This window comes from Oryctolagus cuniculus, chromosome 10 (assembly GCF_964237555.1).
Source record: "Oryctolagus cuniculus chromosome 10, mOryCun1.1, whole genome shotgun sequence".
Classification (NCBI taxonomy): Eukaryota; Metazoa; Chordata; class Mammalia; order Lagomorpha; family Leporidae; genus Oryctolagus; species Oryctolagus cuniculus.
The window spans coordinates 67,637,212-67,708,749 of record NC_091441.1 but is presented as its reverse complement, the minus strand read 5'-3'; the positions used below and the strand labels follow the sequence as shown (position 1 = coordinate 67,708,749).

Genomic DNA, 71,538 nt, shown 5'->3' with positions numbered 1-71,538 from the left:
CCTTATTGTGGTTTTGATTTGCATTTCCCTGATGGCTAGTGATCCTGAACATTTTTTCATGTGTCTGTTGGCCATTTGGATTTCCTCTTTTGAAATATGTCTGTTTAAGTCCTTGGCCCATCTCTTAAGTGGGTTCTTTGTTTTGTTGTGGAGTTTCTTGATCTCTTTATATATATTGGTTATTAATCCTTTATCAGTTTGCAAATAATTTCTCCCATCCTGTCAGTTTCCTCTTCATTTTACTGAGTGTTTCTTTTGCAGTACAGAAGCTTCTCAATTTGACGTAATCTCAATTGTTAATTTTGGCTTTGATTGCCTGTTCCTCTGGGGTTTTTTCTAAGAACTCTTTGCCTGTGCCAATGTCTTGCAGGGTTTACCCAATGTTCTCTAATAATTTGATGGTATCAGGTCATAGATTTATGTCTTTAATCCATCTTGAATGGACTTTTGTGTAAGGTAGGGATCCTGCTTCATACTTCTGCATGTAGAAATCCAGTTTTCTCAACACCATTTGTTGAAGAAACTGTCCTTGCTCTAGGGATTGGTTTTAGCTCCTTAGTCAAATATAAGTTGGTTGTAGATGCTTGGATTTATTTCTGGTGTTTCTATTGTATTCCATTGGTCTATCCATCTGTTTTTGTACCAGTACCAGGCTGTTTTGATTATAACTCCCTTGAAGTATGTCTTGAAATCTGATATTGTGATGCCTCCAGCTTTGTTTTTGTTGTATAAGATTGCTTTAGCTATTCAAGGTCTCCTGTGTTTCCCTATAAATTTCAACATCATTTTTTTCTAGATCTAAGAAGAATGTATTTTGATTGGTATTGTATTGAATCTGTAAATTGGTTTTGGAAGAATGGACATTTTGATGGTATTGATTTTTCCAATCCATGAACATAGAAGATTTTTTCCATTTTTTTTTGTATCTTCTATTTCTTTCTTTAATGTCCTCTAATTCTCAATGTATAGATCTTTGACATCTTTGGTTAAATTTAATCCAAGGTATTTGATTTTTTTTTGTAGCTATTGTGAATGGGACTGATCTTAGAAGTTCTTTCTCAGCCGTGGCATTGTCTGTGTATAGAAAGGCTGTTGATTTTTCTGTATTGATTTTATATCCTGTTACATTACCAAACTCTTCTATGAGTTCCAATAGTCTCTTGATGGAGTCATTTGGATCCCCTATATATATAATCATGTCATCTGCAAATAGGGATTTGACTTCCTCTTTTTTGACTTCCTCTTTCCCAATTTGTATCCCTTTAATTTCTTTTTCTTGCCTAATGGCTCTCGCTAAAACTTCCAGGACTATATTGAATAGCAAGGGTGAGAGTGGGCATCCTTCTGGTTCCAGATCTCAGTAGGAATGCTTCCAACTTTTTCCCATTCAATAGGATGCTGGCTGTAGATTTGTCATAAATTGCCTTGATTGTGTTGAGGAATGTTCTTTCTATTCCCAATTTGCTTAGAGTTTTCATCATGAAAGGGTGTTGTATTTTATCAAATGCTTTCTCTGCATTTATTGAGATAATCATATGGTTTTTGTTCTGTAGTTTGTTAATATGATATATCACATTGATTGATTTGTGAATGTTGAACCATCCCTGCATACCAGGGATAAATCCCACTTAGTCTGGGTGAATGATTTTTCTTTGTGTTGTTGGATTCAATTGGCTAGAATTTTGTTGATGATTTTTGCATATACATTCATGAGGGAAATTGGTCTGTAGCTCTCTTTCTCTGTTGCGTCTTTTTTGGGTTTAAGAATTAAGGTTTAGGAATTCTATGAAGCTGCTGGCTTCATAGAAAGAATTTGGGAGGATTCTCTCCCTTTTGGTTGTTTTGAATAACTTGAGAAGAATTGGGGTTAATTCCTTTTTAAATGTCTGATAGAATTCAGCAGTGAAGCCATCTGGTTCTTGGCTTTTCTTTTTTGGAAGGGCCTTTAATACTGATTCAATTTCCATCTTGGTAAAGGGTTTTTTTAGGTTTTCCATGTCTTTTTAGGTTGTCATGGCTCAATTTAAGTAGGTTGTATGTGTCCAGGAATCTATCCATTTCTTCTAGGTTTCCCAGTTTGTTGGGATATAGCTCTTTATAGTAATTTCTGATTATTCTTTTTATTTCTGTGGTGTCTGTTTATACATTTCCTTTTTCATCTCTGATTTTGTTGATTTTGGTCTTCTCTCTCCTTTTGGTTAGTTTGGCCAATGGTGTGTCAATTTTGTTTGTTTTTCCAAAAAACCAGCTCTTTGTTTTGCTGATCTTTTTTTTGTTTCAATTTTGTTGATTTCTTCAGTAATTTTAATTATTTCTCTTCTCCTACTAGTACTTGTTATATATCTCAAAGAATAGAAGTCAGGATTCAGGGGCCGGTGCTATGGTGTAGCAAGTTAAGATGCTGTCTGCAGTGCCAGTATCCCATATGGGCGCTGGTTCGAGACCTGGCTGCTCCACTTCCAATCCATCTCTCTGCTATAGCCTGGGAAAGCAGTAGAGGATGGCCTGGGTCCTTGGGCCCCTGCACCCATGTGGGAGACCCAGAGGAAGCTCCTGGTTCTGGATCAGCACAGCTCCGGCTGTTGCGGCCATCTGGGGAGTGAACCAGTGAATGGACGACTTCTCTCTCTCTCTCTGCCTCTCCTTCTCTCTCTGTGTAACTCTGACTTTCAAATAAAATATTTTTTTAAAAAATGAAGTCAGGATTCAGAGAGATGTCTGTATTCTCATGTCCACTACAGCACTATTCATAATAGCCAAGATATGGAATCAACACTATAGTCATTAGCAGATGAGTGGATAAACAAGAGGTGATATATGCACTCAGTGGAATAATATTCAGCATTTAAAAAGAAGAAAATCCTGTAATATGTGGCAACATGGATGAAACTGGAGGACAAATGAAATAAGCTAGTCACGGAAAAACATACTATATTATTCCTCTTATATGAGGTGTCTAAAATACTCAAACTCATAAAGACAGAGAGTAGATTGGTGGATTCCAGGGATTCTTTGAGTGGGTAAAGAGGAGTTTCTGCCCAACAGGATAAAGTTTCACTTGTGCAAGATGTGTAAGTTCTAGAGATCTCCTGTATAATATGCTTCTATGGTTAATAATATCACACTGCATGCTTAAATACCTACTACAAGGGTAGATCTCAAGGTAAAAATTCTTACTGCAATAAAAAGATGTTTTTAACAGGTATAAAATGATACAGTAATAAAGACATTTAATATAGATTTTAACACACTGCATGTCTGAGCTTGGAATTTTCATACTGAAAATAAGAGTACACAATACAATTGGAATTGTGGTATAGCAGGTTAAGCAGCCACTTTTGACACTAGCATCCCATATTAGAGATGGGAGACCCTGAAGGAGTTCCAGTTCCCTGGCTTCAGCCTGGCTCTGGGGATTGAACTAATGAATGGAAGACCTCTCTCTCTGACTCTTCCTCTCACTTATTGTCATTCTGCCTTACATAAATAAATAAATAAATATTTTTATTTAGAATAGTTAGATTAATTCAAAATCATAATGACTCATAGAATCATGTAGAGGAAGATTAGCCAGAAATAGAAAATAGGTTGGGGTAAAAATATTAAATCTGATCTGAACAAGTGACCAGTTATACCCCCATCAGAAGGGAGAGTGAAGTTTGTGTCCCATGGAAAGTATTCTTCATCTCCCATGTCCTCATAGGACTGAGTGAGCATTCCTGCCTCCCTCATAGTCTCGCCTCTTCTGTCTTGTCTGTCCCTCTTGTCCTGCGGCTAGCTGCCTACCTGTTAATGGAGTCCATCATGTGTGAGAGCTGACCTGGGGAGGGGCATGCAGCAGGAGATCACAACAGGTAAGGAATGATTTGGCTGCTTACATGAGAAAGGCTGGTTCCAGATTGGATGTCCTGGACACACTAAGGCATCATCTGAAAATGATTCAAGCTCATATCATCATTTTCCCTCTAATAAAACCAGATATGCTACAAAGAGTGACATTCAAACTCAAAAGCACAACATCAAAAAGAGGAATTCAAGGTTATTTACAAGAGAAGGTACCAAAAATTCTGGAAACTCAGCTAAGGCTAGGGCACTACTCCAGGGCCAGGCACAGTGCAGAGTCATATTCCCCTGGGCCTGAGGAAGTGGTTACTGTAGCCCAGACAGGGCGGCTATTTGGACAGCACTGTCTGAGACAAGCCAACCCACAGTGACCCAGCAGGTGGAGAGCCAGGGGAATAAGTCCCACACTCCGCTGCTCCTGCCTGTACCCCGGTGACCCACCTAGAACTCCAGTAGCTGTATCCATCTTGGAAGCAGTGGCAGGGAGCCCCTGGCTGCAGTTGCATGGGGGAGGGTGGAAGGTAGAGAGAGGACCTGGGGGATGGATGGAAACATTCCTTCCTGCACAGGGACTGCGGAGGGCTCCTCCTACGCTTGCCTCTGAGCCTCTCTTGCTGAGCTTGGCAGCCCTTTTGAGCACTTCCTCCGCACAGTGAGGACCAACCTCTATGTGAGATCTCCAAAAAGTTTATGGAAAATGCATGTTCTGGAAAAACTGTGTATGGATTTTCAAAAAAACTTATTCTGCACTGACATACACTTATCTTTTATTGCCATTCCTCCATGAACTTTCTGAAGTCCCACCATTCAGCTGAAATGGCCCAACCTTGGCCTGGCTGATACCACACCCTCGTGGACAGGAGCAGGTGCATACAGGGAGGGATATTGTACAGCGGCCAAGTGAGTGACTGTCTGGGCAATGGTATGAATCACAGGCAGATGCGGCTTTGCTTGCAGGGTGTGATAAGCCAGCACCAGTGTGAAAGCAATGCACTAGAACAATTCACCAAACTGTACTGGTGGCTAAGAGAAAGAGTACAAATGCCAAACTTCACACACATTCCCCTCCTCCCCCCAGAAGACCCCTCACCTTCCAACATAAGAGTTTCACTGAGTGCATCCAATATGTCCCTGGCTTGACTTGAGATGTTCAAATATTTGTCACTTGAAATGGAAATATCAAGTGTGTCCTCATGCATGGGAACCCATCCTGCAGGACTCTTGTACTCACCAGCCTGGGGACCTCAGGCCTGGAAAGATCTGGAAGCAATCATCCTCGGGCTGGCTGGGGAGCTAAGGGCCACCTGTGATCAAGGGTGTTTGGAAGTTGAAGTTAACCACATATTGCCAAGGAGGCTCCCATTTTCTGTGGATGGTTTCCGGAAGGAGGCAGGTCCGCTTCACTTGTCGGATCAGGGGAGTAAGGACTGGTGGGTCCTGCTTCAAAACTGAAAGCAGAGACTGAGCCCTACTCATCTCTTTTAAGAGCTATTTATTCACTTGAAAGGCAGAGTTACAGAGAACCCGGGTGGAGTTGGATGAGGAGAAAGAGAAAGAGATTGACCTTCTATCCACTGGTTCTTTCTGCCCAAATGGCTGCAACGGCTACAGCTAGGTCAGGCAGCAGCCAGGAGCCTGGAACGCCACCCAAGTCTCCGTAGTAGAGGGCCAAGCACTAGGACCATCCTCTGCTGCTTTTTAAGGCACATTAGCAGGGAGCTGGGTCAGCAGTGGAGCAGCTGGGACTTGAACCAGTTCCCATATGGGCTGCTAATATCGCAGGCCACACCTTAACCCACTGTGCCCTGGTGCCCTACTAATTTCTACTTTAGTTCTCCGCAAATCAGGAACAAGACCATATACTTGGCAAACTCTGCCGTGTCTCCACTTGTTCTGGAGGGGGTGAGTGACAAAGGCCTTAAAGAAAAGATGTTAGCTTATAGGGAGTTAGGGTGGGCATGTTGCAAAAACACAACCAGTGACTTGATCAGCCCTTGTCCTGACTGTTGATGAACAACTTAATACTTTATCCCTTTTAGTACTTTTTTTGTTCTACTTAATACTATTGGTTGAACTCTTTAATTAACACACAATTATTCTTAGGTGTTTAAATTTAACTGAAAAGTGATCCCTGTTAAATATAAGAGTGGGAATAAGAGAGGGAGATGTACAATTTGGGACATGCTCAATCTGACTTGCCCCAAATGGTAGAGTTAGAAACATACCAGGGGATTCCAATTCAATCCCATCAAGGTGGCATGTACCAATGCCATCTCACTAATCAAAGTGATCAGTTTCAGTTCACAATTGATCACACTGATAGGTCTAAGAATCAAAGGGATCACACAAACAAGACTAGTGTCTGCTAATACTAACTGATAGAATAAAAAAGGAGAGAACGATCCAACATGGGAAGCGGGATACACAGCAGACTCATAGAATGGCAGATGTCCTAAACAGCACTCTGACCTCAGAATCAGACCTTAAGGCATTCGGATATGGCTGAAGAGCCCATGAGAGTATTTTAGGCATGGAAAGCCAAGACACTCTGGCAAAACAAACAAACAAACAACAAACACACAGCTAAATGAAAGATCTCTGTGAGTGAGATCCCAGTGGGAAGAACGAGCCATCAAAGAAGGAGGTACCTTTCTCTGAAGGGAGGAGAGAACTTCCACTTTGACTATGACCTTGTCTAAATAAGATCAGAATTGGTGAACTCAAAATGTTTCCATAGCCTTGGCAACTCATGACAAGAGCCTAGGGAGATTACTGACGCCGTAAACAAGAGTGTCAATTGTTAAGTCAACAACAGGAGTCACTGTACACTTACTCCCCATGTAGGATCTCTGTCCTTAATGTGTTGTACAATGTGAATTAATGCTATAACTAGTACTCAAACAGTACTTTACACTTTGTGTTTCTGTGTGGGTGCAAACTGTTGAAATCTACTTAATATATACTAAGTTGATCTTCTGTATATAAAGATAATTGAAAATGAATCTTGATGTGAATGGAATGGGAGAGGGAGTGGGAGATGGGAGGGTTGCAGGTGGGAGGGAAGTTATGGGGGGGAAAAGCCACTGTAATCCAAAAGCTGTACTTTGGAAATTTATATTTATTAAATAAAAGTTAAAAAAACCACACAACCATATTTTCCCGTAAGAATGAAAACCTGTAAGGCGACATGCTAAGCTGTTGTGAAAGTTCCACAAGATCGTTTACGTTCAGAACCCAGTACTACTTGACACCACCTACTCAGTGTGCACTCAAGAAACAGCTACTGTTGTCGTAGGGAAAGCTGGACTAACCTTCTGAGCCACGGAAGAGGAAGCACTAGATAAAAGCTCCCCTGCTTCTAGGCTTTAACCCCAGGGAGCTTCATTTTTATCATCTCTAATGCGAGATTGATAACACCTTCTCGGCTGACCCTAGGGAGCTCGAAGTTGCCAAGGAATTCTGAGCTGCACTCGCGAACCTTGATTGAATAAACATTTTAGCAACAGGTCCGATTTCTTGGGCAATGTAATCTGGAACACGTGGTGGAGAAGAACGCTGTTTTGTTTGTTGGTGAGCTATCTGCTGAGAAACAGAAAGCTTCACACTGAAAACCAATAAAGGTCTAAACTGGAGGTTAAATGCTGCTTGCTCCTCTCCCTAAATAACCGGCTGAGAACTCTATACAAATAGTATTTCTTCTTAGGAGGCCCTACTACTTATATTGCTGTGCTCCTGCTTGATATTAAGAAAACAAAGCATCCCAAAAGCTGTGCAAAAGCTGCTCAAAGACATTTAAGACAAACAAGTGCTGTGTTTTCCTACAGTGTCTTTTACTTCCAGGTCTGGCAAGGCAGTAATATTTAACAACTATTTGCTTGTAGCAACTCTGTGTGAAACACACCTCACCCGATTTTATCCTAAGAACCTGCGGGCTGCTCATACAAGGAATCCTCAGAAAGTTCGTGGAAGATACATATCACGAAAAATCATGTGTGGATTTTGAAATTCTCTTGCACCAAAATAAATTTATCTTTTCATTCTATGTTTCAGTGAACTTTTGAAGTGCTCTCATACACTGCAATATATTCTTTTCTGTCCTAGAATCCACAGGAGACTGCAGGCTGTTTTCAGGAACTTTTAATTGTGCTCTACTGGTGCAGGTGTTTTGAGGCAGCAACTGGGACATTGCTTGGGATGCCCTCATCCCACATTGGAGAGCCTAGGTCCAAGTCCCCACTCTGCTTTCTGCTGGTGCACACCTTGGGAGGTGACAGTGGTGGCTCAAGTTTATGTCACCCACCTGGTGGGAGACTCAGCTGGAGTTCCAGATTCCTGGCTTCAGCTTAGCCCAGGCCCAGCTGTAGTACGCATTTGGAGAGTACACCAACAGATGGAAGATGAATTTGTCTCTTTTCACTCTGCCTTTCAAACTAAAAGCACTTAGAACCTATGAGTCAAGGTTATTATGAGACTAATTTGCTGTTTTCCTTCCTATAAATAATGCTGGAAGCTAGATATAATACTGCTTCATTTCCCAAATCAGTTGGTGGATAGAACTTCAACACACAGCACACATCAATTTTCCAGCTGTATAAATGGGTCCCAGGGCAGACACAGTGCTCTGGCCCTAGCCTGTGGGAACCTGAACTGTTGTCATCAGGAAACAGAGAAACAACTCGTATGTGAGCTCTCTTTCTAGATGGTGGCCCTCACTTGATTACTATAACCGTGATGTGCTGAAGATCACAGCCTCCCAGTTGCCTGGGCCTCAGAAGCCCAAAGTCCTATAAAATACCAATCCTAACCTTCCAGAGATTCCTCTTCGATCTTACATTTCACTTGAGAGCAAGCAACTTACCGAGAAATAAAAAGCCTGGAGCAACTCTATCACTGGCAGAAGTGCTGATGTCCCCTGCAGCTCAGGAAGACAGCAGCTGAGCAGGTGTGGCATCAGTGTGGCTTGGCAGGCCCAGAAGGCCAGGTGTGGCTCTTCACTCAAACCCTCCCCGGCCTCTGAGTTCCAGTGTAACAGAGACTGGAGATTCAACCCCGGGAGTGGTTGCTCAGGTAGGTTTCAGAGGGCGCAGGGTTGTAGAGTTGGTGGTCGTAAAATAGATGTCAGAAAGAAGAGGCCAAAGACAAATCCATGGAAACCACGGCCTTTGTCTTGGAACAGCAGACTGCTCGTCAGATGGTGGCAGCTGCTGGGGTAAAGGGGGCACTCGTGTGCCCTGGCTCACCCCTGTGGTGACAACCCTGGGTCTCGGATGGCCTTTTTGCTTGGGTGGTGCTGTATGAAGTGTGATGTGTCAGTGAGATCTCATGCAGCCAGAGAAGATGGAAGCCTTCACTCCCGAGTCTGTTGTCAAGTCGGTGTTGCTTCTGCCTGTTGAAGTACCAGGGAGAGGGGAGTGCGATCCGACAGGGGCCAGATTTCATACTCAAAGAGATTGTTTGGCAAGCCAGGCACATTCTTGCACCCTGGTAGGAATCTGCAGAATTCATTTTTTAGAACATGTGATTCTCTTATGCAGTTTCTCATAGAAATCAGTGGGTAACATTTATCCAAACTCTCTGTATTTGTTCTTGATGCCGAGTCAGACTCCAGGCGGCTGAGCAGTCTCAAGGCCAGAGAAGCCTAAGCAGGGGAGGGAGGGAAGGTCCCCACGACGAAGTGGACCCTTTCCCTCTCCACCCCTCTGCCCCTTCCCAAACTCTTCAGTAGTTTCCTTTGAGGGCAGTGTCCTGCAATGCCTACTAGCTGCCATGTTGGTCTCTGTGTCCCATTGCCATGTAGCCAGCATATCTTACAAGCAGTGGGTGGACCAGGGTGAAATAAAACATTGCAGTGAACATCATCTTTGTTTCTGGGACAGTTGGTAGAATACCAAGTGGCTCTTTGGTTATCACCAAAGCTCTCTTCCAACTAAGGACTACAAGTCTGACATTCAAGTTATTCTCCCAGGTGTATGCGAGGCCAAACCGAGAAGGCACTGGACTGCCAGCCTCTGCAGCAGGTGCTCTTCGTGTCACCCCCATTGCTGCTGCCCAGATGGTTATGACGATGTCACCTGGAAGTCACAGGCCCTGGGGCATGATGGGTCACAATCCCCTTTCCCTGGTGTTTTAATACACCCAACAGGTGAGTGGACTTGTCATGTCTGATCAAAATGGCCATGCTGGGTAGAGTTGGGACCCCAGGAAATTGCCTTGCAAAGCTCAGGCTCAATATGGATAGTATACTTTGAAGTCCAGATTACACCCAGATTTCACTGTGGCCCAAAGGACTTTCTGTTGCTGACCATTGGCAGCCCACTGTGCAGTAAGAGATGGAACCTCTGCTGGAGACTGAATTCCACAGTGGCCGCATTGGGAAGTGAGGCCTAGTGGGAAGAGTTTAGGCATGGGGTAAGTCAAGTCTTCCCCACAGGGATGACTTCTTGCTCTCCTGGCACTGTTCTACACTAGAACATGTCATAAAGAAAGGCCACCCCTCACGGTTCTCCCCTTCCTGCCCTTCCACTTCCTGCCCGAGTGGAAGGAGCACATGGCCCTCACCGGATGCAGCCGCCTGATCTTCTAGAGCCATGATCCCAAATCAATCTCTGTTCTTTATAAATGACCCAGCCCCAGATATTTGGGGAGAGGAAAAGAAAACAGACTCAGACATCCACTCAGAGCAGGCCAGGGACCTCTGGGGGAGCCCTCCTTTCTCCAAACCAGTAAGCACAAGTGGAACCACCTGCTAGTTCTCACAGGCCAGCACCACAGTGCATCCTGGGAGTATGTTAAGCTTGCTGTAGTGTCTAGGGTTACCCATATACTGTCCTAAGATGGCAGATTGGTTTTGAGTTAGTTTCTGACCCTCACCATCAAACCTGAATGAGTCTCTGGGACTGCTCAATGCTGCTTCTTTTTTTTTTTTTTTTTTTTTTTTTTTTTTTTTTTTTGACAGGCAGAGTGGACAGTGAGAGAGACAGAGAGAAAGGTTTTCCTTTTGACGTTGGTTCACCCTCCAATGGCCGCCACAGCCGGCATGCTGCGGCTGGCGCACCGCACCGATCCGATGGCAGGAGCCAGGTACTTCTCCTGGTCTCCCATGCGGGTGCAGGGCCCAAACACTTGGGCCATCCTCCACTGCACTCCCTGGCCACAGCAGAGAGCTGGCCTGGAAGAGGGGCAACTGGGACAGAATCCAGCGCCCCGACCGGGACTAGAACCCGGTGTGCCGGCGCCACAAGGCAGAGGATTAGCCTACTGAGGCACGGCGCCGGCCTGCTCAATGCTTCTTAAAGGTGACAGGAAGTCATATTACAGGAGGCTCATCCGGGGACCGGATGCAATCTACTCTCAGAAATCATTTGTGAAAACATGACATAATCAAGATCAAACATACTATATATGGGTGGTATCATGACAGACATGAATCTAAGCATATCAGCGACTTGCAAATAAACTATGTTGGTCCTTCTGCAATTATATGCCTCGTGTCAGCAAGTGGTATGATCACAGGAATTTCATGCCATCACGAAGACACATTTCCACACACACGTGTAGTATACACACTGATACCTACGTGTTTCCGGATTTTATGTGTGTAGCATACTAGTACAGGGGAAGGCATCTGAGCTAGTGGTTAAGTGTGCACCACGTCAGAGTACCTGGGTTTGATACCCAGCTCTAGTACATGACATCAGCTCTCTGTGAGTGTTCCCAGGAGGCAGCAGTCATGGCACAAGTAGCTGGGTTCCTGTCATCCATGTGGGAGACCTGGATTGAGTTCCGAGCTCCTGTCCAGTTCCAGCCACAGTGGGCGTTTGAAGAGTGCATTAGAGGGTGGGAGGGGTAGATGTGTGCGTGTGTGTGTATGCATGCGTATGTGTGTGTGTGTACCCCTCAAATATTTAAGGACTATTTCTTTGAAGTCCAAATAGCTAAATCTAGGTAAGCACAGTGAACTGAGTGGTTACAAATCTATCTGTTTTCTGGTAACTCACTGAGGAACAGAGTTTTTCATGTGATTTTGCTATGCCTCTCAAAGATACCGTCAGTGTTAATCAGATCCACAGACAAGACGTATTTTGTGGACATATTTTCAAAATCTTTGTTTATTAAACTTGGCAGACATTAAGTTAGTATTTTCATTTTGAATAAACCCCTCGGTTTGCACCATCACTTAAAATATAATCTAGAGATAAAGCACTTTGGTAATCCATGCCATCGTTACAACTTTAACATCACACTGAAGGCTACAGCATTTCGTAAAGTGAATTCTTAAATACAGGGACGCCCGGAGCCTGGGTGCCAGTTTCCACGTTTGCTTTTAGTTACCTCGAGGCTTTCACGTACTCTCCACTTGCTCCTGTTGCTATCAGAAATGACCTTGCGTGTGTAGACAGCACCATTCAAAATCATCCAAAGGAAGGAACATTCAGAACTCCTGCCTCCTCTGAGGCCTCCTGAGATGCCGATGTTGTACACGGCGGTCCTGAAGCCTGCTGCAGGGGCAGAGCCAAGTCAGTGACACGGAGGACAGCGAGGGAGGCTGGCCTGTCCAACGATGCGATGACTCTGCACACGGAGCTGGTATCCGCTGGAGCGAGCACGATGCACCTGCCGCACCCTCTGAGAACAGCCAGCCACTGAAGCACCCAGGCTCTGTCACCTTGTGTGTCGTTGGAGGAGGCAGAGGTGCTGGAGTGTGAGCCAGGACTCGGGTCCCCCAGGAAGAGGAGACTGCAGTGACCGGGGGCTTCCTCTCTCCCTCACGTGGCATCAGACACACGGCAGGGCCCAGGCATCGCCGCTCCGGTCTGTCTGGCAGTGGCTTCTGCTGCTTCCCCCCTGCTCTCGTCTGTGCTGAGAGGTAAGGGAGCAGCTTGCATTCTGCAACTATCAGAAGCAACATGCGTACAACCAGTGCCTCGTCTCCCAGCGAGCGAAAGCAACTGACATAAACACAGTATAAATTCTTTGAACCGTTAATTAGGGATGCTTCCTCACTCAAATCAAAGTTCTGACTGCCTCCTGTTTTGCATGAGGGCTGTGAGGCTGGTGGAGCTACCCCTTGGTCTTTGTCTATGTACATATCTACATCTACGCCTCTTTATGAACACAAGGGGTCGTGATCACAGCCCCAAACCGACGCTGCTGCATCGCATTCCAGCACATAAAACTCGGAGAGTGAGACAGTTTCCAGGCAGGACAGGAAGCGACCAGGGTACAATGGCAGAAAGGGTCAGAGCTGGAGATTTATTTCTTCTAAGTTCAACTCAGAAATATAATAATAATTAAGAGAAACCAGAAACAAAAGCAGAGGCCCCAGTGCTCGCCCTTCTGCTCCCCTCTACCAAACACACAAGCCCGAAACTGCAGTCTTAAAGTGCAATTACTGTGGTGAAGCCGCTCAGGCCAGGGATCAGGCTGGATGGAGTTCAAAGCCGAAACTTCAAACACGCTGCTCATGACTCGGGGCCGGGAGGGAGGGCCGGGGCGGGGGAGGGGACTGACAGTTCTCCAGCATTCAAGTGCATCAAAACAATCAACGTCCTGTGTCTCGGGAAGAAAGTCTGCAAGTTGTAAGGAATCCGCGTTTGGAAGAAGAGACCTTTCTCCAGACTTCTATCTGAGGACGCTGGGAAGCAGCAGAGCCCAGAGGCAGGCGAGGGCAGCCTGCAGCAGGGGCCGGGCGTTCCTCCCAGGCGCCCCGCCGTACCGGTGGCCTCGGCTGTCCTCTGCTAAATCTTCGGCTCTGGGCAAGGACGAGGCACACTGGACCAAGGGCATCTGGTAAGATGTGGCCCTCTTCTCGGGCCTGTCTGGGCTGGACCCGTCGCTGGGCCTCTGGCCGTTGAAGAGCAGGTAACGGCCCCGGGCGTCCTGCTCCATTTTGAAGATCTCGTATTCCGTGTGAGGTAGTTTGATGCCCAGGGCCACGCAGCCGTTGGTGTGCGTCACGTCCTGCTGGATGCCCACCTGCCAGGAGCCCTCAGCCCCACACTCGTTTCCGTTGAAGACGTTGAGGAGCGAGGCTGTGGCCGCGTCCATGGGGGTGACCTTCATGTGATTCACTGCAGACGAGAGAGGAGAATCCCATGACCCTCTGGATGAAACCCGGGGCACAGACATCCTGCACCAAATGCTAGAGATGCCCTGCCTGGACCAGGCTCTCTGGTGGAAACACAATCGGACCAATCCCGCACCCCTACCCCAACTGCAGGAATCGTACACGCGTTTGCAGGTGGGAAGAGTTTACTGTGTTGATTTTTATGGCAGTCACACAACATACAGCTGGACCCATATCCATGAGGTCTACATGGGAGGATTCAACAATCACACATGGAAAAAGAAAAAAAATAGGTCTATAAAAATTGCATCTGTACCAAACACAGACTTTTTTTCTTGTGATTCACTAAGTAACGCAGTAAACATCGATTTACATAGCATTTCCATGGTAGTGGGTATTATGAATCATCTAGCCATTATTTAGAGTAGCAAGGCAGGGCAGGCATCTAGCCTAGCAGTTTTGGGATGCCTACATCCCACATCTGAGTGTCTAACAGATCTGAGTCCCAGCTCTACACTCTGTTCCAGCTTCCTCCTAACACACACCCTGGGATGCTACATTGATGGCTCAAGTAGTTGGGTCCCTGTCATCCAAGTAGGGGACTCAGACTGAGTTCCCAGCTCCCAGAATCAGCCTGGCCCAGCCCAAGCTTCGTGGTCATTTGGGGAGTCAATTAAGCAGACGGGAGGTCTCTCTGTTTCTCTGCCTCTACCTCTCTTTTTGTTTTCTGAATGAATAAAAATTTTTTTAAAAAGTCCATTGGAGGATGCATGTAGGTTCTATGCAAATACTACTCCATTTTATAAGGGACTTGAGGATTTCTGGAACTGTGTCTACAGTTCTTCCCACTTCTGCCAGTAAAATCACCTAAAAATCACTATGTTAAAACTCTCCACAGAGAGGCCTCTTTGCTCGAGAAGAGTACGGTGGAAACATTAGCAAGTAGTGAACGTCTGCTTCTTGCTTGTTTGAAACCCTGAAGATGTGTCCAGAAAACACAGGCCACGTGTGGTGAGCAAACGCTGAGTCAGGCTGCAGCTGGCCGTGCCTGTGGCTGGGAAGAGAACTCAGCAGAGGGCTCCCCGGGAGCTGTCTTGGTAACGCTCACTCTGGGGCAAGAAGCAAGATCCAGCCAGAATCAGACTTTTGTTTTTGTTTCTCAAAGTTTCGGTGCTGAATGCCTATAGCAGTGAGCATTCTCACAAGCGAATGCAGGCCCATAAACCAGGCATCCTATGTACGTTTAGGTTGCAAACTAGAAAAACATGAGCAATCAATTTAAGTAGAAGTCCTAGCCCCTGTAGAGAAGGGCTTCGGAAGGTCCTCCCAGGGACCACATTCCGTGTATGCACTGGGCTGGAATCAGGTAACGAGTGCTCTCTCTCAGTCAAGTCCATCCAAGGCGGGGTGTTCCTGAGCAAGCTGTCCTCCCTAGAAGGACCGCTGAGATGCTCTAGGGCTCACATGCATCAACAGAAATGCTTCTCCTCATTGAGCTGAACCACACAAGGCTCCCCAGGGAGCTGCACCCCGGATCGAGGCCTTCTCGCTTTATCTGGGCAAGACAGGACTGACAACACTTTACAATGGTCAGCAAATCAAAAACAAAGAAAGACATTTCTAGAGACAGTGACCATGAGACCTGCCTGCCTGAGCCCAGGGCAGCTCTTTCCTAGCTTCCTGGCTGAGTGGTCAGCACACAGCATGGGTCTTCCCCAAGGAGATCCCACCTGCAGGCCTGGGACAGCTTCTCACGTGCAGGACAAGCTCAGGGCTGGAAAGGACAGCTCCCAGCTCCCGGGGTGTCAACCCTCCTCCTCGCTGCCTGCTCAGAAAACACTGGGGCCATGGGCAAGCGTGATGGGCATCAGAGGGCAGCTCAGGATCCATCACACAAGGAAATACACAGACTGGAGATTTCATTCCCAGGAACATCCTCCTTGGACCATAGCCCACATGTATGTGACTGGGCCTGCAGGCCAAGGCCAAGGCCAAGGTCAAGCACAGGGCCCTGTTCTGAGCAGGCAGGCAGTACTGTGAAGACTGCCAGGAGGCATCGATTATTCCCTCATTTTCTCCCCAGCAGCTCAAGCACATAAGAAGCCCCATCCGTCCCTTAGGCTCTGCCTCAACACGAATGTCCCAGAACTGCTCGTGGGACCCAAGGCAGGAATCCTACCTTTGAACACAAACTCGGTGCCTCCCATGACCCTGGAGGAGAGCACTCCGCGGCTGTAGCGGCCCCGGGCATAGATGGTGAAGGTGGGGTGCTTGCAGACGGGGTCCGAGTAGTGGTAGTAGTGGCCCTCCCAGGTGTTGTTGTTGTCGTGGAAGATGAAGTGGCGGGTGAGGAAGAGGACCTCGGGGCGCACCTCGCAGCGCTGGCTCACCCACTCCCCGTGCAGGCCGATGGTCAGGTCGGCCTTCGGGGGCAGGATGGGAGGGCGGTGCTCGTCGGAGCGGAAGATGATGCGACAGGCTATGCAGGCGTGGTCGTGGTTCTGCAAACACACACAAGCAAACACTGAGACACCTTCAACTCCCTGGAATATGCACCCTCGCACATTTCCTTACATATGGGGTCCACCGGGGCAGGGCCTCGACACCCAAGCCACCTTAGCCTGTAAGCTGGATGGCCAGGAGGCAGCAGGGCTCTGCCCTGGTGCACAGGCAAGAGGGAAAGGGGGTGTGCACCGTGTCTACACACATGTGCACACGCATGTGCCAACAGTACAGATTGGCCTAAGCATTCCAGCTCTGGCACGAGCCCTCTTTAGACTCTTAGTAAGTCTGCAGACACAGTGGCAACACCGGACAGCCCCTGGGAGGGGCACTTCAAAACAGTAACAGCAGCAGCAAAGAAGTGATGGTGAGGAGGTGGAGAAATTAGAACCCTGGACCCTGCTGGTGGGAAGGTAAAACGGGCCAGCTGCTATACAAAACATTACTGTAGTTCCCCCAAATACCAAACACAGCACGACCATCTCGTCCAACAATTCCCGTTCTGGGTATATTCCCAAAAGACCTGAACACAGGGACTCAGACAGGCATTTGCATACCCATGTTTATAACAGCGTTATTCACGGCGGACAAAAGGCGGAAGCAACCCGAGTGTCCATTGACAGATGAAAGGGTAAACAAGACATGGGCTGTATATACAATGGAGTATGATTCAGCCTTAAAAAGGAAGGAAACTCTGACACACGCTCCAACATGGATGAACCGCAAGGACTTTGTGCTGGGTGAAACAGACTGGCCATAAAAGGCCACATATCGGGTGACTTCACTCACACGAGGGACCTGGAGGAGTCACAGGAACAGAAGGTGGAAGAGAGCGAGGCCAGCCGGGGCTGGAGGGGAGGCGAGCGAGGACCGAGGAGCTTCCTGGGTGGCATTCTCCTTTGGGAAGATGACAGAAGTCCTCTGGGGACGGTCGCATAGCAATGTGGCTGTGCTTAATGCTGGTGAGCTGCGCACCCGCTGAGTGTTTTATGGTGCTCAGTTTTACGCTGTTTCAATATGATCAACTGTCACCAATTAAAGGGCAGCATCCCGAAGGCTGTGCATGAAGGGAGCTGTCTAGAGCGGGCAGGGTCCCCTGGGAGGCGTCCACAAGGGCAGTTTGTTTGCATCTGCCAGCCTTGGGGTGGGGAAGCTTCCGGACTTCGTCTCCATCCTGCTTGCCTAGCTTTTGGCAAGTTCCTTCATGCGAGAGAGCGCCGTGTGCATCTCTGAGGTCCTCCAGCCTTTTCTAACACTGACGTGGTCTGTGGACAGGGCTGATCAGGTTGGGCGTGCAAAGGCCTCCTATGAGGAGTGTGGGTGCCATGGGCGCCAGCTATTCCTGGTGGTGCGGGTGGGGTGGGGGGTCTGCAGGGCCATCACAGAAAGCCCGAGGGGAGCGCTGGATGCCTGCACACAGCACCATTACCCTGCGGTCTGACGCCAGGGGCTGCCTCGCCTGGAACGTGGGCTTGTCCCTCCACCATTCTCCTCCCACTGGGGTGGGGTTCAAAGGCCAAGGGGCTGGCAGAACCCTGACTCATAGAAGACAGGCTGCTCTGCCCCAGGCTGTGACTCCATGCTCATGTGGACACTCAGCCCTGGGCGCGGCCGCAAGCCTCTGGACAAGGCTGGCATGGGGTCAGGCTGTACCAGCATGCATCTGTTTGCAGGAGCCAGAGAGCTCCAAGCCAAGGCCTTTTGGTTCCCAGCCCTTGGTCACGTGGCCTGGCTGGGGCTGCCCTTGGGTCTTGGGCTTCCCCAGAAGGTGGCAGGGCGGGTGGAGGGCAGGCTTCCCGGCGGCCCTGAGCCAGGATCTCCTCCACGGAAAATGGCGTGCTGTGTAACACGCGCTGCTCTGCTTGCTACGTGAGCTCAGCGCTGCCATTTCCGACAGCGGATGTTTCCTCTGCTGACGCGGTTCGTGGCCTGGAGACGATGGGACCAAACAGGCCACAGCAGGAGACGAAGGCCAGGTCTTCACCATCCAGGGACGCGGGTGCCTGCAGTTTCTGACTCCTGGGGACTCAGGAGAAACAGAACTGCCCCCGTGGTCACTCTGGTGAGAAACAGAGAGGGGGCGGAGCATCTGTGCTCGGCCCAGGAGGGCTCTGCTGAATCACAGCATGGAGACGGTTCCAGCCAGGTCATGTGGGCCAGGGCCAAACCCCACCGCTTCCCACCTGGTGACCTTGGGCACCTTATTCATTTCTGTCACCAACTTCCTCAACTTGTACAATGGCCATCATTATACTGCCTTGCATAACTGCTGCAAGAAATGCCCAGTAGATGGTTTCCATTTCAGCCCCTTCGGGTCTTAAGACTCAACAAACAGCCTCTCTCCCCTCCCCCCACAAAGGGGCCTCTGCCTTTCAAATGCTGCTGGCGTGAATGAAACACCAACTGGGGTACAAGAAAGCACCCCTGGGTTCAGGAACTTTGCCACTAAATCTTTCCTTAGCAAACCACTAGGGTAAAAGTTCCAAGCTTTTCACTCCAGAACAGGGTAGCAGTCCACAAGGTGCAGGATGCAAAGTGAAGAGGTGTGTGACGCCCGGGCCAGCTCCCGCACACAACAGGCGACCCTGCAAGGGCTAGGACCATCATCATCAAAATCCCACCTTCCATCCTGGCTCCCGGTCTTTCCTGCACACAGAGTCCACACCAGCCTAGAGCTTGGGTTCAAATCATTGATTCCATACACAGGACAGTGGGGATTTTGTGCAGGCTGACAAAGACATCTAGGCTATTTAGGGGCCAGCCCCGGCCAAGCACCAGGGTCAGCACCACCGGCAGGTGGGCTCCAAATTGCGAAGAGAAAGCAGCCCCTGGGTGTACACGTCTGGTCAAGGCAGAGGCATGGAGCCAGAAGGTCTCCAAGATACCTAGGAGGTGCTCCAAGTGTGTGCCATTCCCAGAGTGATGCACACCTGCCACCATGCCTGCTCCCAGGCAGGCCCGGAAAGGGCTACGTGGGCTGCCCTGTTCACTTCTACCAGCCTCGATCTCCACCTCCCCCCTGCACCAGGCCCCACAGCCTGGTCTGCCCCCCGTCATCTGGGAATCTGAAATTATCACCTGTGACTAATTCAAGCCCTTCTGAGATGTGAGCCTTGGGGCACAGCACAGTCTGAGTCCCAGCTGCTCCATTTCCATTCTAGCTCCCTGCTAACACACCTAGGAAAGCAGTGGAGGATGGCCCAAGTGTTTGGGCCCCTGCCACCCACACAGGAGACCCGGATGAGGCTCCTGGCTCCTGTCTGGCCCAGCTCGGGCCATTGTCACCATTTGGTGAATGAACCAGCAAATGGGAGATCTGTCTCTCCCTCTGTCACTCTGCTTTCAGATACATAAATTTACAATTATTTATAAAATTAAAAGAAGCTATGGGTATCAATCCATGAAAAGAGGTGGCTGCTTTCTCAAATGGCAGTTATCAATTCAGGAAGGGCTTGGAATGCTTCTTAGAAGGGGCTGGGGGCAGGGGGAGAAGGCAATTTGGTTACTGCAGGAGGCGCTGCTGATCGTATCAAGGATCAACTGCTTTTCAGTTCAACAAGAAGAGGCTTGGGGTGAGGGGAGGAGGGCACGGCTTCATCCCAGCGGTCCCTGAATGGCACCACACCCAGAGTGGGAGTGTTTGGTGTTTACGGGGTGCTCTTTTGTATGAACAACAGGGCAGGGGTCCCGAGTCCCAAGATGAGGACCTGGCTGGCCTGTGGTCACTTCAGACAAATGCTGGTCCTGGCTGATGGGTCTGTCGGCAGCAGCAGAGCCAGGCAGGCTGGGCAATCCAGAGGAAGCCTTGTGTGTACCAGGTGCATTTGCATGAGTTTAAGGCAAGATGCGTGGAGTGCGCGGGCCTGGCTCTTGGGTACTGGTCTTGCCAAATTCTTACACTAGTTACTGTCACGTGATTGAGGTCAAAAACACATGAAGAACTGACCAGGTGTACAGGTGTATGGTTCCGTTGCTTCAAGTCATCTGCCAGTGCTGTGCAGCCATTGCCACCATCCATTGCCAGCATGTTTTCATTTTCCCAAACTGAAACTCCAGGTCCTTTAAATACCAACTTCCTCTTTCCTCGACCCACGGCTCCAGGCTTTCTGTCTATGAATCGGACTGCTCTCTATGCCGCTCATCAGAGGACAACTAATTTGTCCTGCTCTGGCCTCTTTCATGAGACAGAATGCCTTCAAAGTTAATCTTTAGCACAGCGTGTGTTGGAATGTCCTTCCTTTGTAAGAGTGAATCCTCTTCCACTGGACGTCTACACCGCATTGTTATCCAGTCAACAGCAGACACGTGGGGTGCTTATGTCTGTCAGCTCTTCTGAATAATGCTATGAATCATGGGTATGCACAGCTGTTCGATTTCCTGGGCACATGCTCAGAAATGAAATAGTTAAGACACATGGTCACCTTTCGGTGAATATTTTGAGGAATCCCCATATTCTTTTCTGCAGGGCTATACAATTTAAATTCCCACCAGCAACACACCAGGGACCCCCGTTTTCCACATCTTCACCAGCACTTGATATTTTCTATATTTTTTTTTCATCACAGGCATCCAAATGAGTGACTCAGTATTCCACTGTGATTTTCATTACATTTACCTAAGATTGATAGGGATGAATAGTTTCACAAGCATATTGGCCATCTGTGCACCATCTAAAGAAATGTCTGTTCAAGCCCCTTTGCTCTTTCAATTTTTTTTTTTAATTGGCTGTTGACAAGTTAACCTGTTTTTAAACTTTTTTCGAAATTTGTTTGCAGGGCAGAGAAAACAGTGCTCCAATTTGACAGTCTACTCCTTAAGTGCCTGAAATGTTTGGGACTCTGCCGAGCTGGGAACTCAATCCAGGTTTCTCACATGGGTGTCAAGAACCCAGCTAATTGAGCTAAGCTTAGGGTTAGGTTAAGGACTAGGGTTAGAGTTAGGTTTAGAGTTTGGGCTAAGGTTAGCACTAAGGTTAGAGCTACGGTTTGGGTTAGTTACGGCTAGTGCTACAGCCAGGTTTAGGGCTAGGGTTTAGCTTAGGAACAGGGTTATAGCCTAGATTAGGGTTACAGTTAGGGTTAGAGCTAGGGTTAGAGTTAAGGTTAGGTCTAGGGTTATAGCTAGCTTTAGGGTTAAGGTTAGTGCTAGTTTTCAAGCTAGGTTTAGGGTACTTCAGGTCAGAGCTAGTGCCAGGTGTGGGGAGCAATTCGGACTAGACTAAGTTACTGGAATTAAGACTTATTCTTTTTTTTTTTTTTTTTTTTTTTTTGACAGGCAGAGTGGACAGTGAGAGAGAGAGAGACAAAGAGAAAGGTCTTCCTTTGCCATTGGTTCACCCTCCAATGGCCGCCGCGGCCGGCGCGCTGCGGCCGGCGCACCGCGCTGATCCGATGGCAGGAGCCAGGAGCCAGGTGCTTTTCCTGGTCTCCCCATGGGGTGCAGGGCCCAAGCACCTGGGCCATCCTCCACTGCACTCCCTGGCCACAGCAGAGGGCTGGCCTGGAAGAGGGGCAACCGGGACAGAATCCGCCACCCCGACCGGGACTAGAACCCGGTGTGCCGGCGCCGCTAAGCGGAGGATTAGCCTAGTGAGCCGCGGCGCCGGCCATGGAATTAAGACTTATTCTATGCATCTGCTTTCCCACAATATGGCGCTGGGAGAGGAGAAAACAGCTTCTACACAGCTGCCTCCAGTTCAACCAATAAACTGTAGGACCTGCTCCTGATTGCAGGAGAGCAGCGTACTCGGCGTATGGGCAGCCGAGTTGGGATTGGCGGAAGAGGACTATAAAGGAGGAGAGAGACAACATGCACCAGGAACATCTAAGGGGAACATCTATCTGAAGGAACACCTGTGCAGCCCCCGAGAGAGCCGGCCGGCGGTGTGCCGCTCCCCCGCGGAAGTGGGGAATGTGGCAGGGGGAACCGCCCTTCCACGGAGGTGGAAGGGACGGTAGCCAACCCGGGAAGAACCAGCAGCAAACCCGGGGAGGGCCGAGCAGACGAAAGAACAGCGCAGGGTCCTGTGTCGTTCCTCCACGAAGAGGGGGAGCGACAGCCAGGGATATCACTGTTGCCTCCCAGGGTCTGCATTAGTAGGAAGCTGGACTCAGGAGTTGGACCCAGGGACTGAACCCTGGCCCCCTGATTTGGAATGTGGGCATCCTAATGGGCATCTTAACTATGGGCCAAGCCCTCTTCCCAGACCAGCCGAATCAACTCTTTGGCTGCTAGTTAAGAAACCAAAGATGTCCCACAAAAGGTGGCCTTCCTGGCCTCTTTGTGGATCCTGTTGACAAGGGACAGTTTTAGCCAGGGTTATACAGAGACCTCTAATGCTTTGTAGATGGATTTGAAAACGATTTGTGCTCTGATTTCACAATCTTGGCTTGAATGAAAATTAAAGAGATCTGCAGAATAAGTCTAGGGCGGCAGAAACCAAAGCCATGTGCATAGCCCATCAGCACACAGAAAATGAAGCTTATGATCAAACTATGAAGGAACTACAAAATCTTCGACCCAGAATAAGTTTATCTTGGACTCCCATTTTGTCCACAAACTTCCTGAAGGACCCTTCTATATTATATTGGCTCTATGAAGTTTTTTGCTGACATGTTTTTCTAGAAGAATAGCCTTTCAAGTGTAGCAGACACAAAGAAGGCCGTAGGTGGAGTTTTCAAACATGAGGAGTGAGATACCGTTTGCTCCCTGAAATTAGTTTTTTCTGTTTTTGATGCACGTTCTGATGCGTGATTGATTCTCCCTTGAGAAGTGCCCTTTCCCAAGCTCACCGACTTGGCATCTGCACCTCTCCACTTCCCTGAACCTTAGAAATAGGGCTATTTAAAGTCGGATCTCTGAACACAAGACGATTTGAAGGTCAAAGCCGAGAGATCAGCATGTGCTTCCTTGTTGCTATTCTTTACACCAACTATTAAAAGCTATAAAGCCAAAAGAGGGAGGAGAGAGAAAAAGAGCCTTATACAATTAATCTCAGGGGAAAAAAATAGAAGTCAAGTTTATTCTAAGAGGGAACACTCAACCTCAGGCTTTCTCAGTGAGCAGCGTCGTTGAGTGGGGTGGGCAGGTGGGGCTGCCGCCTCTGCCCTCTGCCTCCTGCCCAGCTCCCTGATCGCAAGTTTAGCAACTGTGGCTTGCGTCTGCAGGATGCTGGCTTCTTCAGAGCCCATCCTCTCCCTAAGTGTTACACCTTCCAAGGAGACCATGGGTAATGTTCCAGAAGGGGCGACCAAGACGCACAGAGAGGAAAGAACTTGGCTCTGACGACTTTACAAACCAGAAGTAGAATCAGACCCTACTTTGATACGGGGACTTGCTGAGTGCTCCCTCCTGGCCCTGAGGGCCTCGCAGGCTGAAGTTTTCCATCAAGGACTCCGGCCCCTGGGGGAGGTCTTCTCTGGCCGAGGACTATGGGATTCTCTTATCTCTGCATAGCTGGTTTGTCACCATTTGGTGACAGTGCCCACTTATTTCTGCCATCTCCCCTGAAAGAAATGACTCGACAGGATCTTGCCGTGCACAGTTCCACTACAGAAGCGGCCCGGCTAAAACACCATTCCTCAAAAGCAGCATTTCTTGGGCTGAAAAGTTTTGTTTGAGGAGGAAGAGAAATGGAACTAAATGACGGATAAAAAACACATTCATGCTTCTCAGAAAGAAACCTTCCATGGTTAATGTTCAATTTGCAGTGTGGCTGGTTAAATTTCTGCTAAAAATAATCCTGCATGTACCAGGGGTCTTCAAAAAGTCTGGCAATGTGCATTATTTAAAAAAAAAAAAAAAAAAAAAAAAACTATGCCTGGCTTTCAAACTTCTTTGCACCAAAAGAGACTTATCTTTAACAAAATATGATCTATCTATCCATCTATCCATCCATCCATCTGTTTAAAAGGCAGATAGAGATCTACTGGTTCACTCCCCAAATGCCTACAACAGCATGAAATTGGGAAGCCAGAACTCTAGGTCACCCAAGTAGGTAGCAGGGACCCAACTACTCGAGTCATCATCTGCTGCTTCCCAGAGTGTACATCAGCAGGGTGTGGAGCAGAGCACAGCAGCCAGGACTAGAACCAGGCACTTGATGGGGGATGTGGGAGTCTTAAGTAGTGGTCTAACCGCTTCACAAAATGCTCTCCCCATGGACTTTTTTTTACACATTCCATCTTTCCACATACTGTTTGATGTCCCCCAGTACACCCTTCTCAGAAAGTCCCCATTGCACTGTTTAACGTTCTTCAGGTCAAGGCCAAAGCATTCTTTGTCTCATAATCCCCTGACATCCAGGACACTGCCCTGCATGAAGAGGGCAGCGTGGGGCTCTTGACTGACACACTGAGGGGCAGGCAGCTGTCAGCAGACATTTGAAGAAGTGAACAGATTAGGTAGCATTCACTGTAGATGCTGCAGCCAACATTCTTGTGGGAAGGGCCACTTGGAGTGCTTCTTGGATCTGGGGTCCTAGGTGTTTAAGAACTAAGGCTCATTTTGGTCACCCAAAGGGATCGTAATGAAGGTGTCCTTTCACTGTAGCTTTGGGTGTAGACTGTGTGGCTGGCTGTCTACCTGCTGCAATGACCTGAATGCTGTGTTTCCTGAATGCACAGGTTGAAATATTAACCCTCAAGGTGAGGGTGTCTGGGGGAGGCCTGGTAAGGGGGGTGATGAGGCTGCAACCCCTGGGAACAGGATTAGTGTCCTTATGAAAGAGACTGCAAAGGGCTCTGTCATCCCCCCAGTTGAGGATCGGTGGAGAAATCAGTATCTGCAACCTAAAAGAGGGCCCTCACCAGAACCCAACCATGCTGGCACCCCTGTGTCAGGCTTCCAGCCTCCAAAAAGGTGATACTAAAGGTCTAGGGTGCTTTGTGCCAGCAGCCCTCTTGACTGACACCTGCAGTCCCACTGCTCCTGGCAGGTGGGACAAGGTCACATGTACACAGCAGGGCACTGGCCAGCAAGCCCAGCCAGCCCTGCAGGAGGTGCACACACACTCCAGGGTGCAGGTTGCTGACAGCGTCTCCCAGGGACACTGCACAGCACCCCAGTCTCTTACAGAACCATCTGTGAAGGATGGGCCAGGAGGAAGGGGTGGGGGGAGAAGGAGTGAAAGGCGGATTGCTCATCCTTTTGGTCTCTGGTTGGCTCCACACTGCAGGGACCAACTGAACACTCTTCTGCATCCTGCAGCTAAGGGACATGTGGCACATCCTCAGGAGCACCATGGTCTCCTGCAGTGGGATTTCTAACAAGTCAGAATCTAAGACATGAGCTCATATGGGCTTTCTTGTTTTAGGAAATGTCCATAATCACAAAGAGTGATTTTGCCTCTGCCTTACCTGCACGGTGCACACTGCACATGGACTCAATGGCTGGCTACCAACTACCACTGGAAGCTGGCTCTTTGGTCAAAATGACTCTAGAAATGGTTACAGAAGAAAACTGCTATTTAGTTTTACTTGTTTGGCTGTCTCTTCCATGCCTGTGCATTTTAGTTCATTTAAATAATTAAAGCACACTAACTGTAGTAATTAAAGTAAGTCTATGGTAAATCCCAAGGACCCTATAGCTTGGCCCATCCTCCTCCTGCTCTGTCCCCATGGTGCTCAGCTAACTGCCCCACATAGTAGGGACTTAAGACATACTTCTTAAATGGCTAATTTCCTGCTGCCTAGGCTTTCGATCTATCCTTGGAGCTCTTTTGCCTTTTAAGGGATGAAATGTTTACCACTTGCATTGTCCCAGACAACAAATCTTTCCTGGTCTGCTGACTGCTTAAATAAAGCACCCTGACGTGCCTGTTTATCTGCAGAGACCCTCTGGAGTGGACAAACAGAATGAGCTGTGTCTGCGGTACGAGTGGATGCCAACAGCCCTGCAGGACGGCAGCCATGTGACTCCTCCAAGCTTGGCCCAAGCAAGATGCCCACAAAAGCAACCCTTTCAAGAGTCCAGACCCCCTTGGCTGACCCCAGTCACCAGCCCCCTGCTTCCATATCATGCGCAGCACTGGCTGCCTTAGTGCAAATGCCTGGGGTCATGGTTTCCTGGAGGAGTCAGCCTTCACCTGACGGGCTTCTGAAACTGTCAGTTCCTGCCGCCTTCAACCTCCGTTCCTCCCCACTCCTCCACCCACCATCACCTCTGTGATCCCTCTCCCATACACTGGTGCAAACAGAAGGGGCACGGGATTCTTCCACAAGCGCCTGGCCCTTTCCATGTTCCAGTGATCCCAGCCTCCTCCCACTGAAGAGCTGAGCCAGGCACATGCACAGGGAGAGCCCTTCCTGCCACACAGCCCAACACCTGCTGCAGGAGAGAAGAGCCCACGGCCCGCAACCACGTGGTCCAAAGTCCCTCTGCTGTCACACACACCAGGATGTCCTGCAGTCCACCTGTACTTTACACAGTCGGCCCTTTCTATTTCTATTTGTAGGTTCTGTATCCACGGGTTCTGCACGTGAGGATTCAACTGGCAGTGGTTCAAAAATATTCAAAAACCAATTATGTCTGTACTGAACATGTGCGAACTTTTTTCCTCACCCTTATTCCCTAGAATATAGGGTGTAAGAGCTATTGACACAGCATTTACACTGCGATGGGGATAAGTCATCCGGAGTTGATTTAGAGTCTGCCGGAGGATGTGTCTAGGTTCCATGCAGATTCGGCACCATTCCCTGTATGGGATTTGAGCACCTGCTGATCAGGGTGTCCTCAGTATCTGGGAACCAAATTCCCCAGGGGACCGCAGGGGGTGACTGGCCCTGAGACCCAAGCCCCCTCAAATATATGTGTTGGGCCCCAGTGTGGCGGCTGCTACAGAACTCCAGGGTGAAAGCACGTGAGCCTCTTCTCTCTCCCAGGCTCAGGTCCTCGAAAATCCCACTGCTTCCCTTCCCGTGCTGGGCAGCGCGGCGGCCGTCAGCGTGCTGGGGAACGCTGTCTGGTCTGCACGCAGTCCCTCTGATTTACGACCCCGTGCCTGCAGCAGTGCAGAGTCTTGGAGAAAGACCAATTCTATGTGCTTAAGCGTCTGATCCTGAGGCTCAGGCATCTCTATGGCCCCTGGCAATGGTCGGCTTTTAATTATCAATCGATGCCATCCCTGAAAGAACGAACCTGGCCACTGCTGGCTGCTGTGCTCTGAAGAACCCTGGCAGAGGGCCACGGCTGCCCAGTGCTAGACGCGACCTGGGCAAGGCAGCGGATTGCCCGGTTATTTTGGACTGTCTTGACTTTTGTTCCGGAGGAGTAGCCCATTTCATCCCGAAAGGGCCCTCTCCGCGCACCTGGCCCTGCAAACATGATTTATTTGCTGGAGGACTCAAACCTCACAGCAAAGCTGCATAAAGCTTAGAAAAACACATCGACTTAAAGTTTCTATTTTTACACGGTGTCCTGTTTCCAGAGGGGCTGAGACTCGTGGTTTCAAACTCAATTTAGTATTTAAGCTAATTTTCAGCCAGGTCTCTACGGAGCCGCAATTAGGGAAGGAGGAGAGTTCAAAGGCGGAGCTCCAGCCCCTGCCCCCGGGCAGGCCTGTGTGGGCTTTGAGGACGCTCTCCACGCTCCTTCCGGCTGCAGCTGGAGCAGACAACCTGTTGCCGCGGCCCCCTGTCGGGTCACAGCCATGGCGGCCAGGGCTCTGACACGCCCAGCTTCTGGAAAGACACGGCCAGCCAAGGCCATTCATCCCTTCGCCTAGCTGTCCTGAGGAAGGATCTGAAAACTTCCCGAGGACTCTGCTGCGCACTGCAGGCCAAGAGGTACAACGGGAAGGACAACACGAGAAGAATGGGCCCTTTCAGTTCCCAGAGCCACGCGGCCCTCAACCAACCCCCAGCCGGCCCGGCGGGGCAGCCGCAGCCAGCCCAGGGCACACAGCAGCCAGGCTCCAGACGCCTGCACTCTCCTCCCGGCTGGCCCTGCGGCTTCTTGTGTGTCCACAGCTTGCCTCTGGGCCTCAGGGTCCTGCTGTAGGTGATGAAGTTCAGGCGCTGGAAGATCATGGCACAAACTGCAAAAGGGAGGCAGTGTCTCTCCCCGAGTCCCAGGCTGTGTCTCTCCCCAAGTCCCAGGCAGGGGTCTCGCTGCCTTAGACACCCTCCCAGGAGTGTTGGGTTCCTTGGCACACTGGCCTCTTCTTTCTTCTTCAGTCTGTTTATTGTAAACGGCATTGCCTTCTGCACGCTCTTCAGTCCTCTCTTGTCTTGTTCCAACTCAGGAGTACGTTGTGGACAACATCTTAGGTCCTATGGTTCTAGAATCCAGGAATTGGGTCTACTAGAGTCCACTTGGTAAGAAGCCGGATGAATGTTCCCACCACCGCCGCTGCAGCGGCATGGGGAGGAGAAACGGGAGGAAGTGTTTTATAGCCAGGCTCATAAAACACTCTGATGTCCCCTGGTCAGCCACCCTCCTCGTGCCATGAGCCCAGCAGACAGCATTCTGGACATTAACCCCCTCGGCGCACGCGTGTTTGCCTTTTTTGCAGGAATGAAAGACTCAGGCTCTGAGACTTGGGAAAGTACCAGTGCCCAGGCCGATGAGGGCGGCAGAAGTGGATTCCAGCACGGGCTACCATTTCCCAAGGCCATTTTCCTGCCAATGGATCCAGACGGTGTTAGAAAAACAGACAAATAAAAATAAACTCTTCAACTGTTCTGATTCAAAAAATTCCCCAAAGATCAGCTGTACAACAGCCACCCTCAATTCCCATGGTGGGGTTCAATCATTTCTCCTTGCAAGACACACGTGGGTGGTCTCCCAACAGACAGGCTCTGGCTGCTCAGGGGCACTGATCACAGGAAGGGATGAATCCACCGGAGCCACAGGCCTGAGGAACGCTGGCTCACCCCTGCTGACCTCCATGTGAGGCCACACGTTGGAGGGACAACAGTGAGTTTAGGGGGGAAAGACAGAGGTAAGAAACGAAAGCTGATGGGGGCCAGCACTGTGGCGTAGCGGGTAAAGCCACCGCCTGCAGTGCTGGCATCCCATTTGGGCACCAGTTCAAGTCTCGGCTGCTCCACTTCCAATCCTGCTCTCTGCTATGGTCTGGGAAAGCAGTAGAAGATGGCCCAAGTCCCTGTGCCCCTTCACCCGCATGAGAGACCCGGAAGAAGCTCCTGGCTTCAGATCGGCACAGATCCGGTTGTGGCCAACTGGAGAGTGAACCAGCAAATGGAAGACCCTCTCTCTCTCTCTGTCTCTCCTTCTCTATAACTCTGACTTTCAAATAAATAAATAAATCTTAAAAGAAAAAAAAAAAAAACAAAAACAAGAAATGAAAGCTGATGATGGTCCTTCTTTTTTTTTCCCCCAGTGCTAACATGAGCTTACGAGCTCTAAGAGCCCATGTGGGCATGCGCAGGTGAAGAAATCAACCGTGGACCTGAATTAATGCAAACGACCAGCCCCGGGTTAAGTCTGGAGCAGAAATGCGGGTGCTGCCTGCAGCCCTGGTGGGTGCTGTGGCTGCACCTGCCTCCTCCAGGAGCAAGCCAGCCTCCCTGCTTCCTGGCTGTTCTTATTAGCATCTCTGACGACAGAAGGGGAGCCAGGGATGTGAAGGCCTCTGCCTGCCCAACAGATCTTCATGTAGGTTCAGGGAGAGATGGGGCCATGCACTTGGCTCACGTGAGATCTCTGGGCTATCTGCCGCTTTTATTCATGACGCTCACGCCTCCCATGATCAGAGATCATTTGAAAGTTGGCCTGATCGGACTCAGAGGAAGAAAAGTGTAGGAATGCAAATCCCCAGTCTCTGCTATCTGTAAGAATCAGAGACCCTGGGAAAGTGCTCCCTAGTCACAGTGCTCAGTGCTGACCCTGAGTGATGCTACCGTTGCCCAGCCAAGCGAGGTCCCAGAATGTAAGTAAAGAAAGCCCACAGTTCCTGTCTATGTCCCCAGGAGCGCCACCAAGGCCAGGTACCACCCTGGGGAGCAGGTTCTCCTAGATGTCATCGTTAGTGAAGCCACCTGCTGGAGGGTGGCATGCTGGGCTCCTTTCCTTGGTCACCCACAGGAAGGGGACAGGCAGCTGTCCCACCCTCACCTGCCCTCTTCAGCACCTTTGAAACACCCAAGGCAGAAGAGCAGACCTGGCTCCTAGTCTGTGTCGTAGGAAAACCCAGTGGCATCATGGGACCTGTTGGCAAGCTGTCCAGGTGCAGGTGAGTGGCAGGCAGCACCGGGTCTCGGGGCACCTGTCCCTCATCATGCTGCACCTTGCACCTGGGGACACGCCCCCAGCGAGGTGCAGCAGCAGGAGACACTTGCTCAGCAGGGTTTTCACAGTTGTAACAAAGGCCACTTTCGTGACAAGAGCTCAGGATGATGGAGATCAAGAAAGTGGCACTGAGCCATCTCTGGCAATGCAGCTCTCTCTGATGTCTCCATTGGTTATGAGGATTACTAAGAAAAATGAGTTACAAATAAAAATGAATAAGCCACCAAAGCCAAACAGGGCTCTGCAACCGGAAAGCCCATGTTCCCCGGGAGCCAATCACAGTGACAGAGGTGACAGTGCAGGGATGAGCCGGTGGCCCCTGCAGCAGGCCTGGGGCTGCCCGCGCCTCACTGCTGCTGACCAGCAGCCAGTGCCCCTCTCGGCCTGGGAGTCACCAGGCCCTGCCGTGGGAGCGATCGGGTTAATGCTAACATGAACTCTCAGCTGGTGGGAAGGAAACGCTTTGTGGACTGCAAATATCATTACTGAAGTATCACTGCAGAAGAGAACATGCGACGGTTCTAATTGCTTCCTGTCCTCCTTGGTCCTCCCTTCTGGTCCCAGGGACTTGACCCTTCATTGGGTACAATGGAAAAGACATGGGATCTGGGGGAGAGAAGTCTGGGTTCAAGGTCTCCACTGAAACGCACTCATCAGGTGGCCTTGGAGACACACCCCCACATGGTCAGCACAAGGCAGATCGTGCAAAGATGTTACAGACACAGAGGCAACTCACGTTTCCTGCGGCCCTCCTCACCCACCCTGCCGCTTGCCCAGGGCTGGGGTCAGTGCTTGATCTGGCGTCTTTTGCCACTGTGGTTTATAGCACCTCTGTTTTCCCTTCGTGTTTTCCTCTTAGAACCACAGAAGAGGCTCCTGGGATATTAGAGGGGAAAGGAGCCACCGCCCCACTCTCCCACCTGCTCCAAATAGGAAAATCCCATCCTCAGATCACAGAGCACGCCGGCGGCAGACCTGGGTCTCGGACTGTGTCCGTGTCCTCCCCTACACCCCGCCTTCCACATCTCCCCTCCCAGGTCTCCCTGGACCCCAGAGAACATGCCTTTACACAAAGGGCCACCCGCTTTATGGAATAGACAGGGCACGGCGGGGCTCCGCGGGCAGCCGCCGGAACAGGTACCTTCGCGTTCTGCAGCGGAGGCTGGTAACTGGATGGCCGGTAGAACATCCGCTGGGCGGCATCAGTGTGGATGTCGCCGAGGAAGAGCTCCTCCACCAGGTGGTCCAGGTTGTGGTGCAGGTACTGCTTCTCCACCCGGACCAGCTGCAGCTCGTGCATGGCGAAGTTCACGGCTTTGGTGCACTCGCAGCCATTCTCCTCCCGCCACAGGTCGTAGGCCACATCCTGCACCCAGGGGGTCCCCGAGGCCAGGAAGCCCGGGCATGTGCGGTTCACGCGCTGGCTGAGCTGCTCGGCGACCGCCTCCGAGTGGCAGATGACCTGCACGCTGTGCAGCTGGTAGTCGGCTTCCGTGCCGCCGCGGATGATCCAGGAGGCCTGGCGGAGGCGGATCTTGCCTCGGATGATGAGGGTATAGGTGGGGTTTGTGCACCGGTTGCTGCCATAATAAAACTGGTAGGCCTGGAAGGTGTTGTTGTGGTAGAATCTGTAAGACCGGGTGATGAACTCTGGACCCGACCTGACTTCGCAGCTGGAGGAGACAAGGAAGGCAAGACCTTGTGAGCCCAACTGCACGTGGAAGAGGCTCAGTATCGCGCTGACAGATTTCGGTGATGACGAAACGTGAGCCACAGCCCTCACTCCCTCCTGAGCCCTTTGTGCGCCCCACCACCTCACTGAGCCTTTACAACAACCAGGCAGTTAGTACAGTTGTCACTGGCATCTCACAAATGGGGAACCCAAGGCACCAAGTTAGGGCACATGCCCAAGGTCATGTGACCAGCAACTATCAGGGCCTGAAACCAAATCCAGGCAGTGTAGCTCCAGCAGTTGCTCCCAATTATTCTAGCCCATAGAGCCTTCTACTCACAATATGAATACGAACAGGCCACAGGGCCACACTCTGCTGGGCCACACTTACACAGGAATGGCTTTGTTTCTGGAAAGAAATGGGTCTGGAGTCATGGCTCTCACAGAAGCTCCCTGCGGCTGACTCCCTGAACGCTTTGATTTTGTGGGCCCTGTCTGGAAGAGGCAGGTGCAAGGGAACTGTCACCCTGAAATGTACTCTGACCAGCTAGCGGCAAATGCAAAGTCATCCTTCCATCCATCCAGAACTAACCTAAAGTGAGGGGGCACCCAGGCGGAGGCCACGTGAACAGGGAGACAGAAAGAAGATTCCTTCTGTTGGCGCTGGGCAGCCAGAACATGCCCTCTGCTGGGGCATGACAGAAATGCTGGGTTCCTGGGTCAGAAACAGGCATGAAGGAATATAAAACGCCTCGGTGGGCGTCGGCTCAGGGACCTTCTCCCACTGCCTGCTCCATCATCGTCAGTTCACACAGGCGCAGCCTAGCCTGCGCCCGAGACGGGGCTGGTGATGGTTCTGAGAGCACCATGCAAAGAATTTGTCCTTAAGCCCTCTTTCGTTGCAGTTATGTCACAGCTCTCAGCTCATGGCATCTGGCCTCGTAACTCCACTCAGGTCTGTAACTTTGAACAGAGAATCTGCATTGTGCTGAGTTATGCAATTGGGCTGAAATCCCAAACTCAGTGGGTCTCAAACATCACCAATATTTAAATGTTGTCGTTAGCAGTCTGGTGAGAGGTCAACCCTACATTAGAGGCAGGAGCCTTTTGCCACATAAAAGTTTGCCAGCTGATGTCCAGCAATGCCCCACGTGTGTGAGCGTGCAGCACGCAAGGACTTCAGCGAGTTTGTGGAAAATGAGTACTATGAAAAGATTATGCTCATCAAAAATCTTTGCAAACAAAATAACCTTATCTTTAAATTCCATCAGTCCACAAACTTTTGGAAGTACCCTCATCTACACAAAATCTAGGGCAGTGTCCAGCACAGGGTAGGCATGCCATCACTTTCTGTTGAATACAATGACAAATAATTTTAAAGTACATCACATGAAGAAGACTGAGGCAAATGATTTATCGTGTGGTTATTCTGAGAGAATCCATGTTTAGAAAAAAAATTCGGAATCTTCCTCATCTTATAAAATTCCTTTTTTCTCCTCTCCATAATTCAATCTCTCTCCCAGCAGGGTCCCTGAGGCTGCTACACATATCCCAATGTGGGGAGACGTGATCAGATCCCAGTCAGTCTGGTTAATTCTCAGCAATTTAATGGGTAGGAGAGAGAAAAAAAAAATCAGAGATCTGTCTCTCAGCTATTTTTAAAAGCTCTAATGGAAGATAAGCCTGAGCTCAAACTGGGATAAATCTCAGCTTCCCAGCATGGAAAAGAATCCAAGAACTATGCCCTGGCTGGTGGAGGTAGCTTTTAACTTACTCTTGGAACCCTGCGACTGTAGATTAAGTTACCAGAATATGGCTAGAATATTTAGACACTAAGCGGCTTGCAAGTCATGTTTCAGCGCTGGTGAAACACAGGCTCTTCATTTCACTTGCTAATGGTTTCTTTTTAGACACAAGTGGGCCCACAGAGTTCAGGAAACAAGGATCCATTCACTGGTACCACGTGGCTAGCAGTGGTACAAGGTCATCTCGAATGAGGTTTCTCCAGCACTTGTTCCTGCTTGCTCACTAACTGTGACTTCAAAGAGTTAACATGGACCTTCCTGAGAACCTAGACAAGGCGTCCATCACTGCAGGTGACACAAAGTCTCCAATGCATGAGAGAGACCCGAGCTGTGTGCCCCTGGCCCCTCCGTGGCCTTACCCCGTGGAGACCCAGTGGCCCTCGATGGTGGGTGGCATCTGCACAGTGATGCGCGCGCCATTGTGCAGGTGCTTCAGCATGTGATGGCACTGCGATTCCTTGAAAGCCCTCCAGGCGCTCTTCTCCAAGGATCTAGGATGGGACCTGCTGTCTGGATGAAGGATGGCAGAACCCTCTCCCAGCCCTGAAACAGACAAGCACAAGTCAGCTCAAAGGACAACGTGCAGCAGACGTGGCTCAGGCCGGATGACGGCCTCCGCAGCCGCGAGCAGCTGCAGGTGGGAAAGGCAGGCTTCCCCTATGGCACTTGGCCACGTCCACACCTGTCCCCCTACAGAATTCACGTTTCCAAGTGCCAAGTCTTCTTGGAGATCATTTCCTGGGTGGGAAAAATGAGGTCCATGGACGGAATGCACATGGCTCGCTTGCAGTCACTTGGTTAACTCCCAGCAAACCAGAGCTCAAGTCCATGCACCTGTGAAACAGCAAATAGTGCTGTGCATCTCCAGGACTCGCTTGTCCAGGCTAGAAGTGAATGCAGTGGGGATTGCAGAAGAGAGAAATGGACCTAGTCCAGAATCCCAGCGAAAACACAGCCTGGACAGAGACGGAAGGAGAAAGGCACCAAGTGGTAGCCTGGAAACTTGCAGCTGGGATGTGGTCCTGGGCCTGGCTCCTGTCTGCTCCCTCTGCTCTCTCACCGAATGGGTACCCTGGCTTCAGTCTGAGTGTGTCTCTCATGGGGTCACATGAGGATGTTTGGTGCCCTACACGGCCACAGTGAGAGCTGGAGGAACCTTTAAGAGGTGGGGCCTGGGCCGGCACTGTGGCTCACTAGGCTAATCCTCCGCCTTGCGGCACTGGCACACCGGGTTCTAGTCCCGGTCGGGGCGCCGGATTCTGTCCCGGTTGCCCCTCTTCCAGGCCAGCCCTCTGCTGTGGCCCGGGAGTGCAGTGGAGGATGGCCCAGGTGCTTGGGCCCTGCACCCCATGGGAGACCAGGATAAGTACCTGGCTCCTGCCATTGGATCAGCGTGGTACGCTGGCCATGACGGCCATTGGAGGGTGAAACAACGGCAAAGGAAGACCTTTCTCTCTCTCTCACTGTCCACTGTGCCTGTCTTAAAAAAAAAAAAAAAGAGGTGGGGCCTGGTGGGAGGTCATTAGGCCATACGTTAAGGCAGTTTTCATGGAACCCCAGTTAGTTCTTACAAGAAGGTGTTGTCAAAGCACAGCTTGGCCACGCTGTGGCCTCTCTGGCTCCCCATATCTCCCCATGAGTTCTCCCACCTCTGTGAGGCGGAGCAGCCGGGGGGCCCTCACCAGAGCCGGTGCCTCCAAAACGCAGAGCTAAACAATCCTCTTTTCTTTACCAAGTGCCCAGCCTCGAATATTTCACGACGGCAGTGGGAAATGGACTAATGGAGCTGCTGTCGACTGAGCTGCTGGCCACCGCAGGGGCGAGGTGTGAGGCAGCCCTGCCGTGGGACACCGTGCGGCCTTTCCCTCCCATTATCTTTCAGGAGACAAATCAAACACCCAATATAGAGTTTTTAATTAAGAATACTCATAAGGAAAGTTCACATTTCTATTTCTCAGGGGTAAAGGCATACTAGGACTAAGTTTATCCTCAGTACAAATAGTTTAGATTGGCCGAAATTCACTCATGCAGAACTACCCCTGGCCTAATAAAGCAATGAAAACAAATGGAGTTAGAATGTGAAATCTCGCTGTTAACCTTTGAGGTTCACTCCTGAAGTGACAAACAAGTCAGCAAGTCTTTAGGCTGCACTGACTATACGCCTGGGGCTGTGTTAACAGAAAGACACTCGCCAGACGAACCTATACAATAAAAACATACGCAAGATGAACGACATGCACCTGTCAGAATGCTACTTCTAACAGGGGGCAATTCCATCTATTTTAGTCAACATCTGAACATCTTTGTGGCTCAACCACAGTTCAGGAGAGGTCGTGTGACATGAAAAGTGAGATGCAGGAACTTAGAGCGAGATGAAGAAAATCTACCTGGGTACCCTCAGACCTGCGAGCTGACAGCATTCAGATATCCATAGAAATACCCAGGGACTGGCCAACACGTGGCCCAAACGAGCCGAGAACTCAAAGAACTCTTGGTGCTGAGAAGACGTGGTCTCCATCCTTGAACTCTCTCGGGCTTTTCCGCTGCTGACACGCAAGCATTGGGATGGAATCACAGCTTCTGGATGCTCCTGCAGCTCTTTGGAGCAGTGAAGGGCAGTGAGACAAAGGCACCATGGGTAGGGTATAATCAACTCGAGGAAAATCGGCAGAAGATGCTTGACATCTACAGAAGACTGTGCCGTGGTCAAATGAAAGGCAGTCTCACCCCCAGCACTGCTAGCCACGCCCAGAACCGTGGTCTCAGCCGCAAGGAGGGAAACTCCAGAAGTGAGCAATCGTCTAGTGGCGTCATTACCCACGCTCAGAGTTACTACGGTCGGTTCTGAAGCCAGGGTTTCCTTTCCTGTGGCCTGGGTTTCCGTGCTGGGAAGGCATTTCCAGAAGGGCTCCCGGGGATCCCCGCCGCAGCCCTCACGCAACCCTCCCCGCATGGAGTGGCTCTGTCACGGAGCAGGAGGAAGCAAATGTGCTTGCTTTTTCTCTGTTCTCAAAAGCAGACTGCTTACAAAACGCAGGCGTTTTGATGAGTAAGGGTGCTGTTCAGCAGTGGCACTGAGCCGAGCAGAGCCCTGAACACTGGTATTGAACTGTCAGAAATCCCATCACAGCCACCTCCTACACAGTGTCTACCAATGGACTCCTCATCACGGTTCTAGTGTTGTAATCCCCTCTGTTAGCTGTAAACTACAGCAGAGGAGAGAGGGGTACTACTCATCGTCACTTCTAACAATCTCAATAGTTGGGATGACCGTGAGTGCAGTAAACACTCCTAAATGTCTCTATCAGGCAATCAAGGAATAACACCCAACAGGACGGAAAACAGAACGGAGCTTTCTCAAAAACTTAAAAATAGAACTACCCCGTGATCCAGAATCCCTCTACTAGGGTATACTACCCAGAAGAAATGAAATCAGTATGTCCAGGAGACATGTGCACTCCCATGTTCACTGCAAGACTCTTCCCAGTACCAAGGAATGGAAACAACCCACGTGTCCATCAACTGATGCATGGATCAAGAGACTGTGGTACATGTACACAGTGGAATACTACTCTGTCATGAACAGGACGAAATTATGCCATTTGTGGCCACATGGGTGGAACTGGAGGCTATTATGTTAAGTGAAACAAGCCAGGCACAAAATGACAAAACCCTGTACAGTCTCACTCCTATGTGAAATTTTAAAAAGTTGACCTCATGGGAGTGAGGAGTGGAACACCGGTTACCAGAGGCTGGGGAGAACAAGGTGGGGAAATGCTGGCCGCTGTGCACTAAGCTGCGTGAGCCAAGAGAAAGAAGTGCTGGCGCTCACTGCAGGGCAGCAGGGTGACTGCTGATAACAGTAATGTGTTCCATGTTTCCAAAAAGCTGCAAGAAAGCAGTGTTCATGTTTTAGCCACAAAGAAATGATAAAATTTTAAGGCGACAGATATGTTTACGTGAATTTGAAGACTGCATAATGTTTACATAGATACAATTTTTATGTGCCAATTAAAAATTTAAAAAACCGTGTAGTATAACCTGCTATCTGGTGGGTCAGTGGTACAATCAGTTATCCTGTGGCTAACTTAAAATAGATTTTAATTAAAGGCACATGGTATTGGGAGCTGGAGAAGATTCTGCCTGAAATATGAGCCTACGCATTCAGTAGACAGCATCATTTCACTACCCACCAAGCTGTGTTCTACAATTTAATTTGTAAGTCCCTTAGTATGCTACAAATGTTTTCCCATAAAGATAATAAAAGCCAGGAGCAATGTGGATGTGGGTGAAATATTCGAAACTGGATCTGCCACTTACAGGGTTTCACGGAATCCAAGACTCTATCATTATTTTATTACCAGGGATAAGAAAACACTCGGCATTTCAATGATGACACAATGCCTTCACAACAGTCTCGAGGTACCCACACACGGATCATTCACAGCAGCCTTGAACGGCTCTGACATCTCTTTTACCGATTCAAAGCAATGTGGCAATTTCTCTTGCCTTCCACGGCACCGCTTCACCTGTGGCAGATCACCTGTTTGCTCTGCATGTATCTCAGCGACAAAACACAAACACAGCCTCATCTTTTCCTGGGTATCCCGCCCTCCAAGAGATTTGTGGATGTTATGGGAGAAAACACGGAATTGTGATTATTCTGCCTGCAGCAAACATTTGCTTCATTAATGTCAACTTCACACTCCCCTGCTCTGTTACAATACCTGCGTTTTTCACAGGGATTTTTCTTTTTCAGAGCTGAGTGTGCCACTTTTTTCAGTGAGTTTTGGAGGGAAATCCAAGTCGGCTTACTCAAGTGTTTCCTCTCCATCTTCAAATCAGCCTATTTGCAACCAAACTCAAGACACAAGTACCCAGGGTGCACATGCAGGAAGAAATGTGAGGACAATGGAAGCATCCAAGTACAGGTCCACCCAAGGGCAAGGTCGCCCTTCCTGATGACCGTAGCCCCCTCTGTGAGATGTACACCCAAGGTCTCATGCAAGCTAAAGTGGTTATTAGCAGCGTGACCTTACACAACTTACTACTGTCCTGTGGCCTCCACGCTTTAGTCTATTCATCCACAACGAGATGACAGCATCACTACCATCAGCTAATCGAGTGCCTTTCATTCACTGTTAGCGAGGATTATTTCATATAATGATCACGCTCTTAGACTGTGCTTAAGAAGTCCCTTCGAACTCACAGAGTAGTTCCAATAATGGCAAATGTCATCCATAGCCAGGCCCAGCTGAGCTGAGGGGGACCAACCAGGTGTTCAGAGTAAAAGACCCTGGAGTTCCCAGGCAACATTGGAGGCTGACTCTGACATAGGAGCGCGCAGGACCCAAGGCACCAGGCTCTGGGGACGCTAAGAAGTTCTACTCAATTCATACAACACCGCATAACCATCTGTACACGTTAGGGGCCAGACACATAGTGCAAACTTTTTTTTTTTTTTTTTTTTTTTTTTGACCTAGAGGCTGTGAAGGCCTGGGTGTCAAAGAACAAGGGTAGAAAGGATGAAGGAGGGCTCTGGGGAGGAAGTTGAAGTTCAAAGGCACAGGAAGAGGGCGTGGTAGTTAGCATTTGTATGGGTCATTCATGAGACTGGAGTCACACAGGGAAGGGAGCCTGCAGTTCTGCTTTTCAACCAGCGGTAGAAAAACTAAAATGCAGCAGGGACCAATGGGCAGTTTTCACTGCAAGGCAGGAAAAAAAATCTACCAGGGTTTAAAAAAAAAATCCATTTTGCAATGCTCCTGTTTGACAATGAGCAAAGGGCAGGAACCGGGCCCGGCTATCAGCCCAGCAAGAGGGCATGGGCAGACAGAGGCACAGCTCACCGTGAACAGAGCGGTGGACAGTGCACACTCCAGGGTAGTACTGTTTTTTAAGGTGGCAGCATGAGGTTGGTATTTACTCCCTTTTCATCTTTTCCCTTCAAAATACCCACCACCTAAATTACTCTTCAGAAACAAAATTAAATGGGTCAAGTGGAAGGAGAGAAACTGTCTCTTAGGTCTTCAGTCAACCATGGCCAGTGGTCTCCAGTATTTACTTGGCCGGTCAGATGTGGAAAATGTGGATGGCCTTCTTGTGAGTGCTACTTCTCTTAAATGGCTGGGAATTAAAACGTCATAGGAAGCACTAATTTCAGCTGTAGAAGAGGCCCGGTGCAGCAGCCATACCCTTACACCCCACAGCTTCCTTCTCACGGTGCAGCCCTGGTGTGGCCCCAAGATCAGCCTCAGCCTCCTGGTCAACCCAGGGGCCCTGCGTTCACTACATCAACAGCTCCAAATGTGGGACTGGAACTACTAAGGCATTCATTCAATCTGTAGGACTCTGAAAGGCCACGTACTGTTCTAAGCCTGACAGCTACAAACATTCCTGCTCTCAGCTGGGCAGAACGCAGGACCTGAGTGGACTTGGAGATGGACTCATGTGTGCAGACGGGGTGGGCTCTACACTCTGCTGGGGCTTCATGGAGGGGAATCCATGCTCTGGAGACTGAATAGAAGTGGAGTAGGCAGAGCAAACAGTACACTGAAACAGGACAGTGGAAGTGACAGATTCTTATAGGAAGAACTGGGGAGGAGCTTGGGAGAGAGGCCCAGGACAAGGTGCAGAAGGGAGTCAGGACCAAGATCAAGATGCTTTCTGTACACATGCGTCCTAAGTGAGGATTTCCCCAGGAGGGTGGAGAGGTACCAAACAATGTGACTGCAGGAGAGTGAATGCCCTCTTAGGAAGCTCGCCTTCCCATGTTGGGGAGGGACTGGGGGCAGGCAGCTGCAAGCAGGAAGCTCAATGATGAAGCTACTGGAACACTTCCATCTTGTGTCACTCTTTGCCTGATTAAATGAGAAAAGTAGACAGGAACTGCCTTCAACAAATAGCACTAAACCCTTTTTTTGTAGTCTTGGAAAGGCGTTGCCATCATTTGCACCTTGTTGGGGAGCATGTAACTGAGAAGTTATATTTTAAAAAGAAATGGGAGCAGGTGTTATGGGGCAACTGTGTAAGCCTCTACTTGGGATGCCCACAACCCATTCTGGGGTGCCTGGGTTCTAGTCCCAGCTGCTCCGTTAAGATTAAGTTAGCTTCTTGCTAATGTATACTGGGAGTCAGCAGAAGATGGCCCAAGTACCTGGACCCCTGACACCCACGTGGGAGACCAGGGAAGAGTTCTGGAGTCTGGGCTTCAGCTGGTCCTGGCTGGGCCATTGGGGTCATTTGGGGAGTGAACAAGAAGGTAGAAGAACTCCTTCTCTCTTTCCTCCTTCCTCTTTCTCTCCCCTCTCTTTCACTCTGCCTTTCAAGTAAACGGAAAAATAAATAAATATTGGAGAAATGAAGTGAAGAAAGGAAAAAAAAGAGGAGGAAGGGAGGGAAGGAAGTAGAAAGGAAGCAGGCAAGCTATACAGAGTTCGAACTGTACCTGAAAAGGAACTTTAGTAGACTATTTCTATGTCCTACTTTAATATAGCTTAAATTGCACTAATCAATCATCTTGGTGCTTAGCAATGCAGAATTCAAGGATGGCAGCTAATAACAATAATAGTTCCTGTCTGAGTACACCTATTATTTATAATACAGCTGCTTATTATGTATAATAATAATTTCAAACCCCTCCACTTAATTTGTGTAATTGGAAGTGTTGGTTAACCACAATATGAGGCTGCTGAAACTTCTGTCACCGAATGCTGAATGCAGTTGACATTATGGTCCTTCTCTGATGATGCAGGTTCTTCAAGTGGCTCAGGGTCAGTGCGCCGTGGACAGAGAGGTATTGGAGTGAAGGCGTAACTACTCTGAGTAGGCCATGCAAGGGTTTTTTTCCTCCCTTATTTTACTTGCAAAACAAGAGGAGAAAGCCTAGGTGTGAGTGTACATACAAATAGCATCAGCATTTTAATTAGTGAAGGATTCTGGATGTTTTGGTTAATTGAGGGGTCTAGGAAATGGTGTTCCCATGCACTGAGATCTTCCTGTAAGTGAATCTAGGGAAAGGAGGGTCTCCTAGGATTCAACAGACTGGCTGTGAGTTTTCAGTCTTCATGGTGGTTTTGGGGAAGTCACCTAGTATGTGTCTCTCTTTTCCCTGGATAAACTACAAATTATAATGATAATGGCTAATGTTTGAGTAATGCTGGACAATTTACTTTACGCACACATTATCTCATTTGCTCAAATACTAGCTACCATACAGGCAGATCCTCTTTAATGTGAATGCATCAACAGTCAGTCCATGGCACCAACTAAAACCACAAACCTGCCACAGCTCTGTCCCCACTGGGGGAATGCTAAATGAAGTTATCAAATGGTATCACTAAAAATTGGTCTCCACCATCAGGAGCCCCATGACCTGGGCCCAGATAAAATGATTATGGTAATGGAGTCATTTTTTTCGAGGGGATGTAGGAGAAAAAAAAAAAAAAGTAGATTCTGTAAGGAAATTGCTCACCTGCTGCAAACAAATTAAGTCCCATGGGCTTTGAGGTATAATTTTATAGATTACTACTTCCAGAGCATTAAATGAGATCCCGGAGCTCTAGAAGGCCTATTCACGTGTGTATGTGTGTGTGCAATAATACCAAGTTATTCCCAAGGAATAAATTATGCCACAACAATAATCCCAAGTGACTACACAAAGATCTTAACTATAATCCTAACCACAATGGCCCACTGTTCAGAGAGTGAAAATCCCCAATGATATCAAATAAAAAACAGATTTCCCCAAATGAAAGGAAGCATCGGTTGACCATTTACACAGAGGTTTATGCACTAAATAAAAAGCTTATGTGTCCAGGTTAAACCGTTGATATCATCTGGATTGATTAGATTATGCACCCAGAAGGCAGTTTTTAGTGTATTTTTCAAACGCAACAAGTATAGTATTAGTCGTCCACAGCAGGTCTCTCCTACACCTACAGTGCACTCAGCCTGCAAGCCAGTCCCTTTGAAGAGTCAGAGAGAGAGGAGGGGATGTGCCTGCTTACCCACTGAAAGTCAGCATTCATTAATTCATTCATTCATTCAGCTTATCATGACTGGGTTCTCTCTTGGACATGGACAACTGTGCCAAAATGAAAAGCGAAAAGAAGGACAACATGCTCCATGTCCAGGTCCCCGGTTTTTCAACAGCATTTTATAAATCTAAATTGCAGGGCTGGCATTGTGGCGCTGCGGGTTAAGCCACCTGCTGCGGCACCGCATCTCATATGGGTGCCAGTTCAAGTCCCAGCTGCTCCACTTCTGATCCAGCTCCCCGCTAATGCACCTGGGAAAGTACCAAAAGATGGTCCAACTGCCTGGACCCCTGGACCCATGTGGGAGACCCGGAAGAAGCTCCTCGGCCCTGGCTGAGGCCTGGCCCAGCCCTGGCTGTTGTGGCCATTTGGAGAGAGAACCAGCAGATGGAAGATCTCTCTCTCTCTCTCTTTCTCTCACTGTCTTGCTGTCTCTCTCTCTCTCTCTCTCTCTCTCTGTAACTATCAAAATAAATAATCTTTTTTAAAAAAGTAATAAAAGAATCTAAATTACCCAGGTTGATATATTTCACATGCCTATTGAGATTAACTGAGAAATCAAAGTTACAAATCATTTTATACGGAACAACGTAAAATCCACTGGGAAGACAATGATAATGCTCAAGTACACTTGGGATAACTAATCTTTGGTAAAGCTAGTCTTTATATCTGCACCTTAATACTTAAAAAACCCCTAATTTAAATCAAAGTTAAATAAGTATGATATCAAAATACTAATAATGGTTGCTTCTGGGCAGAGGGTTCTGAATGCCTCCTTTCTTCAGCATTTCGCATGTCTAGCACTTCATATAGAATGTGCCATGTGCACTCCAACAATCAGGGAGAAAAGTGTTCTCAAGTTGGAACTAGCGTGATACATAAAATGAGACTGATTAGATTAAATGCAGGTAATTACTTAGCCATGAAATTGCCCTGCCCAATTAAATAAGCACTCATTACTGTAAATGTGTGCTTTGAAGTGGATACTGGTAGATAAACTCCAGCACAAGGTTTCCACTTTTGGAATAAAAGCATGCAGGTATCACAGCACTGGAGTCTACTACCTTCTGATACCTGCACCTACCAAGTTCTTATTTTTTATTTCCATTTTTTGTTGAGTGCATGATCAACAAAAACTAACAGCTGCTTTCACCAATCTGTAAACCTTCATATCTAGAAGTATTTTCCCTTCGTGAGAAATGTAATGAAATCAAGATTTCAAATTCCTGGCTCCATTTAACTTTAATTGGAAACAAGTTACTCTTCCATGCCATCTCCTTCCAATGCCATGGTCCCCAGCACGACACTAGGGTTGAACCAGAGACTGCAAAGTCTGCAAGTTGGGTCTGCAGCTGGCTGCTGCCACCTTACCGCTCCCTTTAGCACAGTCCAGCGTTTGTGTGTGTCTGTGTGCACACATGCTTGTGTATGTTTCTTAGCAGGAAAACCGTGCAATCACCCACAGTGGGCCATGCGCCCAGCCTTGGGCTCTACAACCCAAGCTTCTTCTCACCCCTAGATAGGGTCCAGGGGCAAGGGGAAAACTCCTCTCCAGGTACTGCCCCAGCAAGCTGTGGTCCTCTGGCCAGCACATGACAGGCCCTTATGAATGATCTAGGTGAACAGCCCACTAAGAAAATGAAACTGGGAGACGCTTACAGAACAGAACACTCTCCATAAGCCTAGGGCAACACTATGCGCTTTCTTGACCCTAGACACCTGCCACACAGCTTTCCAGAATAATTGTATCCCCTACATTTGAGAAAATGAAGCAATGACCCGTAGGCCTAAGATCTTGCCAGGGAAGGAAATGGTCGAGGATGGTTTTCCCGCAGCTTTCTCTGGAACCACTCCAGCTCTAGATGCCTAGCCTCTGGAAGACCCGCCCTGCTAGGAATGCTTTCAGCCAACGCTGCACACAATCACTCACATAGCATTTTCTATTTCTAGGCGGGCGTTTTATGCTTCGCTTTGATTGATTATATCAAGTTGTCATCAGTCTGTCCTTAAACAGCATGGAATTACTCAGCCATATCGCCCACCTATATTTAGTTCTTTCTTCATCGACGCAGCAAAGAACGCACGTGGCTGGCTCAGAGCTCTTCAGCTGCACGTTCAGAGCAAGTCAATGTATTTAACATGAGGATATTTAACATCTGTCTCAGACCCCTCCTCCCCTACCGCGTACAAACGACTCATGTTTCTTTTCCAGATCTCACTTGCTTTTATGACCAAGAAGGAAAACGGTGCAGGAAACATGGTTTTCTTGGTTACCAAGACCGTCTTCAGTAAAATGGCATTTCCAAGACTTCTATTTTACCTGATGCTGCCTCACTTTGTGGGTTATCGGCGTAGTTTTTAAGAAGTCCTAGCAAAGGAAACTTGAATGAAAGGGCAAAGCTGAATGACTCTCCACCTCTCACAAAAGTCAATGAATTCTGCACAATAAGTAGCACTGGCAAACAGAACATCTCTCCCAGTATCAGCTCCAAACGTTCCGGTATCAAAGGGAGTTAGCCTTTTGCTATGCATTCAAGCACCACTTACGCTGGGTACCCCATGCTAATCCGTGTTTCAGGAGCTGAGTGATTTTTACTCTGACATCTGAAACTTTTGTGGCTTTTCATCTGAGCAGAGAAAACAGCGATAGTGGACATCTTCCAGCTGCATACCGCATGCAATAGGATTTATTTGGATTAAGAAATGCAATTGTTCCAGAATCTGAAGGAGAGGAAAATAAAACTGACACGTATACTTTCATGCCATCACACTGTGAACTTAGGTCTTGTGCTACATTTACGGTTTAAAAAAAAATAGCAAAAATAAACAATAGGCTCGAGTCTTGCCAGAGCCTAATTTATTCACCAATAGGATTTAGGGTGATTTACGACTTGCAATGAATTGAAACCGAAGTAGCCAAGAAAGCGAACAAAGACTAGATGCTACACAGCACGGTATGAATAGCATGCACACACAGCATCTTCATGAAGACTCTGTGTGTGGTTAAATCCCATTAGCCTGACTTATTGGTGTGACCAATCATCATTCAATGATGTCTAAAACTAAATTTAGTAAGGTCTGTCATAAGTACGTTCATAATCCTATCTCCGAAGTTAACAGACACTTAGGAAGAGAGAAGAGGTCTCATGGCTGACAAAATCAAATTCCTACCTGATCAGGTAAAAATCGTTTAGCCATTCTAAGAAGATTTCAGGTAATTTCCTTCAGACTTATGACTTCTATTTAGACCAACAAGTTCCATCTGTTACTGCAGAATTTTTGCATGCCTCCAACCTCTGGCTGTTGAACAACACCCACTAAGCAAATCACCCGTTTGGTGAGGTTGACTGACACCCACTCTGTTAAAAACAGTTAAGAATCAGGGAAGGCAGGAAGGCAGCCTCCCGATGCTTGTCTGGTGCTTTCCATTATCATTATCCTAACTAATCATGACAAACCTTCCCAAATCCCGAGGCTTTCCAGCTTGAACACCTACTCCCTCCACTTTCTCTCTGCACTAACGTCTTGGTAGATCTCAGGGCACCTGTAGTTCCAGTAACTTTGCCATTGCAGATTCATTTTGAAATTGCCTAACTTTGTGCAGGGCTCGCCATGTCAGCCACTTAAACCTTGCAAACCTCGCCTTTATCCTGGCATGCTACTAATTACACACACGTGCACATGGTTTCACTTCGCTGGGCTCCCACTGATAGCTCAGACTGTCCCGTCCAGCCACTCCCAACTCCACGCTGCTGCCCCCCACCCCTTCCAGCAGTGCTGGCTCTGGGAAGACCCCCGTTCCCCCTGTCCCCATCCCCAAGGACTCGCAGATTTCAGACTCAACTTTGGGAGTTTCCGGCTCCATGAGACCCTCGCTGAGGACAGCTCTTGTTACCTGCCTGCTGTTCCTATCCCAGAGTGGACAGGCAGGTAGGAACTGTAATGACAACCCCTACCACTCAAAAGAGGGAGAAAGGTCCAATGGCAGGTCAGGTTGCATCTCCAGGGGATGGCTTTTACAGTCCAAAGGCAGTGACTTAGGCAAAACAAACAAAACACTGCTCATGCCAAATCTCCACGCAAGTTTCTATTTTACAATCATCAGACTACACTATCTTTTTCTTCACTTTTTTTTTTAAGGAGGACATTTTTCCGTTTCATCTCTCTCTCTCCTTGTGTGTGTGGCAGCTGCTGTTTGATCTGCTCATTGGCTCTGATCTGTTTCATGTTTCAGCCAAAGATTAAAACTGCTCTGTAATTCTAAGCAGATGGGCCCAGGAGTGCAACCCTATCATTATACCTTCTCTCTTCTGCCCTGGGACAGCAAGCCTTCCATCCAGACTTTTCAAACTCTGGGGTGGTGGGGGCTCAGGGTATGGATACCTCGGCAACGGGGCAGGTCTGGCCCCGAAGACACTTCCCAAAGCCTGTGAAGAGTTGGGAGCCACCCACCCCGGGGTGGGGGTGGGGGGGAGGACTACAAAGACAGCAGCCTGCGGGTTAATACCTCCCCTCTCTCTCCCTCGACCTCTCAGGGTGGGGTGGGGGTGTTTCTGGAGTAGCCTGATGTTCTGTCCTAGCTCCAAAGACTTCTGCGGGTCTTGCAGCAGGACGGCCGGGAAGCCATTCTGCTGGGATGTCAGGTGTGCGGCTCTGAGGGGCAGCGTGCTCAGGACACCTGCGCGGGCGTGGCCTGTACTGCCTTGCCGCGTCATGATTCCCAACTGCAGCCTGCCACAAAATCTGCCTCGGCCACCGGGGTGCAATGTCTGGAACGTTTTTAGTGCACCGATGTTCTCCAGCAGGCATCAGGAGGGGGCAAACGGGGCGCTGGGTTCGGGTGAGCTTCAAGAGACTGGTTTTACGGCTCACATCTTGGCGACTAGGGGTCCCCTGGACAGGGCACCCCTTCACCAGGGAGCGGCAGGGCGCGCAGACCACAACCCCGGCTCCCCCCGAGGGCAGGCGCACAGCCGGGTGCCTGCTCCCCTAAGCCGTCCGAGTGTCTCTTTGCAGTCTCGTAAAAGCGCGGACCACATCAAGCGCCCGCAGCACTCTGCCTCTGAAACAGGATCGCGCAGCCTGAGAAGCCCGCCGAGCGGAGGAGGAAAAGTTTTCCCTCCGACTTGAGGCCGGGGACTCTGGAGATCAAAGGCGTCTGTGTGCGCGAGCTTTGCGCCCTTCCAGAAAGGCGCTCTGGCAGCCAAACAGCTCTGGGCGCCCGAGGGCAGAGGGGCCCCCGCGCCAGCTCCCTCTCCCGAGGCGGGACAGCAGGGCGCAGGGCTCCCTCGGACCCGCCAAGGGGCAGTGTAGGCTGCGCTGCTGTCCCCCGGCTCCCCCGGCGGGGACCCCATCTCCAGCCCCGGCGCAGCGAGCTGCCCAGCGCGAACTCACCGTGCAGCAGGAGGGCCGGGAACAGGTATCTGAACAGGAGGCGACACGGCCAGGACATCTCCAGTGCTCCTCGGGACGCGCCCGCTCGCCGCGCTCCGAACCGGTGCCCGCGCAGCCCTGCGACTTGGCGCGCACCGCCCTCCGCCTCCGGCCGGGTCCGGCAAGTTCTCGGGCGCCGGGCGCGTGCGGACGCCGCTCCTCGGCCGCAGCCCGCGGGCGGCCGGGCCAGGCCCCGGCCTCAGGCGGCCGCGGAGCACCCCATACCCGGCGGGCGCGGCGCGGGGCTGCGAGGCGCGCGCTCGCTCGGCGCCGTCGGGCCGGGGTCAGCGACCGGCCCGCGTCCGCGTCCGCGTCGCGGCCTCTCGGCGAGCCGCCCCGGCCTCTCCTCGCCCGGCCCCGCGTCCCGCCCCGGCCGCCGCCGCCGCCGCGCGCGCCGCTCCGAGCTGCAGTGGCCGCCACCGGCGCCGCAGCTGCAGCGTCTCTTCATATTTCCCGAGCGCCGCCGGCGGGCGGCCGGGCCGCGGCTCGGAGGAGGGGCCGGGGGAGGGGTCGGGCGGCGACGCCGCGCCACCGCCCTCGGGCCGCCGCCGGGTGGGGGCGCAGACTTGAAAGGCCCGGACCGGCGGGGCCACGCCTCCCCTCCCCCTCGCCCTCCGCCCCTCTCTCCAGTGCCCCCTCTCTCTCTCCTCCCTCTGGCTCGGCCCCCCCACCCCGCCCCCAACTGTCCTCCTCCTCTTCCTCCTTGCTGCCCGCTCCGTGCCAGCTTCCGCCAGAGAGGGGCGCACAGCCTTTGGACCCCCTCCTCTCCTCTACCGTCCGCAACGCAAAACCGGTGCCCTTCGCCCTTTGCGCTTTCTCCCCTGACGGCGCGGCTCCCACGGTGGGGAGGGGTGGCCGACGGGGTGCGGGTCCCCAGGGTGCCGCCGAGTCGGGGGTGGGGGGCGGCCGCTGTGCACGCGTCGGTAAGCGCGAGAAAGCGCGGGGACGAGACGAGACAGTGGAGTTCTGGAAGTTGGCCCAGCGAGTGGGGATGCTCCTGCGCTGGTCCCCCCTCGCGGGGCGCGGTGCCTCTCCCTGCGGCGAATCCCCTCCCGCGGATGAGCCCCCAGCCTGCGGAGGGCAAGGCCAGGGCAGCAGGGGGCCCGTTTCTCCCTTCCCTCCGCCGCTGCGGAGGCACGGGACTTGTTGGAGCACGGGGGACATCGCCGGGAAACTTTTCCCTGTCAGTCCCAAAGGAAGTACGCTTAGCCCCTTTCCTGAATCCTCTCCGCTCCAGGGGCAAATCTGCCCACCAGGACCGCGCTGATTTTATCTAGCGGTGGTGCTGGTGGTGGTGGGAATGGTGGGTGTTCCACGTTTCATGTTGGGACCAGCCGTGGCCTCTTGGGTTGCCCCAGGGTGCTGGGCTGCTGTACTTGGCGGGGGGGGGGGGGGGAGCGGGGTCCCTCGTCCCCCTGAGCCCCTCTCTTCTCACCGGGGGAGGTTCATGACACCCAGTGGGGAGAGGGTTCATGACTCCGCTCTGCCAGTGCCGTAAATAAAACACTTTCAGTAAAATGCCTGCCTTCCCAAGAGAGTTCTCTGCCCTTTTGAAGAAGGCAGTGAGTGATTCAACTCCTTGTGACTTTCAAAACTAGTCGGGTCTTAGCGTGGATGCCATAGTAAACGCGACGAAAATACATGGGACAGTTTCCATGGTCCAGTCACCCCCCCCCCCCCCCCCGGAGAAAGCCAGCCAGGGGCATTTTGAGAGTGTGGTGGTGGTGCTGCTGCTTGATGTTTTCGTCTCTGTCACCGTCATTATCTTTTCCATCGCTAATAGCGGGGAGCAAAGCCTGCAGCAGCTGCCCGGCTCACACGCATGTTGGGAATTTGGAAGATGAACGTGTTCCTGCACGGGCAAAGACAAAGATGACCAGAGTGCTGCTCTGAGCGCCGCGTCGGTGTTTGGGGTCAGTTTTGCTCTAGGCAGGACCGTGTTGCTGGTGGTTGCTCATCCTGGTTGCACGACCTGGGCAGCAGATCATGATTTTCAGGATTTTAAACCAAGAACTTGATGTCTTCATGTATGCCGGGCCCTTGGAAATGGTCGGAGCAGCATTCTTGGCTGCTTAAGCCATTGGCTTGTCACTGACTACACATGCGAGGGAGTGTTTAATTTTTCTGTCTTTTCATCATTTGATGCCTTTGAGTCTCTTAGGTATTATTTGAAGCAAGCAAATAACCTCAGAAGGCACGGGGGCATGGTGTCTTTTTATATAAGGCTGATAGTAATTGAAAAATGTCAGTCATTCATCACAATAATAGCAGAACAATTAGGTAATGTATTGACTTAAGTAAGTATTTAATTTTGTTATTTAAATAAAAAAGAATGAAACAAACAGACCAGCTGTAATTTGGTGTCATCTTTGCAAGTCGTTTCATTTTTTTTTTTTCTTTTCCAACTGGTTTTACTGGTGCGGTACAAACATAGCCAGAATGATGTCAGCACTGTGAAATTTGTTTTGCCAATTTATTTTCCACACACAGTGTCTTGGACTTCAAGGCTGGACCCTCAGCTTCTCCCAGAAATGTCCTCATGGACCTCTGCTGGCTGAGAAGCTGTTTTTCCTCCCTACGGGGCTCACTTTCTGTGTTCCTTTTTATGTATACCGCTAGGGTACCTGCCTCTAAGGAAGAAGAATGGAAAAAAAAAAAAAACCCACAATATAGTATAAATTTGTTTCAGATTGGCGGGGTTGGGTATACGGCTGGAGTCAGGGAATTAGGTAGAGGGTGTGGTTAAGGAGCTAATAAAGCAGTAAGTGGATCGCAGGATCTGCATCCATGAAACAAGCCCAGGGAATTCCCCAAACCCCTTGGAGGGATCCCGGCCTCGAGCCCAAGCACGTGTAACCCAAGATTCCCTGTGTTGGAATATTCAGAACTATTCACGAACACTTTGTGTTGATGGGGAAGAAGAGACTTGGGAGCCACCTTCCCAGCCACGAGAATCACTAGACACATTGGCAACTCCCATGGCCAGTCACCAACACGGGTTCCCAGTGGTCTTCTCCCATGGACACCAAGGGTCTGCATGGCGAGCTTCGCCATCAGCTCCGTCTCTCAGCACCAGTCTTTTGCTCCACCCTGGGAAATCTGAGACAGGAGCAAAGGTCCTGGGACACATGTGCTGGGCACCAAGCTGGAGTGAGTGAGCACCTTGGCTAGATTTTCTTGTGGGGCTGTCTCATCTTTTAGGGACCACAAAGTGCTCCGTGTCACGTTCTCCTGGCAGGATAACAAGGTCTCTTAACACTACTATGCCACAATGTGGTTTTCCAATGCAGTCTTAGTAAAGACTGACCTGAAGGTTTGCTCTCATGCGAGCCATTTAGAATTTCAGAGATTCAGGGACTTCTGCTTATTGCAGGCAGTGACATTTTTTTAAGGGTCATAGCAATGAAAGCAGATTCCAAACTCTACTGAACAGTGAATTTTCCAACCCCTGTGACCCCAGAGGCCACAACACGTCCCCAGGAACAGACTTTTCTCAAAACATGCTGGGTGTCAGTGCCAGCCCCATAATGTCAGGGTGAATTCCTATAGACTGGAAGCATCTGGTCTTCTCTCTCTCCCTTCCAGCAACTGGGCTGGTGTTTCCAGTTTTTCACCCACAGGCAGACTTCAATAAATGGTAAAGACATAAACATTTTAAAATGCTCCCTAGCTTCCTTGGAGGCAGAGATCGCCACATTATCCTGAAGCCCTTAACAGGGGCATTAACTGAAGAACCATTAATGTTGATTAGAACAAGCTCTGTTTTGAAAATAAGGTGGGGGATGGTGCTGTGGCACAGTGGGTTAAAGCCCTGGCCTGCAATGCCAGCATCCCATGTGGACACCATTTCTAGTCCTGACTGCTCCTCTTCCAATCCAGCTCTCTGCTACGACCTGGGAAAGCAGTAGAAGATGGCCCAAGTGCTTGGGCCCCTGCACCTCTGTGGGAGACCTGGAAGAAGCTCCTGGCTCCTGGCTTCGGATTGGTGCAGCTCTGGCCATTGCAACTAATTGGGGAGTGAACCAGCGGATGGAAGACCTCTCTCTCTGTCTCTACCTCTCTCTGTAACTCTTTCAAGTAAATAAAAAAAAATAAAAAATGAAAATAAAATATAGATTAGATGTTCTTCTTAGCCTCACACTCTTCTGAGCTTAAGAAACTAAATGTACCATTCCAATTTCTACTCCAAGTGCCTACCAGAGAAACCCAATGAAAGTTTCAGAAGCTGACCATTCCTTCTTCCCTTCACTGATTGACCCAATGTGCCTTGATCCTCTGCTAAACACCAGCCCCATCTGTACAACTAGGTTCAGGCAGGTGCTCATGGGTGTAACCATCGATTCACTCTGTGTCATGAATCTGAGGATTGATGGGGAGACTGAGAACCCTGATCGTGGAAAGAATGTGTGAGACCACTTAGGGGTGGGAACAATGAAAGACTTCAGTGGCATTTTTTGTCTCTACCTCCCTGTGATTCCTAGAATATTCTTTGTTGTTAGCTGGTTGCCTTGTCTACTCAACATCTTTATCTGCTCAAATAGATGCTTTGGCTCTTTGAAAAGAGCAAGAAGACTAGGTGTTGTGTTTGTGTCTCCTCCTCCACACCTTCTCCAGGCCTTCCTTACTGGGTGTTTGCTGGATTGGGGCATGAGACAGGATAAGATCAGACTACCAAGAAAGAGTCCTTTTGAGGCCACACCCCCTAAAATCCCTGCAGCCCACAGCACCAGCAACAGGAAGACACAAGAACTGGACATTCTGTGCCAGCCTGCCAGAGGGAGTTAGGGCACATGGAGCAGTGCTCACCTGTGGGACAGATGAGAGGCGGGCCATTTCCAGCACAGTCTTGTGAAAGTCAGGTCATTGGGCTCATGCTTCTCAGCTGGGTAACCTCAGGCAAGTTACTTGTCCTGGCTGTGCCCATTTCCTCATCTACAAAAACAAGGGTACTAGTAGCACATGCCTGTGCATAGTTAAGTACTACGTTAAGTCTACCCTAAAAAATAACTCCTTGACCATGAATTTGGACTAGACCATGATGCACTCTCAACAATGACAAAATTGCCCCCAAGGGGTGAAAATTGGTTATTTAGCAGTGAATACATGGGGAGGTGGGGGAAAACTAGGAGAAAATATTGTAAAAGGATCCTTGGTGAGGGCAATAAGGAAACAGGAGTTGAGAAACACCATACAAGATGAATATGAGATTAGTCCTCTTATAATTAATCACATATCAAACGTTTATAACTTTGCTTCTTTAGTTCACTAAAAAATGTTTTGATAACATAAAACCAAATATATTTTACTTTAAACCATCTGAAGTGGCCATCTGCCCTCACATTATATCATAGTAACATCACATTCAACATTTGTCCTTTTTTAAAAAGACTTATTTTATTTATTTGAAAGAGTTACAGAGAGAGGTAGAGACAAGGAGAGGGAGAGAGAGGTCTTTCCCATCCACTGGTTCACCCCCAAATGGCCTCAACAGCCGGAGCTAAACCGATCTGAAGCCGGGAGCCAGGAGCATCTTCTGGATCTCCCACATGGATGCAGGGGCCCAAGGACTTGGGCCATCCTCCGCTTCTTTCCCAGGCACATCAGCAGGGAGCTGGATTGGAAGTGGAGCATCCGGGACTCAAACCGGTACCCATATGGGATGTCAGTGCTGCAGGCTTGGGCTTTAACCCACTGCACCACTGTGCCAGCCCCCCACTATTTTTCTTTGATTCAGCTATTCCTAGAGCTTGGGTCTCTCAAGCAGAATTGAGCATAAACAAAGCAGTTCTCCAGGCCACCATGTTCGACTTCATCCCCAAGTCCACGGTGATACCTCATCCCCATACTTGCGTAACACTTGGTGGTTCTCCAGAGACTTTCACATTCTGGGCCTCTTGATCTGCAAGCTTTTGGGAAGGCCAGTAGGTAGCACAGGCTGTTCTGATATAGGGACACAAATGCAGCTCAGATTGGCGCTGGCTTCCCAGGCACCAAGAATGAGGACTTCGATCTGGGAGAGCCCTAACCTAGACTCTGTTGTAGCTCCTCACGCAGAACACAGAGACTGTGCTGCTTCTGTGCTTACACAGAAAGCAAAGGGGTAACCTCGGCAGACACAAGCACCAGAAATGCACCACTGTTCTGGACCTGTTAGGTTGAAAGTAAATTCACTGTATACATTTGGGGAAGATCTTACATGCTTGGATAGCTTGTTTTCTCACAATTCAGATTTAAGTTTTCATAAGCTTTAACCCAGGGCCCAAGCTAGCAGCTCTCCGCAGATTCTCAATTAATTAGATGAAACCATGCGTTGGACACATGCAGTCAAAGGAAAAGCAGCCAAAAGGCTAGAAGTAGACAGGTGGGTTAGAAACTGGGTCAAGTCCACCAGTGGGAGTTCTAGAACAAGAGATTAGCTGAAGCACGATAAACTCGCCCAGGATAGGCTGAAGTGCCAGCACGTTTGGGAAAGACTCTCCAGGCCTAACAGCTGTCTGATCTCGTGTCGGTGGGGGCAGCCATACAGCTGTGGGGACAAAATAAACTCACCAGTGACGACAGTGCAGAAGACTGAGCACAGATCCTATCACATGTGCTGTCTGCAGATGCTCCAGGGACACAGCAGGTGGGCACACTCTAGGGTTGTGCTCAAGTCATTTCCTTCATTTTGGAATTCGAGAAGGATTGGACAACTCCAAAAGTCAGTAGAAGTGAACGCAATAAATGCTGTGGCAGTACTCTTCAATGCGGGGAGGTAGAGGTTGCCCTGTGATGATGGCCAAGAACCTGGGGCCCAGCAAGAGGGTTTGCGGCAATCAGGACACCAAGCCCCTTACACTGAATTCCCAGGTCACACTCTGGGATCTGGGTCTGAACTCCAGGTTTCTCCCTCTCATCTCAGGGTTCTGCCTACTTCCACCTGTGCTTCCACATTTTCTTTCTTAAAATGATTACAAATTGGGGGAAACGGAATCTCATGATGCATTACAATTTGTATGTATTTATTTGAAAGGCAGAGAGACAGAGACAGAGATAGACCCTGCATTCACTGATTTACTCTCCAAATGCTCTCAACATCAGGAGCTATGTCAGACCAAAATCAGGAGCTTGGAAACTCAATCTGGATCTCCCTAGTAGGTGTCAAGAACCCAAATACTTGTTCCATCATCTGCTTCTTCCCAGGGTGTGCATTAGCAAAAAAGCTGGAATTGAAAGTGGAGCCAGGACTTGAACCTAAGCACTCCTATATGGGATGTGGGCATCCCAACTGAGGTCGGAACCACTGTAACAGATGCCTTCCCCTGTTTGATAAATTAATTGTATCCTGGACTTCCTCTGACATATGTACAATCAACCACCCACATTCCTGGGCTTTATATCCATGGGCATAACCAACCATGGACTGAAAATATGTATTCGACTTTTTCTTGTCATTATTCCCTAAGCAATACAGCGTAACAACTATTTCCATATTACATTGTGTTAGGTATTTAAGCACTCCAGAGATGATTTAAAATATACAGGAAGATGCACAGTTCATATGCAAATATTATACCATTTTATATAAGGGACTTGAGCATTCATGGGTCTCAGTATCTCCCAAGGATACTAAGATACTGTATTCTGCATCTCTGATTCTTTCTTTCATTGCATCAATCTGGCTTTGCAGCTTCTGAAAATGTGCTTGGCTCTTCTGTCCAAGTATTACTTCCAAGTATTATCTATATTTTCTACTTTGCCCTAAGCTCCTGGTGATTATGATTATATGATTTTTAACATTTTTTAACTAAACAACTCACTCTGGTTCATTCCCCAAATACCTGCAACAGCTGGGACTGATGAGCCAGGCTGAACCTGGGAGATGAGAACTCAGTCCAGGTTTCCCACGTGGATAGCAAGGACCAACTAGTTGAGCCATCAACTTCTGCCTCCCAGGGTGCACGATAGTAGGAAGCTGGGACTTGAACCCACGTACTTGGATGTGGGATATGAGCCTCCCAAGTAGCAACCTAGCTGCTGTGACAAATACCTGCCCCAGATTTAAAACCTTGAGCCAACCACTTCCACAAAAGTTTGCACGGAAGATGCTGCCTGACCCTCTCCCACACATGTATCCATCTCCCTTCCATAGAGAAATGCTCTAGCCGCAGAGCCCCAGCATTCGTGTGGGTCTCAGCCCTGCGGTTTAGAAGTTGCCAGGGTGGGTTGCCATAAGGCACTCTCCAGACAGAAGTAGTTACTATAACCACAGGCAACAGGTCCATGTGTGTGTTTGCCCAGCTCCAAGACTTCACATCTTCAAATCCTTCCCTTCAATAAGAAGCGACGCAGATGCTGTTGGGTTAACACAAAGAGGTAAGCTATTAGTGAGTGTGTCCGCACACAGAGACTTCTGCACAAATCATAATTGAAGTCATGTTGTCACAAAATACTTTGAAACCAAGTATTAGCTCTCTCCAATAAGCCAAAGAAGAGGAATAAAGTCCGGGCAGTAAGGAAAAGGAATATTATAGAACAAACTTTAAAGCTGTCATATGCAGACAGCCAACCAGTAAAGAAAGGAAGACATTTCAAATCTTTTTCCTTTGTTCAAGAAGGATTTATTGAGAATGAAATCTTATTTATCCTCTTATACGCACATGTTCTTAGAAATTAAAATCTCTACAGTGACAAGTGTAGTTAGATGTGTGCGGGAAATACTGCAAGCAGATGCACGCCTCATTTGAAAACCATTGGTTTTCCAAAACTTCGCATGAGAATCTACTAACTCCTATCCAGGACCTTTCCAAACACATGGGATAGAGTATAGTCAATCATAATGAAACACAGGAGAGTGTATTTTCTCTTCTCCGACAAGGAGGCAGCATTGCCTGTGGTTAGCAGTGTAGACCTGGGAGTCCGTGTGAAGTGGATTAAAATTTTGACTTTACTGTTGATCAGCTGGGAACCCTGGTGCAACCTCAGAGTCCTGACAGTGATGAAGTCACTGCTGAGAGCTGGCGGTGGGTGTTAGTGAGCGGATCATGGGAAACACTTAGCACAATGCCTTGTCCAGGCATGGACCTCACCTATAGTGAGGTGTTAGGGAGGGGTGGCCCGAAGGGCTCTGGCTCAGATTTCTTCCTTTGAAGTCCTCCTCCTAGGTCCTGTGCCACCTGTTAAGACCATTGCTGGGACACAAGGGCGCCTTCCATGTCCGCTTTAAGTCATCCAGTAAATATTTACTTAGCATCTACTGTTTCAGACACTGTCTACACAACTGTACCACCAGTTTCCCCAGAAAACAACAAGCGAGTATCAGGATCAGAGGAAGTATGTTCAATGAGCTGTCATTCCTGTCTTCCTCCTGCATGGCTCCCTGGGCCTTTGTTATGCTATGCTCAGAGTTCATCTCTCTGAGCCCCCTTTTTTGGCCTAGCTTCTCCAAATATGCTACTGTGTCCTCCTGTTCTCTTCCTTTCTTCTTTAATGAAGCAAGAACTGATCTCACAAACTCACTCATACTGAAATCTGAGTAACTGGATTCTGCAAGTCCTAAAGTGTTAGCCTCCATCAGAGTTTTTACACTTAGCTGCAGATGAAGCCTTGATCTAGAACAGACCTAGAAAGGTGGACTTCCACCCCACTGGTAACATGGAACCATCTGGAGTAACCTCACAACCCCATGCGTCTCACCTTTATCTAGTGTAGGCACTGGGTGAGAGTCTGTGCTCCCGCAGGAGGCTGCTGACCAGCTCTCCCAGGTGTGAGTGGAGAGCGAGCAGTGCAGACCTGGCTTGGCTTTGTTTATGTTGAGCTCTGGGGAAGCCAGCTTTCTCTTTCATTTACCTTAGAGCTCTGGTCCTTTTATTTATTATTTTTAGCTGGGGGTGGAGAATTTGGTAACCGAGTGTTGTCTTTTGGTTCTGTTCTAACTTGTAGCTGTTCTCGAGTTCTATTCTGTTTTCCACCTTACGTAACATAGATCGAGTATCTCAATTATCTGAGCTATTAATCAAGTTGCAAAACCCTTCCCTTTCCCATGTGAAAGCGAAGAGGAAGAGTAGGGCTCACTACAGGCGATCGTCAAACATGCATGGATGCTCCTAAAAACTCATGAAAATGCAGCTAACTGGTAAGTTTGTTTTGATGTAAACTCTGAAATACATACATAGCTTTGTCATAACACCAAGTTTCATATACTTTTTTGAAAACTCTTCATATGCATGGATTTTAAAAATTTTTGCATCAAAATAAGCTTCTATTTTAATTCCATTGTCCATAAACGTTTTATCGTCATATTCAGGTGGATTTTGAGGATTTTTTTCTGCTTTTTATATATAATTGTCCCTCTCTCTCTCTCACTTCCCTTTCTTCTCTCACTCTTCCTTCTCCCTCTTTTCTCATTATTTCTTGACCAATAACTGTATCTTCTATAAGGAATTACTGGAAATTAAATTTTATGTAGGGCAGTAATCAAAGACTCTTCCTATTTTTCATTCTGTACTTAGCCTCAGTTTACTTATCTCCCATTCAACGATCATGATTTCTCCAACATCGACAAGCTGGATCTAAAATTCTTAGTCCCTGTCCCCTTCTGGCCAATGACCTCCCTCCTGAGGTCTTCCAGAACAGCTGGCAACTGGTGCACTCGCGAGCTGGCCATGATCCCACAGCACCCCTGTTGTGCTCCAAGAACACAGTCAAGTGGCAAGATGCTGGGATATCTGGGTGCACTGCTTCGTGTCACGGTGAACTTCGGAGGATCTAGAGGGTCTCAAGATGGGTCAAACATGGCTGAAAAAGTGGTGATGTGGCTCTCTGTGAGATAAGGCATGGATGGCCCAAGACCCAAACAAATTACTCCAGTATTTCAGGATTACGCAAGGAAAAGATAGCTAGTCTATCATTACGTGTGGGGCATTGGTCTCATAAATGTCAGCTGTAACAAGTGTATTTATAACTCATTATGAAAATTAGTGTAGCTAGTTAAAATGAAGAAGTAAACAGGACACACTCTGCCAGACAGCTTTTGATAGCTTCTTTAACTATGGAAATCAGCTTGTCTCTCCTGCAGGTAGAAGCAGAGATATTTTCTTAGCAGACTTCCATAGCAATTTTTCTTACTTTTCATTCCATTTGTATGCAAAATTCTTCGATGTTAAAACAAACAGAAATAAAAAGAAAAGAAACAGCAAACATATCTTGGACTGCAGTAGGCCTCATGACTCTTGTAAGAGACAGGAAATACAAAAGTAAGTTTCTCTTGGTCCTGTCCTACTGAGAGGTTCGGTGTCCATGTTTATTTAAAATGTCCCCTTCGTTTGTTTTCTTTCAAAGTAGAACAGCTACTTCTGGGATCATTGAAGATGTGGCATCTTCAACAGATTAGGCTTGTTTCATTTCAAGTAGAGAGAGAAATAGTTGCAAAGCAGATAGGGGGCGGTTTAGTTTTAATCAGCTTGCTTTTTGGGGGTGCAGTTTAGCTCACAGTCCACAGAATACATAGAGTGACTAAAAGACAGCCTGAAGTTATACACAGGCAAAAAAATCATAATAGTAGCATTAAATGACATTGTATCGTATTACCCAGATAAAACCACAGTCAAGTGTTTGTGAAACAGTCAAGCTGAGTGTGTGTGTATGTGTGTGTGTGTGTGTGTAGTGCCTACTTCCTAGACTGACAAAATACACACATTAATATGAATAAACTGGAGAAAGACTAAGCAGAACCAGACAAAGTTAATACTGGCAGCCAGTTTACCATTGTTCGAACAATTTAACAAACATTCCTATAAAGAAGGAAAATATGAAAACCGTAGGGTCCAGAACCAACTCTTTGTGTGTATTAAGTGTGGATGGTGTCTCTAGATTAGACAACCTGGCATTGTGACACTAAAACAAACCATCTGTCTAAGAAGGCCAGTGCGAGGGTGGTGTGACTGGGGCTTGTGTCCACATTGAATGAGCATTCAGTGCGCTGATTTTCTATTGTTCCAGCTCCGTGATGGCTTGGCCCAGCATCAACACACATGGCAAAAGAGATATTGAATTATGCAGCCCTATTGTGGTGGGAACAAACAGGGCCAAGGCAGGGAGGCAGTTGGTCAAAGGCTTGGGGAGGATTCTGATAGTGTTTCTTTGGTTAGTGTTTGGTAACATGAGATCACTAGAGTGCTTTATTTGTGACAGGGTACTGGCCTCCAAGGCAGCATGTTGCAATGGACTCCCTGGAGAGGGTATTACGGATTGCTGAATAGGGGAAGAACAATTTGTGTTCTGTTCTTTTAAGCTGTGGACTCCACAATTTTTTCTGCGTATTTTTTTTTTCAGTGACACTGAAGATGGCAGTCACATTTGACAAGTCTTGGATTGGTCCTTGTGACAGACATTTCTCACTCTGGGCTGTGTGTAGCAGAGTTGAGTGTTTAGTTTGAAAATTGCTCCCTATTTAAACACTCATTGCTGCTCGATCCAGTGGTGAGACCTAGTCTGGAGCAAAAACAGGCTTCTTCTCTGCGTGGTAATTAACACGTACATGTCAGGGGGAAATGGACGGCAGAACTGGACTATCGCCACAGGTGCCAGCAAGGATTTTGGTGCCCAACCAGGCTCCGTCTCAAATGACCACAACTCTCATCTCCACTATGAATCCACCTACAGGAGGCACAAGGTGGGAAGGTTCTTGCTGGGAAAGCTAGAGTGACCCACATTAGCTGATTTGAGTACAAAGCACAGAACTGGCCTGGTGAAGATGTGACCATTGCAGTCCTTGGACCACACAGTGCAGATGGCCCCACGAACACATCAACACTGGATCTTCAGACCGGTCACAGAACTGCTGTTCCCATGCCCTCCTCCCATGTCGTCACCATCAGCCCCAAGATGAAATGGGCTCCTGGAGACACCTTCTCCTTGTCACCACAGTTTCCGATCCAAACAGAGGTAGATGACTATTTTTTTGGAAGGGGGGGGGGCAGCACCAGGCCACATGGCTAACCCCTTGCCTGTCAGGGAGGCTGGCATTTGCAGCTTCTTGTGGAAGGGAGCTCAACACTAACCACATGAACCTGAGAGCCCTCGCCTTGTAGCCTCTGCTTGTACTTCTGAACACCCCCGAGGCATCCGGAGCCCATAGCCGGCATGAGTTTGGGCTTCTTGTCTCAAACAAGAGTCCAGGTGTTCACTGATCATGAGAACACCTGGATTCGGAGCCAGGGAAGAGGCCAAGGGCAGAAGGAAAAGACAGAGAAGGGTTTAAGGTCCACGCTCTGCAGCTTGAACATCCAGGGTGGGTGGTTGTCTTGGAGGTGGGTGGAGCCTCTACAGCCACCTCACACAGTGCTCAAATAAGAGCTGCCTTCCTATTGTTGATCCACATTGTGTGAGAACTCCCATTATGGCCCTGTGTCTTGGGGCCCTTGGAATTGCTCAGGCTGCCTGCACTGTGGTCCTGCAGAAGCTGTCTGATGCTACCCTTGGAGCCCAGGAGTTGATTCCAGTCCCTTTGAGCTGTGAACCCAGAAGCAGCAGCTCTCAAGGACAGGCAAATCCCCGGACTATGGATACCTTGCGTGTTTGACTTAGGCCACCTGCCTGAACCTGCCTGGGTCTTCTTGGAGCTGCAGAAGGAGGTACTGGTGAGCCTCCTAGAAGACACCTGGGAGCTCAAAGGAGGAAAACAAATTGGGAACAGAAAACCACATGCGCAGTCCCTGGATGGTAGCCAAGAGGTCAGCCAAGAGAACTGACTCAACTCACCAGCACCTTGAATTTGACCTTTTGGGAAGCCAGGGTACGCCTGGGTCACTGCCAGGTCAGGTCAGTGTGTCCTATCCATTGTCATGAGCTCCAGCCTGGACTCTGAGTGTCAACCCTGTGTGCTCCTCATGCACTTCTCTGGCGCTCAGAGAGCTTTCTCCTAGCTAGGCTGCACCAGCAGAGTTCACAGAAAAGCATCGAAGCTTCCCCTACCCCCAGGTCTCTTTCTCGGAGAAGACAGGGTGAGCAGCAGCCTTCTGGAGTGTCCCTGGCAGAGGCTGATTCTGTATCATCTGTTGCAGTTATAGCCCTGTTGTCTCTCCCCTGACCACAGGTTGGAGACAGAAGGATATGAACAGCTGGGGAGAGCAGGGAGGGTGGCAGGTACAAGACAGTACTTGAGTGAGGGGCAGTAAGAAAATACTACAGCTTCTATGTATTGTAATTTTTATGTTAAAAATCGAAAACAGTGAGGTTTCTCTCAATTTTTAATCCATGGACTAGCTCTTCATCCTCACTTGATTGGCAAATCACAAATCAATCAGGTGTTGGGAATGACAGGCCTGCAGGCCATATAAGGCCTGCGAAATTATTTGGTCTGGCGGGACTTGTAATTCAATAAAGTTATAGCAGGCTCATTTTTAAGTTGGTAGTTGTGTACGGCCCACAGATTATGTCATGAATATCCAAATGGCGCTTGGCAGAAAAAAAAGATTCCCCACCCCGGCATCCAGTGTTCTTTCCCTGTGGGAACTTCTGAGGTAGTTCCTCACCACTCCCCTCCCCTCCCCTGTCTCTTTTAACCCATAGCAGGTAGCCCCTCATGTGCCTCGGCTTCATCCACTGGCCTTTTTCACAATTAAGAGCTTGAAATGGGAAATACTGACAACACTTGGCAATGTGACTGTGGGTCACCATGGAAATCTTTTGTACCATGCTGAGGGTTACTACAGTTTTATGTTAAGGTTCTTAGGAGAGTTGCCTACTATACAAATAAGTAGTGTATTTTTTCTTATTAATAAAAGGTGACATGTTTCAGAAATCCTGACATTTTCTGAAACAAGTGTGTGTCAATGAAAAGCTACCTAGCAGTAATTGTCTGAGGAGGGGACACTCTCTTTAAAAGAAGCAAGCCTCATAAATAAGTTATCGCAATTATTTATTATAATACTCTCAAGGCAAAGATGACATAAACAACAGGCAAAGAAGAAACTGTTTTCAAAAGAAATTTGCTGTGGAAAAAAATTGAAAATAGGTATTTGCAATTATTTCGATCATCATATGATTTTCTTCACTAAAATGACATAAAATCCCTCATATTCTGACTCTAAAAAGCACTTGGAAAGAAAATTTTCCAAAATGTCCAATTTAATGTCAAAGCACTAAAGGGCAAAACCTGATTAGTTAGCAAAGAAATAGAACAGTATAAAAATCTTGGATATTTCTTTCTTTCTTTTTTTTTTTTTTTATTAGACAGGCAGAGTTATAGACAGTGAGAGAGAGAGTCAGAGAGAAAGGTCTTCCTCCTGTTGGTTCATTCCCCTAATGGCCGCTATGGCCGGCGCTGCACTGATCCGAAGCCAGGAGCCGGGAGCTTCCTCCTGGTCTCCCATGTGGGTGCAGGGACCCAAGCACTTGGGCCATCCTCCACTGCCTTCCCGGGCCACAGCAGAGAGCTGGACTGGAAGAGGAGCAACCGGGACGGAACCGGCGCCCCAACCGGGACTAGAACCTGGGGTGCTGGCGCCGCAGGTGGAGGATTAGTCACAGCACTGGCCAGGAAATGGATTTTTCAAGGCAAGTGTCTATGGAAACTTCGATAAAACTAGTGAATGGGATTGAAAATGAGTGCTGTGATGTAGGACATGCGGCCAATATATTTCTTACATTTGGAGCCATGTAGTTTGACTCTCTCTCTTTCTTTTTTAAGAGTTGTTTATTTTATGGAAAGGCCCTCTTTAGTCACCATAGCCAAGAATCAAGATAAATGGAACTTGGAGCCAGACATTTATGTCTCTATCACAAAGTACAAGGTCTTCCAGGCTTTTCAGAAGAGCAGAGTCAATCTCAAGGGAAAAAAAGCTTTTTGTACCATTGACAGTGTTGAAGATACTATCAATCTTTATCTCATTCTTTTCGAAGTCATAGCATCTATGTATGTTTTCTTAAGGACAGAGTAGGGATTTTTTTTCCCTAGCCAATATGACAATATGATAAAAAAAATGTTAAGCAGCCTCAACCCTAGAAATTGGCTCCCTCCCTGCAGGTGAAGCAAATGGAAGCTGATTTTTCCATGTGGCAATAAGGGGTTTTCACTGGGCCATGTAAGGGGATTACGGAAATTTGCTAATTTTGTATCTGAAATAAAAAGTTAAGCAAAGAGTGTTAATTGGAGAAAGAGTGTGCAATTATACATGCTTAATTATTTATCAATAAGCTGACTGCTCGATTTTTAAACATTTTAAATAAGAGTTTTAAACATTACTCCAATAGGCAAGAGGCAAAAGTAGGGTCAAAAATGGTAAAGGTAGATGAAACATTTTTATACAGATATTGTTGTTCAATCAAAAGCAGTAAAAGGAACTGTGGCCTGTTTAATTTCTATTAGTCTTAACTGGCTTGATTTTAGCCTCTAAATTTGATACATTTTAAATGAAACTTGGGGAATGTTTATGCAGCATTCACATTATCACAAGGATTTATATCTGGCCAATGAAATTTAGTTATCTTAATATAGCTCTTTATGATTAATATTTTCTCCAATTTTGATCACAGAATCCTGTGGGGATAGCATTTGGGTGTTCTGTCTTGATATGTTTACTTTTGACGGACCAATAAAGTGTCACTTTGCACTAGTTTCTCATTCATCACCATTGCAACACATATGTACTCCTCAGTTTGTCTCTGAATATAACCAGACTGGATAATCCTGAAATATTTGGTATGTTCAACTCCAAAGCACAAAGTTTAGTACAAAAAGATGATTTTATCTACAGAATAATTACTAAAACATCCAATCTATCAAGTGATTATAATGACCAACCACTGTTGCAGTAATGCACAAATAAGTGAAAATCCTCAATAATTGAACCATCAAAAGCACTACATTGTCTTTAATCCCACGACTGGATTTGGAGTTATTTTTTTGTCTATACTGCAAAATGGGACAATTAAGCCATTTCAGCAAATATGATCAACAACGAGGGTCAAACAGAACAGGTTCCAAACAAAAACCCAAGCGTTGTGAGTCATGGCTTTAAGGTCATTTTAATGAAGTTTTCGAGGTATTGCCTTGAAAACTGCCTGCTTAAGTTTGACCCTCTAATCTCTAAGTCCTCAGAAACCCCAGGCTGTGGCACAGGACTTCCGTCTTCCTGAACAGTGGGGAAGTCTACCCCTAATGGCTCCCAGGTGACTGCCTGCCTCCAGCTCCTGCAGAGCACGCGCGCTTGTCTGGGGGAGGGCCTGATCCTCTTGAATCAGAATCTGTTTCTCAAATGTTCAGGGCATGAAACTGGCCTATTAAAACTTGGACATCTGATGTGGTCAGAATCCCATCTCTTCTTCTTATGGACTTGATGAATGTTAATTAGTTGTTTTAGGTTTTTCTCCTAATAATTTACTTTAAAAAAATCCGCCCAATTATATGTTTTCTCAAGACAATACATGCATCTGAAACGTCACATGTGGTTTGCTGAAAACAATTATGTCTCTTCCTTGCAAGGGCTTTTTTTTTCTTTTTTTTTTTTTTCATTAGTTTCACTGACTTTTAAGATGCCAAGTAAAATTGCTAGAAAAAAAAAACAGTTAAATTATATTCACATGAACAATAACAAGTTGCCTCAGAAGCAGAGAGCTATTTGTTCTACCACAACACATAAATATCAATATCAGTATGCACACATATGTATGTATGTACATATGTGTGCATATTTAGATCTATATCTTCAGACACCAAATGGCAATCATAAACTTTGAAGATTAAGTCTATTTTAAAAAACAAAAAGAAAAAAAAAACTATAAAGGACAAGAAAGCTTTGAAACCGTCTGTAAACCATGTGAAATGCATTTAGGTTTTTCAAAGTGAACCGACGGCTTTCAATTTCAACAGAAGTAAATTGCTGTCATTATTAATAGCAGACATGTGGCAGTGTTTTTAATTGAGACCAAAAGTGTGGGTTCTTCCTAGTACAAAGACAGCCCAAAGTCGGAGGCTGTGACATGTCCACGAGCAATGTTGAAGCACTCAGAATTTTAATTTTTCTCTTGCTAAGCCAGAAAATTCAGTGTGCCAATCTTAGAGTTCAAGGGATGAGAGAGTTTGAAAACTGGTGGCGATCCTTAGAGCAGGAAAGAGTGTCTGTCTTTCTGATATTCAATGAAGGTGGACAAAATGTGTGGTCTTTTAAGAATTAGGGAAGAATTCACCCAAGGCTGCCTGTGAGCACCTGCTCCTTCTCACCTTCTGACATTCTTTGTTGTAGCAGTACACTTTTCTTTCCATTGGGTCTTGACTTAAGAAGCCAAACATGACTTCACCAGTCTTTCCCTTTCATAAATGAGCAAAGGAAACTGCTGTAGATCTACAACCATAGACTGATGTTACCTGGAAAGCAACAGGAAGGGGCAACCCTGCCTTCACAGCGTGCGTCATCAGATGATGGAGAGCACCGTCAGTGAGGAACTGCAGCTGAGGACAACGGTCAGAACAAGAACCAGTGCATGGAAGGGAGCCAGTGAGGTGGCTTGTGGCTCAGGGAGGGTCCCTGTAGCAGTGGCTCTCACCCTTGGCCTGAATCCAAAGCCTCTGGAGGCCTATTGAAATGCAAGTTCTGGGCCCACCTCCAGAGTCTCTGATGTGCTGGATTTGAGATGAGACCCAAGGATATGCGTTTCTAGCAAGTTCCCGGGGGTGCTGAGTGGAAGACTATTTTTTGAGAATCACCGTCCTGGAGATACTTGGCTGGGTTTTGTAGTAGGAAACAAACAAATAAAAAGAAAGGACAGGGGGTTGGCATTTTGGCGCAGTGGATTAAGCTGCCACTTGCCAATGCCAACATCTCATACTGGAGTACCGGTTCAAGTCCCAGTTCCTCTGTTTCCGAGCCGACACCCTGCCAGTGCCTCTGGGAAGGCAGTAGAAGATGGCTTGAGTACTGGGGCCCCTGCCACTCAAGTGGGAGACCTGACCCTGGCTTTGACATGGCCCATTGCCAGCTGTTGTAGCCAACTGGGGAGTGAACCAGTGGATGGAAAATCTCTCTCTCTCTCTGATGCTCTGCCTTTCAAATCAAAAATCTTTAAAAGAACGAGATCATTCTTGGCATATAAAATGTTAAGAAGGAAGGATGGGAAAGGGAGATTTGGAGAGCTACAACACTCTTGAGAGCAACAGAGAAGGACTCAGGGAGAGAGATCAGTTCTCCTAGTCCATCAGGGACTGAGCCATTCAGAACACAAGACTCAAAACAAGACAGTACATACTGGGACACCTGGAGGATGTGGCTACACTGGTGGGTGCAGTTCACATTGTGATTGTCCCGGTGTCAAGCCAAAGGCTTATTTTTTTTAATTTATTTGAGAGGTAGAGTTATAGACAGCGAGAGAGAGAGATAAAGAGAAAGTCTTCCTTCCATTGGTTCACTTCCCAAATGGCCGCTATGGCCGGCGCTGCGTCGATCCAAAGCCAGGAGCCAGGTACTTCCTCTTGGTCTCCCATGCGAATGCAGGGGCCCAAGCACTTGGGCCATCCTCTACTGCCTTCCCCGGGCCACAGCAGAGAGCTGGACTGGAAGAGGAGCAACCGGGACTGGAACTGGTGCCCATATGGGATGCCAGCGCCACAGGTGGAGGATTAACCAAGTGAGCCATGGTACCGGCCCCAAGCCAAAGGCTTTAGAGTCTTGCTGGAAAGGCACAGGAGTCACACAGGGACTATAGGCAGAGGAGAGCCCCGGGGAAGGTATATGTTTCAGGAAGATGGCTCTGGAAGTTCTATGTGTGCTCCATCAGACAGGGAGGAATCCTGAGGTGGGCTCGGTGAAAGACGGTACAACCTGGGATTGGTGTTTGGGGTGGTGCATGGGCCAGGAAGGAAAGAGGCAAACTACGGTGAGGTGTGGAGTCCCTTGGGCTGGGAGACCTTCAAGGCTCATGGTCTGGAGCTGAGTGGATGGCGCTGGCCAACAGTGCACACTTTCCCAGGTGAGGAAACCAAGCCCTTGGGGGTTTGTGATTGGCCAAGGCTACAGGTCAGCTAGTGGAGGAGCTGGACTAGACATTGCCCAACAGCACACATGGCTGACCACTCAACTTTACCTGTCTCATTCATTCATTAATAATATTTCTTTTTTTTAAAAAAAGATTTATTTATTTTATTTGAAGGTCAGCGTTACACACAGAGAGAGAAGGGGAGGCAGAGAAAGAGAGAGAGGTCTTCCATCCGCTGGTTCACTCCCCATTTGGCCGCAACGGCCAGAACTGTGCTGATTTGAAGCCAGGAGCAGGAGCAGCTTCTTCCAGGTCTCCCACGCTGGTGCAGGGGCCCAAGAACTTGGGCCATCTTCTACTGCTTTCCCAGACCATAGCAGAGAGCTGAATCAGAAGTGCAGCAGCTGAGACTCGAACCAGCACCCATGTGGGATGCAGGCACTGCAGGCGGCGGCTTTACTCACTATGCCACAGCGCCAGCTCCCATTAATACTATTTCTATGGTGTTTTCTACACAGTGTTGACCACTGGGTAGGGACAGTGTTTGCTGGTGGTCTTTATGATGGTGACAGGGAGCCTCTTTGCAGAGGGAGAACACCTTCATTACATTTCGTTCAGGGTTCTTTATTCCTACTCCAACTTCGTGCATGCCTACTTTTTTCTAGCTTTTGTTCCAAGTTTCACGTTAGTGAGACAGAATGCATGCTTGGCCTTTGTCAGTCTTTGGGTATACGCAAAAGTGAGTAACATATGTTTTTAAATTAATTTCTATCATTCAAAATTAATCCCTTCTCCACTCTTGGCCCACTGTGTCATGGTGCTGCCAGTGCAATCCTCGTGAACCCTGTTGACATAGTGGGAGTGTTTCAAGGCTGCACGGGGAGCAACAACTACCAAACAATGTTACTAATTGGAAATAAATCCCCAGTTTCAGCATGAGTCAGCTTGCCTAATAGGAGCTCCGAGCAACTTAGACTATTGGCCTTGCAAACAGGGCCCAAGCAGACTTTTGCCTTTGGCTAGGGTTAACCAGTTTAAAACTCAGAAACAGGAGCAGATCTTGGAACTGGCTGAGTTCTTGGAGTGACCTATGTCGACAGAACCCCTCATCCTACATCTACTTGCTGTCTGGATGCGCCTTTATTGTAGGCTCATAAGCATTTTTGCTTTGGCTTAATTTGAGGGTGTGTCCTACAGTTTCAATAGAGGCAAGACTGGCTAGATACAGGGGAAAGTGAGATGTGAAGTTGACCACTCCTCTCTAGACACTCCACGAAGGCTATGCTTTGTCCCCTTCCAATGGCCCCAAGCTGCTTTTGGGACCCCATCCAAGTTAGCCTATCTTAGATCAGTTTGAGTAGTTCAGCCTTATCACTTCACTTCTCAGGTACTAAAGCTGACTGGCTGAAGCTGTCATGGAAACTAAGAGCCTCCCAAATGAGAATAAAGTAAACATCCCTTACCCAGAAGACACCTGTCTCCAATGACCCCATCTGAACCTCACTCCCCCATTACTTCTCCCCTTGGCTCTTGATTGACTTTGGCTCTCAGACGCACCTCCTCTGTGCTGGCTTCACTCTTTGAGCTCTTTGGCTTGCTTTTCTTTGACCTGGTTTTGCTTTTGTCTGCCATCTTTCTCCATCTCTTCCACTTTCTCCTGGGTTCCAGAACTCCAGGCTTGTACCGGCCCTGCATGTGGCTTTCCCAAGCTCAGTCAAGGCTGTCAGCTCCTCTTGGTCTTCTGCTGTTAGCCAATAGCAGATGGGAAGGGGATCCAATCAATGAGTACACATCGACATCACCGTAGTTGGCCATTTGGAGGAGCGATGGTTTTGGGTAGGATGATAGCTTCTTGTGTCCTTCATATCACAGAATAGGGAAGTGGCTTCTTGCTTGTCTTTCAGACTAATTCTAGTCTGGGGGGATCCTTTCAGGGTGGTGACTGGTGTCCATAGCCTTCTCCCTCCCCATCCACCAAATTTATACCCCTCCAAGACTGAGCTACTTTCCTTTAAGAGTACTGTATTCTTTTGGCAAAAATGAGTCACAATCATAAAAAATGAAGTAATGCAGAAATATGCATAGAAAGAGGGGGAGAAATCACGCCAAGCCTCATCGCAAGGAATAAAGTATCATCAGCATTATGTAAGTACATTTTCAGCCATTTTTCTCCCCCCCCAAAGATTTATTTATTTATTTTAGACAGTTACACACAGAGAGACAGAAAGACAGAGAGAGAGAGAGAGAGCGAGCGAGCTTCCATCCACTGGTTCTCTCTCAGAAGACTGCAATGGCCAGTATTGGGCCAGGCCAAACCAGGAGCCAGGAGCTTCATCTGGGTTTCCCACGAGAGTAGTAGGGGCCCCAAAGCCTAGGCCATTGTCTGATTCTTTTCCCAGGCCATAGCAGGGATCTGGATAGGAAATGGAGCAGCCAGGGCAGGAACTGGCATCCATATGTGAGCTGGTGTCAGAGGTGGCAGCTTTTCCCACTATACTACAATACTGGCCCCTTTCAGCCATTTTTCCATGAACATAGAAAAACATAAGCATTGATATCCTTAACATCATCTTATAAACCTGAAATAATTCTGTATATTCAATTTTAGGTCAAAATAGTAAAGCATGCTTTTTCTTGTATTAGGGAGAAACATAAGGGATTTCAGGACTTCAAATCAGTGTTTTTCCTATCACAAAAGATCCTTTTTTAGAGTATTTATTCTTTTCAATTCTAGATGTGATAGATTCACCTCCTGTCTTGAAGAAATAGGACATTTGAGTACTTTTACACTTTCTCTAGCCTCCTCTCATATTGGATTGTTATGTTTTTAGTAAACTTTGTAACACTTGTATGTCACTTTGCAACCATAGGTTGTTCAACCTTGGTTATTTGTAAATGATTCCTTACTCACTGCGAGTTCTTTTTCTGTGACTATTCCATTGCCTGGTTCTTTATTTTGATTTATCACTTCATTGGCTG

General features: G+C 48.4%; 1 protein-coding gene across 1 annotated transcript; it reads right to left on the bottom strand.

The window, feature by feature from the left end:
* Nucleotides 1–11,922: 11,922 nt before the first annotated feature.
* On the bottom strand, nucleotides 11,923–49,024 carry APCDD1 (APC down-regulated 1). Its single transcript, XM_008261027.4, has 5 exons — nucleotides 48,571–49,024; nucleotides 34,498–34,681; nucleotides 31,803–32,334; nucleotides 16,089–16,410; nucleotides 11,923–13,913 (listed from the first exon to the last, which is right to left on the bottom strand). Exons 1-5 carry the CDS (start codon nucleotides 48,626–48,628, stop codon nucleotides 13,465–13,467), a joined length of 1,545 nt encoding a protein of 514 aa, XP_008259249.4. The 5' UTR covers nucleotides 48,629–49,024; the 3' UTR covers nucleotides 11,923–13,464.
* Between the last annotated feature and the right edge of the window lie 22,514 nt (nucleotides 49,025–71,538).

Excerpts from the sequence above, each read along its gene's own strand:
- APCDD1 (XM_008261027.4), bottom strand. The coding sequence starts at position 48,628 with ATGTCCTGGCCGTGTCGCCTCCTGTTCAGATACCTGTTCCCGGCCCTC. Across the intron at positions 34,682-48,570 it reads CCCGGCCCTCCTGCTGCACG|GGCTGGGAGAGGGTTCTGCC; the intron begins GTGAGTTCGCGC and ends TGTCTGTTTCAG. Across the intron at positions 16,411-31,802 it reads CTCCGCTGCAGAACGCGAAG|AACCACGACCACGCCTGCAT; the intron begins GTACCTGTTCCG and ends GTGTGTTTGCAG.